Source organism: Nuphar pumila, chromosome 5 (assembly GCF_984573655.1).
Source record: "Nuphar pumila chromosome 5, dmNupPumi1.hap1.1, whole genome shotgun sequence".
NCBI classification, from domain to species: Eukaryota; Viridiplantae; Streptophyta; class Magnoliopsida; order Nymphaeales; family Nymphaeaceae; genus Nuphar; species Nuphar pumila.
Genome location: NC_143253.1, coordinates 74,563,978 through 74,636,066, shown reverse-complemented (window position 1 = coordinate 74,636,066; position 72,089 = coordinate 74,563,978).

The following is a 72,089-nucleotide window of genomic DNA, read 5'->3' as shown; positions in this document are numbered from 1 at the left end:
CTTTTAGATAAAACCCAACATGTGGTTGTTTGTTGTTTGTTTTGTTTAGTGTGTGTGTTGTGTGCTTTGTTGTTTCCAAGCATTAGTGTAGCTGTTTTGTGCATAAACCAGCACGTAGAGGTCGTTTAGGTATGTTTTGTGTCTCCTTTGAATTAATCGTGATTTAAGTTTCAGTTTTGTTTTGAGTTCATCCGTGAGATTATTTTCTGTTGTCTGCATTTTTCCAATATTTCTTCAGCCATAGTTAGGTCTGGGTGTGTTCTTGCCAGCAATAGATTACTTAGATATTTTAATAGTTGATTTCGTTTTTAGTTTCTTGGTGGTATGATTGATCCTTGTGAATAGTTCTTCTACATGTTTGTCAAATGCTAGTCAGTTGTATCACGTTATGTTAGAATATTCGTTTAGGTATATTAGTAGTTTAAATTAGTGATTGTTGTACAAACTAAATAGTTTTAATATTGCCTCAGAATTAGTTGATTAATGATTTCTGTTTCGGTTTTAGATTAGCCGATTGTAGAAGATTTCTGTTTTAGCATTTTCTATTTTATTTGTTTCATTTACAGCATAGTGTTGAGAATAGTGTTTGAGTTTTCATAGTCTAAAATTCCAGTTTTCTTCGTGTATTAGTGTAGTTTAGATTAAATTCCTGAGTGGCGTATTTGTGTTAGTTAAAATTTAGTTAAATTGATTTTTGTTTTATAAATTAATGTAGTAGTCTTGTTTAATCTTTGGTCTGGCTCAAATTCGGTATATAATAGCATGATAGATTAGTGTTTGATGTGTTTGATATTAGCTTTAGTCATAGCTTAATTAAAGTATTTACATTCCTTGATTTCCGTTTTAGTTAATTTAGCATTAACTTAGTATGTCAGTTTTTGGTGTAGTATTTAAATTAATAGATCTTTCCAATTCGTGTTTACTGTTCATGTCCTTTGAGTTATATGTGCATAGTTTAATTTAGTTAGGTTAATATTCGTTTAAAGTAAGTAATTATTTAGATTTGCATGTTAGACAAAGGGTATTTGGATAATTCTAGTTGAAAGACGTTTTTGGTATAATGGAAACACCAAATTCGTGGAATGCATTTAAGGAAGGTTTTGGCTTTGGGTAATTCAGCAAAATAGAAGACTCTTTCCCTTTTACACGTTTGGAAACAACTTGGAGTTTCAAATCTATTTATAAAATCATGTTTTGGGAAAGAATTTCAAAAAGGATTTAGTGTTTTTAATGTGAAACCTCAAAACCGTGTGGGTCCCAAGCTGGACGGATTTTGTAATTAAACCTTTCCAATTGGATAAGTAAGGCAAGATAGATGGAAGATCATTTATTTCAAAATTCGTGTTTGAGAATTTATAGCCCTTGTGCTAACCTCCTATATTGACATAGCATAGATAGGATGTTATTAATTTAGTAGTTATGAACTTAGATTAGAATTACAAAAATCGTGTAGCCTAACTTAGTAAGTGTGTTATATTTATATTAATATTTATTTGCATTTCATTTAGGAGTTTTAATTAGATAACTTAGTTGTTATTTGAATTCCTTTCATTCTTAGTTTAATAAGTATTATTTATTTCTTAGTTAGTTTAATTAGTCTTTCTAGGGTGGCATGGAACCAAGTCAAAGCCCTATCCTAAACCGCCACCCTAGGTAACCTAGCTAATCCTAAGTAGTTAACCGCACCCTAGCTAACCTTAGCTAACCCTAGTTAACCCTAGTTAGTTACTAAGCCTAGTTGAATTAACCTTAGGTTGTTGTTTGTGTTTTAAGTAGGTTTTAGACTTAATCATTGATTAGTGAGTTAATTAGTTAGTTATATTAGATAGAATACATTAGGATTAAGTAGTTTCATTCATATAGATATTTTAATTAGAATCACAACTTAGTTTAGGATTGATTAGTCTTAGTGATTTGTTTAGACTGGACTTAGTATTAGTTTGTATAATGCATTTACAAGTTTTTATAACTAGTTTAATTGCTATCCTTTGTTGTAGTTTAACAGTAGCTTAGAGTAGTTTAGGACTGTTTTTGCATGTGAATTAATGCTATAGTGCTATTAGTGGATTTGCATAAATGAATAATGCACTGAGTGAAGAAACTGATTTTTACCCTATCTTGCACTCGTCATTTTATGTGAATATTTTTAGAGTTTTCTAGAAATTTTTGTTTTGTTCTCTACATCCATCTGTTCACTGTCTGCAGACCAAAAATCAGCTCATTTCGAGTTGATTTGGTCTTACTTTTAAGCATTTTCCAAAAACAGTTTTTTCGGGTTTTTCAATTTCGGGTCCTGCGATTTCCAGATTTATCCTGAATTTAAAACGCTTTTATCTAGAGTTCCAGAATGACTTTTTCAAATTCGTAAAAACTGTCAGATTCTTGGATCTGTCATGAACAAAACAAAAGAAATTTCATGGAATTTGGAATTTGTTGGCTTTTTAAATCCTCTGTTTGCAAAAAGCTATCAGAATCCACTTTTACACTGTTTAGGGATAAACCAGTCATTTAGTTAATCATTTGATTTAACGTAGTTTTTAGTATTTCCTAGCATATAGTTAGTGAATTAACTGTAGTTAGAATAATTAGGATTGATTTGTTTAGTTAGTTTAGTTAGAATGTGTAATTTTAGTTTTCTATAGTTATTTAATTGTAGTTTAATCTATTTATTAGTGTAGAAATAATTCGATTGTAATTTAGATTTAATTATGCATTGTTACTAACTTCTTCTTTTCATTGTTGTAGGTTGATAAGTTAGAAACGGATTTACAGGTGTATTTCCAATGTGAAGTGCAGAAACATATGTAGTGAAAAGACAGATTTACCTTTGGCGATCTAAAGAAGACTTAGATACCTGTTTTAGTTCATTTTCATGTTTTTAGAGTGTTATTTAATTAGAATTGTAATATTAACATAGTTGTAAAACTCTGTGATATTAATAAATTGATATTTTAGATTTAATTCAGAATGTATCCCGTTCCCTGTGGATTCGACCCGTACTCGCCACTTCTGTGGAAAGTCCGTTTTTATTATCTTTGGTTGACGATTTTCCAAATGCTTTTATTGAAAATATCTTTTAAAAAAATACCGCACCAAAAGTCAAACCAAATTTTGGCGCTGTTGCCGAGGAATGACGATTATATTTTGATTATTTCTGAGATGTCAGTTTATTAATATGTGTTTTAGTTAGTTGTTTTATTTGTTTTAGTTATTAGGATTTAACATAGTTAGAAAATATAGGATTCACATGCTGTTTTTCCTAGGATTCACTGATTTTCATGATTTAATGAGCAATTAGACATGTGAGTCTTAGAGAACTTAGTGGTGATTTCCTGTATTTACTGATTTTGTATTTTAGAGCAGAATTATCTTTTATTTCATAGATTAATTAGATTGTTTTGACATAGAGTAAGATAGAGTATTTGCTAAACTTGTTGATTTAGATGTAGATTGATTTTCATAGAATAAGTCTGACGTAGTTTAGCTGTTTAATGTGTTAGAGTTTATTTTGTTCATTATTTTTCTCTGTGTATCATATGTATACTAGAAATAAATTAGTTAGTTGTTTATGTGTTCTGTTCTGAATTTTGTTTTGATTTCATTTTGGATTTCATTGTTGACATGCTTGAATATCATTCCATTTGATACCTCAATGCATGAGTACAAGTACCAGACACCAAATAAGCCTTCAGGAGTAGACCATTGACCAGATCAACAGAGAACTATGCATTCGCACATGCATTATGGTGGTGCGAAGTCTAGTCAATCGCCAACTTCAGAGGCTCGAGCATAACAGATTGTATCTATCCTTTCTCCTGTATTTATTTTATTGTTCTTTAGTGTGCATCTGCATTGTATGATTGCATATTTTGTATGCCACTAGGGACAATGTCATTCAAGCATGGGGGGATGGTTTAGATGCACACTACAAATTTTTTTTATGTCAGGTAGCTCAAAACTCATAAAAGTAGGTCTTTAGGAACGAGTTTGTAGCATATATGATTGTTTTTCTGCATAATCTAACAATTTAGAAATTTTTAAGCCCCATGTAAAAAAAAAATTCTCTGATCTGATCTAAATAGAGTAGTGTTTATGAGAAAATTCAAAAGAAAAGATAGTATTTGAATGTTAGAAAATTTTGAATCGCTTTAGTATAAGTATGCACAGTATGTTTTGTGGAAAACTAAGCAATTGAAAGATGTTTAGAAAGATGAGCTTAATAGAAATAGAGCTTCGTTCAGTTGTTGATGTCTTCGCGATTCTTAGTAGTGGAACTCAGACACAAGTTGAAGTATTTGAGTCTCTTGACGAAAAGGATAACGAAGGAGATCATCTTCTTGTCTAGTCGATATCTGTGGCCTTTGTGGTTTGAGTAAGTAGAGTCTGAAGGGTGTTTTACACCTGGTGCCTTAAAACCATCTGGTTTGGGAGCCACCGATTCGAAAGCTTGTTACATGAACTGCATAGAAAGCCTAAGAGATAGAGACATTTCACATGATGAGAAGAAGACTATACGTAACTCATTCAAATAGACGGTCTAGTGACTCGAGCAATTAAGTCCGAGGGATACTCTGTATCTGGTGCCCTAAGGTCGTCTGGTCTGGGAGTCACTGACCCAAAGCTCGTTACACAGGTCACGAAACAGGATATTTGAAACAGTGCTCAGGAGAGAAGAATGATCAAGTGAGAAATTTAAAAAGGGTGAAAAATTGAAAATCAAAAGAAAAAGAATGAGCTTAATGAGAAAAAAAATTCATTGCTTAGGAATAATTGTGAATGTTGTGCAGAAAATATACAAGTAAGGATAAATGAATAATAACATGATAATACTTGACTTTCTGAGAAAAATCATACATAATTACAGTTTTAGAAAAGTGAAAGAAAAAGGTTTTTACTGTGGTGGCATAAAAATTCTAAACCTGTTATGAGAATGTAGATTACATGAAATATTTGTTTACAATGAGTTCTTAATTGCCAAGTATTTTTGAAAAAATCATTCATGCATGACATTGATGTTTGTGGGTAGCATCTCTGCAAACCCTCACGAGACCTTACTCGTCCACTGGGGTAACCCAAGGGTTTAAAGGGCTTGTTGCATGTGCTAAATGCAACCGTGATTCCTACGAAAGTGAGTTAGTTATTTAATAAGAGTTTACATGTTAATTGGGTAGTCCATATCTTCATTGCGAGGGTAAAGTATATTGCTAGGGACTAACAATTATTCTAGCATGGGGGTATTTGATAATGCAATAAATACACATATTCTTAATATATTTTTACTGCATAAATGCATCATCTATAGGTTTAGAACTCACACTTTGGTACAAAATGATGTTATGGAGCTACGATTCAAATTTCGTCCAAATCGGACTTAAAACGAAGTTATTGCATTTACAGTGTAACGAGTCAAACCTGGGAGTAGAATCGGATATTTTGCAATCCAAACGGCCATCAGGGCCTTGGATCTGGGCCAAAAAGCATAATGATCCACTCCATCCCAAACCATTCACATTTTATAAAATGTTTTCTAAAAACCCCCTCACTAAAGAGGCGCCTAGAGAAAAGTTTCTTTTTAATCCCTTTTCTGGAAAATCCAAAAAATAACCCCTATCGTTTAAATAGAAGATGACGCCCCTTGTTGGTCTGTCTTTGCCTAGGTTTTCGTGCCCTAGGGGCATGAATCTTGCTCCACCACTTTCTTCCCAAGCCGCCCATGCATCCACCTTCTCTTCCTCATCCATGGAGACCAAGAAAGATCGCAACCACCATTAGAGAAGCTGCCCCTTGTCTTCCATTTCTTCCTTTCATATCTTGTCTTTCTTCTCACCCTGCTGAAACTAATCATTAAGGTTGCCTTTTTGCAGGTTGCAGCTGCAAGTGGAGTGAACCAGCCGTGGTAGGGGTGTCGTCTGCCCCTCCATATCAAGCATTCTCTGTCTCCCGTCGGCTCTCTTCCCTATTAAAGCCTGCCATCTTCGGGGTACATTCATCTAGTCGTTTCCTAGCAAATGGCTGCAAAGTGATGTTAGACAGCATCAACGAGGTCCTTCGTGGCATGAAACCATGGCAAAGTCCGCTCTTTCCACCCCTCCACTCGTCGGATCGCCCTTGCGGTACGATCTTCTCATCTCTTTCTTCTAGATAAAACCCAACATGTGGTTGTTTGTTGTTTGTTTTGTTTAGTGTGTGTGTGTTGTGTGTTTTGTTGTTTCCAAGCCTTAGTGTAGCTGTTTTGTGCATAAACCAGCACGTAGAGGTCGTTTAGGTGTGTTTTGTGTCTTCTTTGAATTAATCGTGATTTAAGTTTCAGTTTTGTTTTGAGTTCATGCGTGAGATTATTTTCTGTTGTCTGCATTTTTTCAATATTTCTTCAGCCATAGTTAGGTCTGGGTGTGTTTATGCCAGCAATAGATTACTTAGATGTTTTAATAGTTGATTTTGTTTTTAGTTTCTTGGTGGTATGATTGATCCTTGTGAATCGTGCTTCTACATGTTTGTCTAATGCTAGTCGGCTGTATCACGTTATGTTAGAATATTCGTTTAGGTATATTAGTAGTTTAAATTAGTGATTGCTGTACAAACTAAATAGTTTTAATATTGCCTCAGATTTAGTTGATTAATGATTTCTGTTTTGGTTTTAGATTAGCCGATTGTAATAGATTTCTATTTTAGCGTTTTCTATTTTATTTGTTTCATTTACAACATAGTGTTGAGAATAGTGTTTGAGTTTTCATAGTTTAAAATTCCAGTTTTATTCTTGTATTAGTGTAGTTTAGATTAAATTCCTGAGTGGCGTATTTGTGTTAGTTAAAATTTAGTTAAATTGATTTTTGTTTTATAAATTAATGTAGTAGTCTTGTTTAATCTTTTGTCTTGCTCAAATTCTGTATATAATAGCATGATAGATTAATGTTTGATGTGTTTGATATTAGCTTTAGTCATAGCTTAATTAAAGTATTTACATTCCTTGATTTCCGTTTTAGTTAATTTAGCATTAACTTAGTATGTCAGTTTTTGGTGTAGTATTTAAATTAATAGATCTTTCCAATTTGTGTTTACTGTTCATGTCCTTTGAGTTATATGTGCATAGTTTAATTTAGTTAGGTTAATATTCGTTTAGAGTAAGTCATTATTTAGTTTTGCATGTTAGACAAAGGGTATTTGGATAATTCTAGTTGAAAGATGTTTTTGGTATAATGGAAACACCTCCAAATTCATGGAATGCATTTAAGGAAGGTTTTGGCTTTGGGTAATCCAGCAAAATAGAAGACTCTTTCCCTTTTACACGTTTGGAAACAACTGGGAGTTTCAAATCTATTCATAAAATCATGTTTTGGGAAAGAATTTCAAAAAGGATTTAGTGTTTTCAATGTGAAACCTCAAAACCGTGTGGGTCCCAAGCTGGACGGATTTTGTAATTAAACCTTTCCAATTGGATGAGTTAGGCAAGATAGATGGAGGATCATTTCTTTCCAAATTCGTGTTTGAGCATTTATAGCCCTTGTGCTAAACTCCTATATTGACATAGCATAGATAGGATGTTATTAATTTAGTAGTTATTAATTTAGATTAGAATTACAAAAATCGTGTAGCCTAACTTAGTAAGTGTGTTATATTTGTATTAATATTGATTTGCATTTCATTTAGGAGTTTTAATTAGATAACTTAGTTGTTATTTGAATTCCTTTCATTCTTGGTTTAATAAGTATTATTTATTTCTTAGTTAGTTTAATTAGTCTTTCTAGGGTGGCGTGGAACCAAGTCAAAGCCCTATCCTAAGCCGCCACCCTAGCTAACCTAGCTAATCATAAGTAGTTAACCGCAACCTAGCTAACCCTAGTTAACCCTAGTTAGTTACTAACCCTAGTTGAATTAACCTTAGGTTGTTGTTTGTGTTTTAAGTAGGTTTTAGACTTAATCATTGATTAGTGATTTAATTAGTTAGTTATATTAGATGGAATACATTAGGATTAAGTAGTTTCCTTCATATAGATATTTTAATTAGAATCACAACTTTGTTTAGGATAGATTAGTCTTAGTGATTTGTTTAGACTAGACTTAGTATTAGTTTGTGTAATGCATTTACAAGTTTTTATAATTAGTTTAATTGTTGTCCTTTGATGTAGTTTAACAGTAGCTTAGAGTAGTTTAGGACTGTTTTTGCATGTGAATTAATGCTATAGTGTTATTAGTGGATTTGAATAAATGAATAGTGCATTGAGTGAAGAAACCGATTTTTACCCTATCTTGCACTCGTCATTTTATGTGAATGTTTTTGAAGTTTTCTAGAAATTTTCGTTCTATTCTCTACAACCATGTGTTCACTGTCTGCAGACCAAAAATCATCTCATTTTGAGTTGATTTGGTCTGACTTTTAAGCATTTTCCAAAAACAGCTTTTTCGGGTTTTTCGATTTCGGGTCCTGCGATTTCCAGATTTATCCTGAATTTGAAACACTTATATCTGGAATTCCAGAATGAATTTTTCAAATCCGTAAAAACTGTCAGATTCTTGGATTTGTCATGAACAGAATAGAAGAAATTTCGTGGAATTTAGAATTAGTTGGCCCTTTAAATCATTTGTTTGCGAAAATCTGTCAGAATCCACTTTTACACTGTTTAGGGATAAACCAGTCATTTAGTTAATCATTTGATTTAACATAGTTTTTAGTATTTCTTAGTATATAGTTAGTGAATTTGTCTGTAGTTAGAATAATTAGGATTGATTTGTTCAGTTAGTTTAGTTAGAAAGTTTAATTTTAGTTTTCTATAGTTATTTAATTGTAGTTTAATCTATTTATTAGTGTAGAAATAATTCGATTGTAATTTTGATTTAATTATGCATTGTTACTAACTTCTTCTTTTCATTGTTGTAGGTTGATAAGTTAGAAACGGATTTACAGGTGTATTTCCAATGCGAAGTGCAGATGCATATGTAGTGAAAAGACAGATTTACCTATGGCGATCTAAAGAAGACTTAGATACCTATTTTAGTTCATTTTCATGTTTTTAGAGTGTTATTTAATTAGAATTGTAATATTAACATAGTTGTAAAACTCTGTGATATTAATAAATTGATATTTTAGATTTAATTCAGAATGTATCCCGTTCCCTGTGGATTCGACCCGTACTTGCCACTTCTGTGGAAAGTCCATTTTTATTATCTTTGGTTGACGTTTTTGCAAATGCTTTTATTGAAAATATCTTTTAAAAAAATACCACACCAAAAGTCAAACCAAATTTTGGCGCCGTTGCCTGGGAACGGCGATTATATTTTGATTATTTCTTAGATGTCAGTTTATTAATATGTGTTTTAGTTAGTTGTTTTATTTGTTTTAGTTATTAGGATTTAACATAGTTAGAAAATATAGGATTCACATGTTGTTTTTCCTAGGATTCACTGAATTTCATGATTTAAAGAGCAATTAGACAGGTGAGTCTTAGAGAACTTAGTGGTGATTTCCTGTATTTTACTAATTTTGTATTTTAGAGCAGAATTGTCTTTTATTTCATAGATTAATTAGATTGTTTTGACATAGAGTAAGATAGAGTATTTGCTAAACTTGCTGATTTAGATATAGATTGATTTTCATAGAATAAGTCTGACGTAGTTTAGCTGTTTAATGTGTTAGAGTTTATTTTGTTCATTGTTTTTCTCTGTGTATCATATGTATACTAGAAATAAATTAGTTAGTTGTTTATGTGTTCTGTTCTGAATTTTGTTTTGATTTCATTTTTTATTTCATTGTTGACATACATGAATATCATTCCATCTGATGCCTCAATGCATGAGTACAAGTACCTGACACCAAATAAGCCTCCAGGAGTAGACCATTGACCAGATCAGCAGAAAACTATGCATTCGCACATGCATTGTGGTGGGGCGAAGTCTAGTCAATCGCCAGCTTCAGAGGCTCGAGCATAACAGGTTGTATCTATCCTTTCTCCTATATTTATTTTATTGTTCTTTAGTGTGCATCTGTATTGTATGATTGCATATTTTGTATGCCACTAGGGACAGTGTCATTCAGGCATGGGGGGATGGTTTAGATGCACACTACATTTTTTTTTTATGTCAGGTAGCTCAAAACTCATAAAAGTAGGTCTTTAGGAACGAGTTTGTAGCATATATGATTGTTTTTCTGCATAATCTAACAATTTAGAAATTTTTAAGCCCCATGTAAAAGAAAAATTCTCTGATCTGATCTAAATAGAGTAGTGTTTATGAGAAAATTCAAAAGAAAAGATAGAATTTGAATGTTAGAAAATTTTGAATCACTTTAGTATAAGTATGCACAGTATGTTTTGTGGAAAACTAAGCAACTGAAAGATGTTTAGAAAGATGAGCTTAATAGAAATAGAGCTACGTTTAGTTGTTGATGTCTTAGCGATTCTTAGTAGTGGAACTTAGACACAAGTTGAAGTATTTGAGTCTCTTGACGAAAAGGATAACGAAGGAGATCATCTTCTTGTCTAGTCGATATATGTGGCCTTTGTGGTTTGAGTAAGTAGAGTCTGAAGGGTGTTTTACACCTGGTGCCCTAAAGCCATCTGGTTTGGGAGCCACCGATTCGAAAGCTTGTTACATGAACTGCATAGAAAGCCTAAGAGATAGAGACATTTCACATGATGAGAAGAAGACTATACGTAACTCATTCAAATAGAAGGTCTAGTGACTCGAGCAATTAAGTTCGAGGGGTACTCTGTATCTGGTGCCCTAAGGTCGTCTGACCTGGGAGTCACTAAACTGGATATTTGAAATAGTGCTCAAGAGAGAAGAATGATCAAGTGAGAAAAATTTAAAAAGGGTGAAAATTGAAAATCAAAAGAAAAAGAATGAGCTTAATGAGAAAAAAAATTCATTGCTTAGGAATAATTGTGAATGCTGTGCAGAAAATATACAAGTGAGGATAAATGAATAATAACATGATAATACCTGACTTTCTGAGAAAAATCATACATAATTACAGTTTTAGAAAAGTGAAAGAAAAATGTTTTTACTGTGGTGGCATAAAAATTCTAAATCTGTTATGAGAATGTAGATTACATGAAATATTTGTTTACAATGAGTTCTTAATTGCCTAGTATTTCTGAAAAAATCATTCATGCATGACATTGATGTTTGTGGGTAACATCTCTGCAAACCCTCACGAGACCTTACTCGTCCACTGGGGTAACCAAAGGGTTTAAAGGGCTTGTTGCATGTGCTAAATGCAACCGTGATTGCTACGAAAGTGAGTTAGTTATTTAATAAGAGCTTACATGTTAATTGGGTAGTCCATATCTTCATTGCGTGGGTAAAGTATATTGCTAGGGACTAGCAATTATTCTAGCATGGGGGTATTTGATGATGCATTAAATACACATATTCTTAATATATTTTTACTGCATAAATGCATCATCTATAGGTTTAGAACCCACACTTAGGTACAAATTGATGTTATGGAGCTACGATTCAAATTTTGTCCAAATCGGAGTTAAAACGAAGAAGTTAGTGCATTTACAGTGTAACGGGTCAAACCTCGAAGTAGAATAGGATATTTTGCAATCCAAACGGCCATCTGGGCCTTGGATCTGGGCCAAAAAGCATAATGATCCACTCCAGCCCAACCCATTCACATTTTATAAAATGTTTTCTAAAAACCCCCTCTCTAAAGAGGCGCCTAGAGAAAAGTTTGTTTTTAATCCCTTTTTTGGAAAATCCAGAAAATAACCCCTATCGTTTAAATAGAAGATGACGCCCCTTGTCGGGCTGTCTTTGCCTAGGTTTTCGTGCCCTAGGGGCACGAATCTTGCTCCACCACTTTCTTTCCCAGCCTCCCATGCATCCACCTTCTCTTCCTCATCCATGGAGACCAAGAGAGATTGCAGCCACCATTGGAGAAGCTGCCCCTTGTCTTCCATTTCTTCCTTTCATATCTCGTCTTTCTTCTCACTCTACTGAAGCTAATCATCAAGGTTGCCTTTTTGCAGGTTGAAGCTGCAGGTGGAGTGAACCACCCGTGGTAGGGGTGCCGTCTGCCGCTCCATAGCAAGTCGTCCGTGTCTCCCGTCAGCTCTCTTCTCCATTAAAGCACGCCATCTTCGGGGCACATTCATCCAGTCGTTTCCCAGCAAATGGCAGCAAAGCGATGTTAGACAGCATCAGCGAAGTCCTTTGTGGCACGAAACCATGGCAAAGTCCGCTCTTTCTACCCCTTCACTCATCGGATCACCCTTGAGGTACGATCTTCTCATCTCTTTCTTCTAGATAAAACCCAACGTGTGGCTGTTTGTTGTTTGTTTTGTTTAGTGTGTGTGTTGTGTGCTTTGTTGTTTCCAAGCGTTAGTGTAGCTGTTTTGTGCATAAACCAGCATGTAGAGGTCGTTTAGGTGTGTTTTGTGTCTCCTTTGAATTAATCGTGATTTAAGTTTTAGTTTTGTTTTGAGTTCATGCGTGAGATTATTTTCTGTTGTCTGCATTTTTCCAATATTTCTTCTGCCATAGTTAGGTCTGGGTGTGTTCTTGCCAGCAATAGATTACTTAGATGTTTTAATAGTTGATTTCGTTTTTAGTTTCTTGGCTTCTACATGTTTGTCTAATGCTAGTCGGTTGTATCACGTTATGTGAGAATATTCGTTTGGGTATATTAGTAGTTTAAATTAGTGATTGTTGTACAAACTAAATAGTTTTAATATTGCCTCAGATTTAGTTGATTAATGATTTCTGTTTTGGTTTTAGATTAGCCGATTGTAGTAGATTTCTGTTTTAGCGTTTTCTGTTTTATTTGTTTCATTTACAGCATAGTGTTGAGAATAGTGTTTGAGTTTTCATAGTCTAAAATTCCAGTTTTATTCTTGTGTTAGTGTAGTTTAGATTAAATTCCTGAGTAGCGTATTTGTGTTAGTTAAAATTTAGTTAAATTTCTTTTTGTTTTATAAATTAATTGAAAGTGCATTAGGATCGAGGCAACGAGCACTAGATGGGGGGTGAATAGTGCTTTTAAAAATTGTCTACGGAATTTTGACGGATTGTGCAATTCACAAAACAAACACACAAAGAACACAATAATTTATCCTAGTTCAGTCTTTCCCGACCTACATCCAGTCCCCAAGCAAAACCTACTTGGGATTTCCACCATCAACCTTATGTAACTACAAGATCATACAGACCAAATCCGGTCCCACTTTTAGTAACACACCTACTGAAAGCAAACAACTCCTTTAAGCCAAGGAGTCCTTCCTTTTACAGAAAATTGAAACAAGTAACAACTTACAATACAACCTATGATCCCTTCTTTTGAATGCAAATAAGATGCAATTGGATTTTGAGGTTGTTGAAATACTCTACTCACGAATTCACTATCTCTCAAAGGAATTTGAGTGAAGAAATGAAGTGAAAATATCTAGTGAGTGAGAAAATGAATGAGTGAAAAGCAAAGATTAATTGATTCAAATTGATTGAATTACAGTGCTTTTGAGTGTAAAATGCACTCATATTTATAGTTAAAAGTTTCTATACGTTGAGGGTATGAAAGAGTGTCAAAACAATCCATTTTGAACGATCAAAACATTTGAAAAATGAAAAGATACACCTTTTCAAAGTTTTAGGAAAAAATGGCAAAATTTGTCGACTAAAATAATAGTTATTCGACTAATAATTAGGTATTAGTAGACTGACAGTTATCGTCAGTTGACTGATCTGTTAATCGAGCCATTTGAAAAACTGAAGTTTTGAAACTTAGTCGACTAGAGAAAAGTTAGTCGATTGATAATATCATCAGTAGACTAAAAAACCTTTCAGTCAACTGTTGCTAAAATTTTCTAAAAAAAACCCACAAGTTTTGTCCAGTCGACTGATAAAAGCATTAGTCGATTGCTGCTAAATTTTCAGAAAACAGACATTATGTTCGGTCAACTAATAAAACCTTTGGTCGACCAATTTGATAAAAATGACATTTTGCTTAGAAAATTTGGCGCGAAAGGATTAGTCGACTAGTGAGTCTATTGGTCGACTAATAAATACTAATAAAGAGTTTTATAAAAAGATTTTCATGAAGGGTTCTTTTAGAAAAGTTTTTCTAAAGACTTTTTAGCTGAAATGCAACCGAAATATGCACTCTAAGTAAGGCTCTTATAAGAATCTAAGACTTTTAATGAATTTAACATTTGCACACTAGTCTTCAAAGATTCTTCATCGAATTCTTCAATTCTTGTCATCTTTGTTTATTGCCTTAGCTGAAATGCAGTTGATTTACTTGTTCATCATCAAAACCTTGTACTTGAAGTATCATGTACGGCTTCATTGTCGTAACAATCTCCCCCTTTTTGATGATGACAAACTTAATCAAAGATGAAGCATTTAGATGCATAGATAGAGATTTTACTCCCCCTATCAATATGTTGCACAACATTAAAAGTTAGTACAAATCAAAGCACATATATCACATATTGATTGGTTTGCATTTCCATCATTACTTCATGCATTTTTATAACTTTTATCTTTTTCAAAAATGCAATTTTCAATGCTGCTTTCTCATGATGTAATTTCCATGTTATAATGCAATATTCAATTTCTATCTTTTTCTCTTAATTTCTCATGCAAGGTCTATTTTTTCTCCTGCAATTTTCATGCATGTGTCTACCCAATTCTATCTTTTTCTCCCCCTTTGTCATAATAAAAAAGAGTAAGGGCAGAAATAGCATAAGCAAAATGTAAATTCAAGTTCAAAATATTACAACCCATAAAGTATCAAAGTTTAGTAAAGACAGAAAACAAAGATCAGAAAAGTGAGTTGAGCAAGTCCTTGATTGCAGTAATATCTTTCTGAATCGAAGAAAGTTGTTGAGTCACATCTTCACGAAAAGTGTGTTGATGCAGCTCTAAAGCTTCCAGTCGCTGCAAAACTTCATCATTGTCTTGACTAGTAGAACATTTCTTTCATTTTGCTTGAGATGAAGGTGTCACAAAAGATGGTGAGGGTTCAAAAATTGATGGTTCAGTAGGATCAGATGGTTCAGTTTGATCAAAGTTTAAAGGAGGCAGATATTTGATTTTCATTCATTTAAAAATAGTTTGATCAAAGAACTCATTTTGCTTAATATATTTTTCATTGGTTAAGGGTACTTTGAAATGTCTGAAAATACGAGTAAGAAGACATCCATAAGGAAGAAATGGTTTTTGTTTCCACAAATTAGTAAAATACACGTTGGCCCAATTTATAAAAATATTTCCAAATAAGACATAAAGAGCCGTAGAAAGATCTGTGGAATAATAATCAAAAGAACTAGTTTTAGGTAGAACATTATAGGCAAGGATTTGTCCAGCAATGCGTGCACGAGTTTGAAGATTGGTATTTTTGAAAGGTGGATAATGAGGTGCACCGGGAAGAAGAATTTGTCCAAAAATTCTTTCATCATTAAGTTCAATAGTATTGAAAAGAGTGTCTGAAGGTGGAATTTCTAGGATTTATCCAAGTAGTTTAGAATCAAACTCAATTTCAACATCACGAACAAGAGAGAAAAGAACTCCAGTTTCATGATCAATTTGTAAATTTATATAAAATAAGTGAATCAGAAAAGGATAATGAAGGGTGTCTGCACAGGCATCAAAAAGATGTGAAATACCTGGAAATAATTCTCTGATTTTGTAACGAGAAAACATGTGAAAGAGGACATTTCGGTCTGGTAAAATAGGAAGTGCAGAAACTGATCCAAAAGTATCATACAAAAGAGGATTTCAGAGTAATCTGAGAGAAAATCCATATTTTGCTAGAGGTGTAGGAGGAGAACCTTTTGCGGATGCAGTCTTCTGACGAGGCATGGTTGAAACAGATTCACCAAAGAAAAATTCCAGTTGCAGAGAATGATTGATCAACACAGTTGTTGAGAGGAACAGTTGAAGATGGTGTTGATGTCGGCTTCCAAATGACGTCCGGCAGGAGGAAGATATCTGTCGTTGTGCAACAGAAACACTTTATGCAAAGTGAACGATGTGCCTTCAAATTCGTTGGTAGTGGCCAAAATAATCAACAGTAGCAACCCACTGAAAAAGGATGTCGATTCTCCACAGATTTTATGCAAGAGGGAAGAGACGAGGAGGAGTCCGCGGTGGATGACGACAGGTGAGAGGAGGCTGCCACAAGGATTCCGGCGAGGACTGAAGATGCACCGGTCACGGCAAGAGGATTTCGGTGACTCCCTGTCACGGCGAGAAGATTCCGGCGAGGAGAGGTTCAAACAGCACTCCGAGGGTTTTTCGGAAGAGAGAGAGGAGAGAGTGAGAGGGTTTCGTTTTTCAAAGGGTTTCGTTTAAGAAAAATGAAAAGGTGCGTAAAAAAAAATGAAATGGTGCCCTTTAAAAAAAATCGGGTGTAAAAAAAAATCCAAGGGGTATCGGGTCCCTTCAGTTGAAATTTAAAAAACATTTTAGTCGACTAAAATTTTATCGGTCGACTAATAAGGTGCGACTCATTTCAAAAAAAAAAATTAAAGCATCAGTCGACTAAAAATTTATCGGTTGACTAATATGGTGCGATTTTGAGATTTTGTTCAAAAAATCAGCATTTTATAAATCCAAAAATGAGAAAATGCCTAGTTCTCTCCTAATTCTCATAAAATCTTTATTTTTAAGTGGTTTAGTGAAGATATTGGCATGTTGTTCATTAGTGGAAATAAAATTTAACGAAATGTCTCATTATAACACATGATCTCTTAAGAAATGATGTCTAACTTCAATATGCTTAGTTTTTTAGTGTTGAATAGGATTTTTTGAAAGATTTATAGCACTAGTGTTATCACAATAAATAGTTGTTGTGGAGTAATTCAAACCAAAATCTTTTAAGGTCTGTTTCATCCATAGTACTTGTGAACATGCTAAACTAGCCGCTATATATTCTGCTTCAGTTGTTGAGAGTGACACTGAATTTTGCTTTTTACTAAACCAAGAGACTATAGAATTTCCTAAGAAATGACAAGTTTCGCTAGTACTCTTGCGATCAGATTTACTTCCTGCAAAATCTGCATCACTATATGAAACTAAATCAAAGGAAGATGATTTTGGGTAAAACAAACCAAAATCTGAAGTATCTTTCAAGTAACGAAGATTTTGTTTTACTGCAGTTAAATGAGATTCCTTTGGATTAGCTTGAAATCTTGCACACATACAAACACTAAACATAATATCAGGTCGACTAGCAGTTAAGTATAATAGAGATCCAATCATACCTTTGTAAAGCTTAGTATCTACATTTTTACCATTTTCATCTTTATCAAGAGAAGTAGTTGTACTCATAGGATTTCTTCTTGATTTCGATGAGTCCATCCCAAACCTCTTGAGAAGTTCTTTTGTATACTTAGCCTGATTGATGAAGATTTCTTCTTCAGTTTGCTTTATTTGAAGTCCAAGGAAGTAGTTTAATTCGCCCATCACGCTCATTTCAAACTCTTCCTGCATAGTCTTAGCAAACTCTTTACAAAGAGAATCATTAGTAGAACCAAATATTATGTCATCAACATAAATTTGCACAATAAGAATATCTGAATTAAGATTTTTAATAAATAAATTGGAGTCTACCCGACCAATGGAAAAACCAGATTGTTCTAGAAAATTTCGTAGTCTTTTATACCACGCTCTTGGTGCTTGTTTAAGTCCGTACAAAGCTTTTTTTAATTTGTAGACTTTTTCTGGATATTTCTCATTTTCAAAGCATGGAGGTTGCTCTACATAAACTTCTTCATTGATGTGTCCATTTAAGAATGCACTCTTAACATCAATTTGATATAACTTAAAGTTCATGTAACTAGCAAAAGCAAGCATCATTCGAATTGACTTCAATCGAACCACCGGTGCATAGGTTTCATCAAAATCTATGCCTTCTTTTTTATTATAGCCTTGTGCTACTAGCCTTGCTTTGTTTCGAATGACTTTGCCATTTTCGTCTAGCTTATTTCGGAAGACCCATCTTGTTCAAATTACTGGATGATCCTTTGGTCTATCAACTAGATCCCATACATCATTCCTAGTAAATTGCTTAAGTTCTTCAGACATGGCCAAAAGCCAAAATTCATCATCGCATGCCTCATTGATATTCTTTGGTTCTATTTTAGATATGAAAGCAATATATTGCAATTGCCTTCTAGTTTGGACACCACTCTTTATATCTCCAATAACTTGTTCATGTGGATGATTGGGAACTTCTTTTCAAACCGGTTGAAGAGGAACATTATCTTGAGAAGCACTCTCTATCAAAGGTTCTTCGTGAAGTATTACTTATTCTTCTTCGCTTAGAGGTATAACGTGCTCACAATTCTCATTAAATGCAATATGTAAAGATTCTTCAATGCAAGATGTTCTTTTATTAAAAACACGATATGCTTTACTTCAAGAAGAATATCCAAGAAATATTGATTCATCTGATTTTGAATCAAACTTATCAAGATTATCTTTGGTATTTAACAAGAAGCATTTACTACCAAAAATTTTGAAATATGAGATCTTTGGTATATGATTATAATACAATTCAAAACATGTTTTATGTAAAATTGGTCGAATAAGAACACGGTTTAAAACATAACATGTTGTATTTATTGCTTCAGCCCAAAAGTATTTTGGTAAATTTTTATCTTGAAGCATGGTTCTAGCACATTCTTGCAAAGTTCTATTCTTTCTTTCAACAACTCCATTTTGTTGAACCGCTCTAGAAAAAGCAAAGTTGTGAGATATACCATGTAAATCACAATACTTTAGAAAAGATTCATTTTCAAATTCACCACCATGATCACTACAAATTTTAATAATAGATGTAGATTTTTCATTTGTAATTATTCTACAAAGTTTGGAAAATTCAGAAAAAGCATCATTTTTGCTTTTTAGAAAAATCACTCACGTAAATCGAGAATAATCATCTACTATAATAAAAGCATACTTGCTATCATTCAAACTTTGAATTCTAGATGGTCCAAATAGATCTAAATGTAAAAGTTCAAGAGGACGTTTTGTTGAAACTATATCTTTTGCTTTAAAAGAACTCTTGATTTGTTTACCCCTTTGGCAAGAATCACATAAGTGATCTTTCTTATATGGTATTCTAGGTAGGCCTCTTACAAGATCATTCTTGGATAACTTGGAAATAATTTTAAAGTTAACATGTCCAAGTCTCTTGTGCCATAACCATTGAATTTCATTTGAAACAATAAGATATTTTTCATTAAAAGTAGGTAACTCATCTAGATAAAGTTCATACACATTGTTTCTTCTTTTACCTTTAAAAATGATCTTTTTAGATTAAAAATCAGAAATTAAGCATAATTCATATTCAAAAGAAACATAAAAACCTTTATCACATAATTGACTAATGGATAATAAATTATGCATTAAACCATCTACTAAAAAAACATTTTCTATCAAAGAAAATTTTGGATTACCAATATTATCAATACCTATTACTTTTCCCTTGTTATTGTCACCAAAGATGACGGTTCCTCCATCCTTATTTTGGAGGGTGGAAAATAACTCTGGCCTTCCAGTCATATGTTTGGAACAACCGCTGTCCAATACCTATTTGCTCCTTATTTTGTGTACCTACAACAAAATTAGAAGACAAAGCATTTGACCCCTTTTTATTTTTTGGTTCATGAGAGTTAGTCTTAGGAACCCATATCCATTTGGATTTTGGTTTCCTTTGATAATAAATATTCTTTCTATAAAAAGATTTAGCATTTCTAGAGTAATCATATGTAGGCTTATAAGCATTATAAGTTTCATGATTAGATGCATTTCTATTAGAACTAAAAAATTTAGTTCTATGAACAAATGGTTGAGAATATTGTCTTTGATTCTTCACCACATAGTTTGGTCTATTTTGAGTATCAAAGAAGCTATATCCCAATCCAGTTTTATTAACCGAGCATCTTTGAGAACCAAGAAGACTTTCTAGATTCTCTTGACCATTTGTGAATTTGGTCACTATAGAAAGAAGATCATTTGATTTTTCTTCTAGACTAGTTATTTCTTTTTGTAAGAGATTGGTTCTAATTCCAATTTCTTTTATCTCAAATGCTTGACAAGAGTTTTCCTTCTTGAGATCTTCTATCTCTTGAAGTAACACTTTATTTTGAGAGTCAAGAGTTGAATTCTCAGTTTTTAAGTATTTGTTTTTAGAACTTAGACTCTTAAATTTAGCATATAAATCATTGAATGCTTCTAATAAATCATCATAGTCAAATTGACTTACCAAATCTTCTTGTGCTACAAAGCACATGTTGGCGACTTCTTCATTTGATTCTTCATCGGAAGAGAAGTCACTATCAAGGAGGCAAAAGGTGATGCCAGAATGTGTCAAGATGGGCATTGAGCTCTTCACTTCATGTCAAGATAGTAAGAAAATATTGCCAAAATGTTAAAAATTGTTTGTTGATTCAAAATACTAAACAATGATGTATATCGGTACAAAAATATTTTCTCTTTTCTACCCAAAGTATTACCTTTAATTGGGCTAACTCCGTAGAATCAAGATTCAAATTCAAATTGCTTACAATTGGCTTTCTTTCAAGGAAGCTATCAATTTCCTTGATAGGGACGGAAAAGAAAGTATTTTTGATATTGCGAGAGCTATTGGTGAAAGAATATTGATAAAAGAATTTCACAAAATTAAAGAAGATTCTTGATAGATTCGACAGTCTGATATCCTGGGATTCTTTTCTCATGATGATCTTTCTACACTCTCTTTTTGACAAAATTGGAGCTTTCTTGGGCATTCGGGGATTACATCATCCTTTATTCTGGAGATGTCCTGACTTTTCTCTCTTTCTCTTTTTTTTTTGGAAGGGTACGCCACAAACTTCTTCATCTCAGATATGTTCCGATCCTTCTTTTCTCTCAGGGATTATATTGACGATTATTGGCTCTTTGGTTGGAAATCTCTTGATGATAGCAGAAATTAAATATCTTTTAGGGTTTGTCGGAAGGCTCATCGCATCTGCCTTCATCTCGACAGTGCTTTGGACTTTCCCTAGAAGGATCTGTCACAAACTTCGTCATCTTGGAGATGATTCAAATCTTCTTTGGCCTCGAGGGTCTAACTCGCATAATTCGTCTTCATCTTGACGACAATTGAGAGATCCCTTTTGCAGATATTTAATTGCAGCTTAGGTGATTGAGGAGATATGGAGATTGAGTAGATTTTTCTGTATCACCCAGGATATTTTGACTGCTTTATTTTCCAAGAATGATCTTTAAAAGTGTGCCATTGACTGCGATCAATATCAATCACTTATGGCTTTGCAACAACATTGAATTTTCTTTGCTGACCATATCGCGGATTTATTCTTCATCCTTTTGGTTGGCCAATAGAAAGATTTTGAATTTTGAATCCTTCTTTGCAAAAGCTTTGTCCTTTTGGAAGTAATACTGAAGGTAATTTTGATATAATTCTTTTATGCAATAAAGGTTTTGAAATCAACAAATATTTAATGACAAATTGGCAAAATATTCTTGGAATTTTTGGTGAAAGAAATTGCTTGATAACCGAGTTGACACATCAGTGGGATTCTGGATGAAGGTCCAACACAAGCCTAAACTCTAAAGGTAAATCCAATACGAAATTGGAATTCTAAAAGTAAGTCTTAGCACAATGCTGGATTTTGAAGGTAAGTCCAACTCAGAAGTTGGTTTTGAAAGAACGACCGAGTCGAAACTCATATCCTGTAAGGAAAACTGGAAAGTTCGAGTCGTAACCCGAGTCTTCAAAGGAGAACTAGAAAGTTTGGTTTTGAAGGAAAGAAAATTTTGAGTCGAAACTGAAATCTTTGAAGGAAAAAACTAGATCCATTTGGATTTAAAGGAAAGAAAATTCGAGTTGGAACTCGAACCCTAAAGAAAAACTTTAACCAATTTGGATTTAAGAAAAAGAAATTCGAGTCGGAACCTGAATCCTAAAGAAAAAACTTAGAAAGTTCAGAAGGAAAGGAAATTCGAGTTGGAACTCGAACCCTAAAGGAAAAACTTAGACCAATTTGGTTTTAAGGAAAAGAAAATTCGAGTCGGAACTCGAATCCTAATAGAAAACTAGACCAATTTGGAAGGAAAAAAAATTTGAGTCGGAACTCGAATCCTGAAGGAAAACTAGATGAATCTGGAAGGAAAAGAAATTTGAGTCGGAACTCGAATTTTCTAGACCAATTTGCAGGATAGTTTGAGTAGAAGTTCAAACTTTTAAACTAGGTAAATTAGATTTGGAAGAAGATTCGAGTCAGAACTCGGATTTTCTAGACCAATTCTAGAATCTGGAGGAAAGAAAATTGGACGAATTGGATTTGGAAGAAAATTTGAGTCGGGACTCAGATTTTCTAGACCAATTCTGAATTGGATTTGGAAGAAGATTTGAATCGAAACTCGAATCTTTTAGACCAATTCAAAACATTTGAAGGAAAGAAAACTAGATGAATTGGATTTGAAAGAAAATTCGAGTCGGAACTCAGATTTTCTAGACCAATTCTGAATTGGATTTGGAAGAAGAATTGAATCGAAACTCGAATCTTCTAGACTGATTCAGAAAGGAAAGAAATTTGAGTTGGGACTCGAATCCAGGAGGAAAGAAAATTTGAGTCAGAACTCGAATCCCGCGAGAAGACTAGACCAGTATGGATTAGGTTTGAAAACATTAACCAGTAAAACCGGATTTAGAAAGTTTGACCAATAAAAATTGGATTTTTAAAGATGTACCAGTGTGAATACCGGATTTTGGAAAAGAACCAGTACAAGTACTGGATTTTGAAAATGGATCAGTACGAATACTGTTTTTGGAAGAATTACCAGCACTGGATTTTGAAGAATTACCAGCACAAACATTGGATTTCAAAATTTTACCAGCACGAACACTGATTTTTGAAAATTTACCAGCACGAACACTGGATTTTGAAAATCTTACCCAACTGATTCTGATGAGAGATTTTCAGTCTTCATTCTCACGATGACTTGGACAACTGTTGGGGTCTCAGGATTTATCCCTTATCCTGAATGGGTAGTTAGATTGATGTAAACTGAATGCAAATGAATGCAGATACATGCAAATGAATGCAAATGGATGCATATGCATGCAAAATGAGAGATTTGTTTGATCCTGTCTGCATACAGGATGTTTTAAAGACAAATTTCAAAGTAATGCCTCAGTGTAACAGGGGAAGCAAGTTTTGGATAGAAGAAAGATAATTGTCGTTCGAAGAACGCGCCCTGAAGGTAATAAAGCAATCGACTTTTGATCGATTCACGAGGGACTCTGAAAAGGGTCATTTCACATGAAAGAATATTTTATGAAGAAGGAGAACAAGAGATGGCATCAAGCTTATGAGGAAAATTGATAATTTTATTGATGTAGTGAAGGAAAAATGACAAATCAGGGAAAGGTAAATGGGATTTCATCATCCCCTCAAAGTAATGAAAGCAAAATGCAAAATGAGAAATGCTAGCATTGTTAGTTTCTTGAGTGATTGAGGAAAAAGCTTAATCAGGATGGTTGGTCCTTCTTTTCATCTTCAACAAGGAGATTCTTGTCAATGCAGTCTTGAACGATGTTCTTAAAGACGAAGCAATGGTCAGTATCATGCCCTACTGCCCGATGGAATTTGCAAAACTGGTCCATGAATCTTCCCATGATTGTGGGTGGATCTGTAGCTCTTGGAAGCTTTACCAATTCCTTGGTCAACATATATTCAAGGATTTCATCGAGAGGTTGCTTAAGAGGAGTAAACTGGCGATCGCTACCCCAACCATCTCGCTTTATCTTTTCTTTCTATTGATCCAACTTTTTATTTTGCCTTGAAGACTTTCCTTTTTGGCCTGTATGGTTGCTCTTGCTATTTTTGCAGTCACTGTGGCCGACGTTGGAAGCGAAGGTGAAATTGATTTTCTTTTTCGATTCTTGTTGATTGCTATTCTCGGTGAAGATGAAACCCTTGTAAGATCTATTTTTCATACTCAACTCGAGTCATTCAGCTCGTTCTGTCAATTCTATAAAGGTCTTGGATGGAGAGGTGGAAATCAATCCCCTTAGGGGTTGCGGGAAGTTACTCAAGATCAAAGATAGTGCATGTCTTTTTGATATTGGATCACACATCTTGTTACAAGCGGATCTCCACCTATGAATAAAATCCTTGGCTTTCTCGTTTTCCTTCTGCTTTAGACTGCAGAGATGACTGAGAGTCGGGAGGGCCTCAACATTTAATAAAAAGCGTTCAATAAACAAATTGACCACTTTGTCAAACTCTTTCAGCTCTATAGGATTAATATGCTTTGAATACCATTTTGTTGCAATACCCTCCAGACTGCGAGGGAAACAAAGAAATAAGGCTCGGTTATTCCTCCTAAACTTGGAACATTCTGCAAAGAAAAGGGCGAGGTGTGCCTTTGGGTCACTTGAACCATCGAATTTGATAAATTTCTTGGGGAGATTGTCAAGATCATCATCCCCATCCAGTCCGTCATAAAAATCTTCACTTGTGAATACCCTTTTGCCCTTGTCACGGGCCTGCAGATCCTTGACCATCTTCATCACATCTTGGAGTTGTGGCTGAGTAGGGTCATTGACAGACTGATTCTCAGATTTATAAGCTGACCCCTGCCTTTGAGTAGACTTTCTAACTGCTTGGTGAGTCTCATATTCCTCATTAGTATCTTATGTTGATTCTGCCTCATCAGATATTTCTTCGTGACGATTCTGCTTCCTAGTGATCTTCACATTCTTTTTCACTGTTCGGCCTTTGACCTTTTTCTTATTGTGGGCTCTTCCTGAGCTAGCTCCTGTTTCTTTAGTCATTAACTTACTCAGCATTCTTTGGAACAATGAATACATTTGTGGGTCGATGTCATCATTAGCTTGCTGCTTTCCATTTCCGGCAGATTGTGAAGAGGCCATTTCTTGTACTGAAACTGACGGAGAACTTGTAATCTGGACTGGCGCAGTTTTCTTTCTGGATCTCGTCTGAACCATGTAAGGATGCAAGTGCTCTCTGCAGGGCAAAACTGAGGATTAGCGACTGAAAATGGTTTTGAATAGGAAATATTTGCTAAATATCTGGTAGACAATTTAAAGGATATCCCATTAATAGGGACTAAGTCGTCGCTGGGGTCACGACAATTGCACTGCTATTCATTGCAAAATAAACAACTGAAAATGCGCCTTGTTACCTAGGCGAGGTCGTCAAACCAAGATAGGATAAAAATTAAGAGAATTTTATTGAAGGAAAAAGACATGATTTTATTAATAATACACTTGACAAAGGGGAGGGGGACAGACAATTTTCCACCATTCCTGATAATCAGAGGACACTCGAGGACCAGGAAAAATAGTAAGATTAACAAAAGAATCTGAGTCATGTCTGGCAGAATGGTATGATATGATGTGAGATTGAATTCTGGCAAGATCTCTGATAGTAGATGAATTTCTATGTGCCTCTGTCTCTGAGAGAACTGCCTGACACAGCGCTCTGGATGGTAGTATGCGCAAAAGAATGGGCCAAGTAGCCTGAATCGCTTGTCGTATGCATAAGTATATCTGGGAGGTGATTCCTGACGATCAAAGTAGTCCCATACGACTTCTTCCTCCTGAAGGTTATCGATCAAGAATCAGTATCGAGCAACTGGAAGAAGCTTTTCACCATTGTATCTGAATGAGCTGGCTCAGGCTGGCACATGCCGGAGGAACCAAGATTGCAATGCATAGGTGCATCCTTCGACTAGAATTGATTCTCCGAGTGTGAAACGGGTCAACCCTCGGTATAGAAAAGCGAGTGCGGCCATGGCTATGGAGAGGCGGCTGGTTTGTCGACTTCCCCACCTTCGCAGAAGTTGAACTATCCTGATATCCATGTAATTCCGTCCATCTGGAAAGAGAGCTAATCCCACAGTACATAAGACCATCGCATGCTGGATTCTCTCTCGAGTTGTTCGAGATAAGGAACTGACTTCCACAAATGCCCCATACTATCTGTAGATTTCGAGCAGGTCTACATATTCATTTCCATTCTCATCGATCAATGGCCAAGACTTGCGTCCTGTCATGCGAGCTAAAGCGTCCCGGGGATCCAGACCCTTGACATTGATCAAAAACTGTTTCTTCAATGGATCTCTAGGCTGACCAACTGGTTCAGGTAATTCCATAATCTCTAAGAATTCGTCCATCAATAAAGTCATTTCCCCCCATGGGAACCAGAAGGTACTAGTGCTTGGATTCCACCGCTCTGCCAGTGCGTGGATCAAATTGTCGTTAACTGTCTGCTTTCCCACTGCGGATGCCAGTTCCAATCCACAATCGTTCAAATGGTCTGAAAACATACGAGAAAAGTTCTTGAGCCATGAATAATACCACCGGGGAAGGAAGGATCCGGTGTTGAGGACTCGATGTTCTGGAAGACCTTGTCGCACCTCGTAGGAGATGTGACCCTCAGGAAAGACTGAATCAAGTTGACTGGATGCCATCAGAATAGACTGAAAAATATGGAAGATTTGGAATAAGACTTGGGAAAATACAAGAATTTTGAAAAAGATGCAGGCCGGATAAAAATGAAGCAGGAAATTCGAGATCTAGAAGAACGAAATGATGGAAAATCACTTGGAGTTTTGAAGAAAAATAAAGGAGGATTTGAAAAATCGTCCAGGGTTTGAATAAAACAAGAATTTTAGACAGTAGATGGAAACATATGAAAAATTTTTTGGGGATTTTTGAAAATCGTCCAGTATTTTAGAAAACTTGTGGTAAATGTGATAAAATAGAACAAAAGAAACTAACATTCAATTTCATCCTATACAAACAAGTATGCACATACAACATTCTCTAAAAGCTGAATCTAGATGAAAAAGTTTTGAAATAGCTGTAGGACCTTAATCCTAACTCTAAGGTTCAGATCAACTGTGTCCAATCATGCTATGCCGATATACTTAGGCCGAGGCCCGATGTACGTGGCATAAAATCAATTTCTCTGGTTCTAGGTTCAAGTTTTCCAATATCCTTGAGTGTCTGCCGATATACGTTGGACTATGGCCCTTGGTACGTGGCAGGGGGGTTTTCACCCAAATAGGTGGCCCAGTTGTGAGGCTTTGTCCCAAACTATGGTTCTGGAAGAAAGCCCAGCAACGTGAAGACCGAGTAAAGATAGGTGGGGTGGTTTTTGAAAACATGATCACATGCAAGCAAATCAGAAGGCTCTAAAACCTAAAGAGATAGAGATTTTAAAATTTTTGAAGAAGCAAACATTGTTTTAATACAAATCCTACATTGAGGAGTGTTGTATTAGACCTAAGTCTATGTGATCGTGAATAATTCTCCTCAATATGGTCCTACCAAACCATGTCTAGTCTACATGCAATCCATGTCAGCTAGGTTCAAGTCTAGGCTCCTAGGTTCACATGATATCATAAAAGCTGACATTCCATGGAACATGATTTTGACAATTTGAACTAAGTTAAGCACACAATTGATTAGGCGAAGACAGGTCCCATCACGGTCGCCAAACCTATTATCATCGCAAATTTTTTATTTTTGCAAATCCAACTGACCTTTAAAAAAAAAATTGAAAATAACTCGCCTCCGTTTTTAAAATGCAGGATAATTTTGAAGAATGGGACTTGCCTGTCGGTACGAGGTTCAACCGTTCCTGGCGCCTTTACCAGGGGTAATTGAACCAAGAATCACGAGTGTGCTTAGCTTTGCTCAACTTGTCTAAATCGTGTTCTATTTCCTAAATGCACAAAAAATCAGGCATGTGCTATGAATTTTCTTGAAAATGCAAATTTGAAAACATGATGTTTGCCTCAAGGATTGAAAATGATTGGAAATTCTTGGAAAAGATGTCACTTGGAAAATCATGAATCATGTTGAAAGAACACTTCTGAAGAAAGTGAAAATCGATTTCTGAGAAAACCCCAATAACTTTGAAAAATTTGATTTCTCTGAATTAGAACTTGAGAATTGAAAAAAGTAACTTAAAAATCTGGATTTTGAATTTGGGAAATGCTTGAAATATCATTGGAAAATCAATGTGTTGAGAAAATCAATTTCTGAATAATACTTAGAAATTTTGAGAAAATCGATTTCTTTGAATTGAAATTGGAATTTGTAAATGAATGAAATAAATGAATATGGATTTGAAAGACTTGGTTTTGAGGAATTGAGAAAACCCTTTTGTATTTTTGAGAAATGCAGTGCATTTTGAAGTTAGCCTAAGAGTGTAGGTTGAATGTGGCTAATACGAAGATTACAAATCTAGGTCTCATTCATATTCTGACTATAGCCATAAATACAAATTCCACCGAGTTTGTCAACTCCATAAGAGCTAGTGCACATGCCATTCGTGTAGACCATAGTGGATTTATAAAAAATGTGCATGAATTGGCATACATGGCAGTTATATATCAAAATTTAAAACTATATGCAATGCATCCTATTCTATGCAGGAATTGAAATTCTTATTCCAAAATTAATTACAATTTACATCACTAATTGAATTTAAATGACTGAAAATTAAAAGTAAAGTCTTCAATATCCCTGCAAAACTAGAAAACTTGTTAGTGAAGATATGTTGGCTTTTCTAGATTTATCCAGTAATATCTAGAAATTACTGGATTTTGCTAGATATAAGCCATTTTCCATATGATTCCCTTCTATAAACTTAATAAAATATGAAATAAGATGGAATAAATATGAAAATGGAATTTGAAATTTCGAAATTAGGGTCAAAATGACCAAAATACCCGTGATAGCAAGACTATGGCCTTGAAATCAGGGTTTTTAGAAGGATATTTTGTAAAATACAACTTTTGAAATACAAATAATGATAAATTAACTCAAATATGATATGACATGATTAAAAATATGAAAATTAGGGTTTAGAATTTCAAAATTGAGGTCAAATAACCAAATTACCCCTGATAGCAAGACTATGGCCTTGAAATCAGGGTTTTCTAAAATAGATTTTGGGTAAAAACTTGGGATTTATGATTGAAATAAATATAAAATAAAACATGAAACATCCTAACATGATTCTAAACATTAAAAAAACCTAAAATTATGAGCTTATACATGAAAATCAAGAAATATCACAAATATCACAATTTTGGCAGTGTTTCTGGATCTTTCAAGTACCCTGTTTTGCAATTTGATCTATTCAAGCATCAAATGAATTCCAAATTTGATAAAAATCGACACCTGCACTTATTATCACCTTAAAAACAGATTGGAATCATAAAAATATATTTTTGACATTATTGTAATTCAAAAATTGCATTAAAACCCTAAAATAATCTATTTTTACCCATGGTCACAGACCAGTTCCAATGTTAGACCCAAATCAAGAGTCAATTCACCATGAAAATTTCTAAAATTTTACATAAGTAAACTAAACATAAATACAGAAATTTTCCTTTTTACAGGTTGGAAAAATCATCTTCGGTTAGGGAGAAACCCTTCCGGCAATCTGAACAAAAATATAACGAATCTAAGATGGGTTAAAACAGATACTTTGGGTTTAAAATACAGAAATAAATAAAAAATGTAATAAAAAATTTCTTAAATTTCAGTAGTAAATAGTAGACAAAAAAATAATGAACCTCTGTTTTTACAGATTATGAATCAGATCTATGGTTTGAGATTTATGAGCAGTACAAGTCAGATTAGGGTTTTGGTAAACCCTAACGAGTTTTAAATTTTAAATCTGATTCTCTGGCAAAAGAAAAATACCAAACAAAGAAAAAAATTATCAAAATTTCACAGTAAATAGTTCACATCAACATGAAGCTACTGCACTTTATGGATCTAAAATCAGATATTGGATGAGAGAAATAACACATCTGCAAGTTAGGCTTGAAATTAAACAATGATTTTAATCACCAGAAATCCCGATTTGACTTTGTATTTTATTAACAGAGTTCCCGAATCTCAAAACATCTGAATTTTTTACAGTAGTTCACTGACATATCCGTGTATCACATATAAAAAAATAAGAAATTTACAGTGAGTACTTAAATACGAACTAACATGCTCTTTACTGATCTAAGCTTAAAACACATAGAAATTTAATAAAACCTAATAAAACATGCATTAATCAATGAAAACAATAAAGAAAATACTTAAACAGTAAAATAAAATTAATCTCTATGCTAGGAAACGTGTAATAAACATGAATAAGTAAAGAAATAAATAAAACACAGGGAATCCATGGCTGGAATTGCTTTTATCATTGAAACCATGGTTTTAATCCATTTAATCGGATAAATCTCATGTTTTCTTGGTTAAGAATATAAAAAATAATGCAATAATCAATTCTAATAGATTAGAATCATGGAAAACAGCATGGAAGAGGGTTAGATCATCTTCTTGAATTGAACTTGAGGTTCTTGAGGATGAATCCATAGTTAAATCCATGAAAGGGGAGTTTCCATGGTGAAATCTATTGAAAAATCATAAAAAACTAATAAAAAAATAAAAAAATAAAAAAATAATATTAAATAACTCACCTTGAGGCTGAAGCTGCAATGGAGGAATGTGGAGGTGCTGGAGAGGAGAGAGAAGCCACGAAAATTTGAGAGAGAAAAGAGCTCTCTTTGACCCCCTTTAGGTCCCCTTTTTATAGATTTTTTTTTTGGATTTGTTTATGGAGAGTTTTGATTTTTGGACTCTTTTTAATGGTTTTTGATAAACTAAATGGGGAGGACGATTTTTTTGGAGAATTCTAACCTAAATGAACTCAAATGAATCCCTAATTAACACCTAATTAAACACTAGAAAATTCAAATGTGGCACCACCTACTATGGACCCACATTTGGTTTTTAAAACCTGAATTTAAAACCTTTAAAAACCAATGGTTTAAAACTTAAATAAAATGGATTTTTAAATTTGCTTTTGACTCCTCTAAACCCCTAACCTAACTAGGACAATGACTAACCCTAGTCTAACCTTAACTTCTTCAAATGTGGGGCCACCCCGAGTGGGCCCCTCTTGAATTTTCAAAAACGAGTTTAAAACTTGAAAATGAGAGGGTTTTCAAAAGAGATTCAAAAGTAGACTTTGAGATTGAAATTTTTGAAATGGTATAGAGTCTTGACTGATTCAAAACTCCTCTGGATGTGGTGCCAACTGGGTGGGCCCCACATCGAAGTTTTGAAAATTTGAAATGAAGACTGAAAATGGTTTTAAAAAGGTGTTAAAATCAATAATTGAAATTCAAATTTTTTAAAAATAGAGTCTCAAGCGCACTGGAACCCCGGGTTAGAGTCCTGGATTTTTAGAACTCTGTGATTTTGGTTTTTTAAAAGCCAAATAAAGGAGTTTTTGAAAAGATTTCATCAAAAATGGTGAAACAAGTCAAAAAATACAGTCAGGGTTAGACTCCTAACTCAATCAGAACTCTGAAATAGAGTTCTGAATTAACTGGACTCTACAAAATGACCTAATTTTTGAAAAACAAATGAAAATAAATGAAAATAAATGAAAATAGAAGTAAAAACAGACTCTAGAATAGAATCCTGACTGGATTAGGACTCTGGGACAGAGTCCGGATCGGACTGAAACTCTAGATTTTTTTGGTATTTTCTGAAAAACAGTTGAAAGAACTTGTGAAAACAATGAAAACAATAACAAATATTGAAATAAAATAGAGTTTTGATTCAACTGAGACTCTCGGAACAGAGTCCTAATTGAACTAGGACTCTCAGATTTTTGGAATTTCTGAGGAAACAAATGAGAGAATTTTGAAAAATAGTTGAAAACAGGATGAAATTGAAGTTTTGGTTCAGAGTCCTGATCTCATTAGGACTCTAAGAAAGAGTCCTGATTCGATCAGAACTCTAAGAATTTTGGTTTTCTGATAAGCAAATGATGAAATTTGGGCAAAGCTTTTGAAAACCAGTGAAAATGAAGTATGAAAACCAATTTTAAATAGAGTCCTGATTCGATCAGGACTCTGGGGTAGAGTCCTAATTTGATCAGGACTCTGGGATTAAACCTCAGAATTTTGAAATTCTTTTATAAAAGTGTAACAATTTTGATAGATGAAAAGATTTTTGAAAGATTCTTACAAAATTGAAATCAGGATCAGAGTCCTGATCCAACTAGGACTCTCTGAACAGAGTCCTGTTTTGACTAAAACTCTGAGTTTTGACTCATTTTGAAAGATTTGGTTGAAAATAGATAAAATAGCTGTAAAAAATTAGAGTCCTAATCCGATTAAAACTCTGAAGAAGAGTCCTGATCCGACTGGACTCTTGAAGAAGAGTCCTGATCCAAATAAGACTCTGCAATTTTGGCCAAAACAGAAGATTTTAAAAGGTTTTCTCCGAAAACTGGTAAAAAGGTAGTGAAAAGTAGAGTTCTGATCCAACTAGACTCTGGAAAAGGAGTCCTGATCCAACTAGGACTCTGAATTTTTTGGAGATTTTTGACAAGTAAAGGAATCCAGAAGCGACACCACCTAAATGGGTCTCATCTGAGAATTGAAATCTGTTGAAAATTGAGTTTAAAACAAATCCAGATTGTTTTATGTGAAAACATTTCAAAATATAAGGTCCTGGGGGTTGGCAAATGACAGAATGCTGATTAAAAACCCAGGTTTTAAAAATTGATTTTGAAAGAAAAGTTTTAAAACCCGAATCTGGATTAAATATTTTGAAAACAGGAGTGCTGGATCTCGAAAATGAGATGTAATGACATGCAATGTCATGCAACGCAATGAAATGGTATGCTAAATGCATGCAATGATATGCAATGACACGTGAAATATATAAACACTGGATGAAGGTGAAAATTTGGGGTGTTTACACAGTTTTATTTAATTTAGCATTAACTCAGTATGTCAGTTTTTGGTGTAGTATTTAAATTAATAGATCTTTCCAATTCATGTTTACTATTCATGTCCTTTGAGTTATATGTGCATAGTTTAATTTATTTAGGTTAATATTCATTTAGAGTAAGTAATTATTTAGTTTTGCATGTTAGACAAAGGCCATTTGGATAATTCTAGTTGAAAGATGTTTTTGGTATAATGGAAACACCTTCAATATCGTGGAATGCATTTAAGGAAGGTTTTGGCTTTGGGTAATCCAGCAAAATAGAAGACTCTTTCCCTTTTAAATGTTTGGAAACAACTGAGAGTTTCAAATCTATTCATAAAATCGTGTTTGGGGAAATAATTTCAAAAAGGATTTAGTGTTTTTAATGAGAAACCTCAAAACCGTGTGGGACCCAAGCTGGACGAATTTTGTAATTAAACCTTTCCAATTGGATGAGTAAGGCAAGATAGATGGGGGATCATTTCTTTCCAAATTCATGTTTGAGCATTTATAGCCCTTGTGCTAACCTCCTATATTGACATAGCATAGATAGGACGTTATTAATTTAGTAGTTATTAACTTAGATTAGAATTACAAAAATCGTGTAGCCTAACTTAGTAAGTGTGTTATATTTGTATTAATATTAATTTGCATTTCATTTAGGAGTTTTAATTAGATAACTTAGTTGTTATTTGAATTCCTTTCATTCTTGGTTTAATAAGTATTATTTATTTCTTAGTTAGTTTAATTAGTCTTTCTAGGGTGGCGTGGAACCAAGTCAAAGCTCTATCCTAAACCGCCACCCTAGCTAACCTAGCTAATCCTAAGTAGTTAACCGCACCCTAGCTAACCCTAGTTAGTTACTAACCCCAGTTGAATTAACCTTAGGTTGTTGTTTGTGTTTTAAGTAGGTTTTAGACTTAATAATTGATTAGTGAGTTAATTAGTTAGTTATATTAGATAGAATACATTAGGATTAAGTAGTTTCATTCATATGGATATTTTAATTAAAATCACAACTTAGTTTAGGATAGATTAGTCTTAGTGATTTGTTTAGACTAGACTTAGTATTAGTTTGTGTAATGCATTTACAAGTTTTTATAATTAGTTTAATTGTTGTCCTTTGTTGTAGTTTAACAGTAGCTTAGAGTAGTTTAGGACTGTTTTTGCATGTGATTTAATGCTATAGTGTTATTAGTGGAGTTGCATAAATGAATAGTGCATTGAGTGAAGAAACCGATTTTTACCGTATCTTGCACTCGTCATTTTATGTGAATATTTTTAGAGTTTTCTAGAAATTTTTGTTCTGTTCTCTACATCCGTGTGTTCACTGTCTGCAGACCAAAAATCATCTCATTTCGAGTTGATTTGGTCTGACTTTTAAGCGTTTTCCAAAAATAGCTTTTTCGGGTTTTTCAATTTTGGGTCCTGCGATTTCCAGATTTATCCTGAATTTGAAACGCTTATATCTGGAATTCCAGAATGAATTTTTGAAATCCGTAAAAACTATCAGATTCTTGGATTTGTCATGAACAAAACAGAAGAAATTTTGTGGAATTTGGAATTCTTTGGCCTTTCAAATCATCTGTTTGCGAAAAGCTGTCAGAATCCACTTTTGCACTGTTTAGGGATAAAATAGTCATTTAGTTAATCGCTTGATTTAACGTAGTTTTTAGTATTACCTAGCATATAGTTAGTGAATTAACTGTAGTTAGAATAATTAGGATTGATTTGTTTAGTTAGTTTAGTTAGAATGTGTAATTTTAGTTTTCTATAGTTATTTAATTGTAGTTTAATCTATTTATTAGTGTAGAAATAATTAGATTGTAATTTAGATTTAATTATGCATTGTTACTAACTTCTTCTTTTCATTGTTGTAGGTTGATAAGTTAGAAACGGATTTACAGGTGTATTTCCAATGCAAAGTGCAAATGCATATGTAGTGAAAAGACAGATTTACCCCTGGCGATCTGAAGAAGACTTAGATACCTGTTTTAGTTCATTTTCATGATTTTAGATTGTTATTTAATTAGAATTGTAATATTAACATAGTTGTAAAACTCTGTGATATTAATAAATTGATATTTTAGATTTAATTCAGAATGTATCCCATTCCCTGTGGATTCGATCCGTACTCGCCACTTCTGTGGAAAGTCGGTTTTTATTATCTTTGGTTGACGATTTTCTAAATGCTTTTATTGAAAATATCTTTTAAAAAAATACCACTCCAAAAGTCAAACCAAAAGGAAAAACCTGAGTCGAAACCCGGATCTTAAAAATAAAGATGAAATGGAAAACCCAAGTTTGAAAAACTTGAATCTTCAAAGCAACGATTGGTTCCAACACGAGCATTGGATCCAAAAAGGAAGTTCGAGTCGAAACCCGTAACTCTGAAAATAGAATATAAAAATGAGATCTGAGTCGGAACCCAGATCTTAAAAGTAAAAGTAAAAATAAAAACGAAAAACAAAACTTGAGTCGGAACTCAGATGGGAAGGAAATAATTCCAACCCGGGAGTCAGATTCTGGAGGGATTGACAAAAGATATGAATGGATTCTGACGATCATGAAGAAGATGAGAGATTTATTCAAGATTCTTGAGCCAAGATGGCCTAAGATTTTGAATTCATTTATGATGGTTTCAGAATTATCCCTTATCCTAAAGAAGAATAGGATAAAAATTGACAAAATTTAATAAAATTGATAAAGAATTTAATAAAATTTCAATAGAATTAATAAAATTGACAATAAAAATTAGAAAAGATTGGTAAAAAATTGGTAGAAATTCAATGAAAAATTGATGATGGAAGACTTCATGACTATCCCTTATCCTGAAGGAAGAAGGACCTCACAGGATGAGGTTTATCCCTTAACCTGAAAGGGAAAAAGAATGAAGGAGTACCTCATTGAAAAGAGCCATCAGGTTTATCCCTTAATCTGAAAGGGTTACGAGAATAAAGATTGATAAAATTTAATAAAATTGATGAAAATTTGATAAAATTGAATAAAAAATGATAAAATAAAGATTGATCAAAGATTTAATGAAAATTTGATAAAATTGAAGCAAAGAGTTTGGCTGATTCTGCCTGCATGTATGATCAAGGGAAGACAAATGTATATAAAATAAAAATGCCCCAGTATTATGGAGAAGAATGTGAGAATTGATAGAAGATCATTGTTTTATTGAAAAGGTTGTTTAAATAGTACAAAAGGCTAGAATGAACATTTTAAGTATAAAATTTCTTCAAGTGCAGAGCATTGATTGGATCTGGCAGTTCCACCCCATCGGTGTTGATCAAACGATACAAATTGCGGGGCAATGCTTCTTTAACTACATAGGGGCCTTCCCAATTGGGTGACCACTTGCCCCGTGGCTGATGCTTGAGATGAGCTATCGATCTGAGCACCAGATCATTAACTCAAAATCTTCTCTCAACGACGGAATTGGCATAGTGTCGAGCTATCTTTTGATGATAAGCTTGAGCATGCTCTGTTGCCTTGAGTCTCTTCTCGTCTAGCAGATCTAGCTGTACCAACCTTTGTTGCTGATATTGATCAAGCGGGAGTTCTATGAGCGTTGCAAATTTAAACGCAGGCTTCTAAACGTGGAGAGGTAACACCACCTCGATCCCATAGACAAGCTCTGAAGGTGTAGCATTGGTTGGTGTCCGAATGGTGGTTTGGTACGCCCAAAGTGCATTGTGCATCTTCTCGTGCCAATCGCGACCCGTTTTCACCGTTCTTTCTAGAATGCGGATCAAAATCTTGTTGGTGGCATCTGCCTAGCCATTCCCTTGAGAATAATACTGAGCTGAGAAGTGATGATGAATCCTAAATTTTGAACAAAAGGTTTTTATCCGCTCATTCTTGAAGTGGTTGCCATTATCTGACACAATATCACGCGGCACGCTGAAACGACAAAGAAAGTTCTTATGAATGAAAGAAATCACATGTCGGCCTTCTACTGTTCGCAGAGTTACAACCTCCACCCATTTGGTGAAGTATTCTGTAGCTGCGAGGAAATATCTATGGCCATTAGAAGCCGAAGGAGTGATTGGACCCACCACGTCGAAGGCCCACATTGAAAATGGCCAAGGAGAAACCACAGACTGAAAGTATGTAGCTGGCGCATGAATAGAAGGTGCGTGCATTTGACATTTGACGCACTTCCTCACAAATCGATGGCAATCCTGCTGCATGGTTTTCCAGTAATATTCTGCTTGGATGATCTGCTTGACGAGTGTTTGATAGCCTACATGACCACAACAAATTCTCTTGTGTGCCTCTTGGACAACTTCCATTGCTTCATCTCTGTCTAAGCATCTAGCATACTCAGAACTGAATCCACGACAGTAGAAAGTATTGGCAAAGATGAAATAGCGGGCTGACATACGCTGGATCGCACATTGCTCCTTTCTTGACATCTCCGATGGAAATTCACCGGTTTTAATAAAGTCTTTGATGTCTTGGTACCAAGGCTTCTCTTTCTAAGTGACTTGGTTTACTTGTTCAGCTAAAATGAAGGCAGGTTGATCAAGTCTGCCAATCTCAAAAGAACGGCAGGATTCTCGGTATTTGAAAGACAAAATGAAACCCACACAGGCTAGGCCATCTCCTATATGGTTGTATTCCCTCTTGACATGATTGAGCTGAAATTCTTCGAAGTTGCCTATGAGAGCTAAGGCAATCTTCTGATAGGGGATCAATTTTGAATCCTTGACTTGCCATTCAACATTAACCTGGTTGACCACAAGCAATGAATCGCTGAAGTTATGTACTCTCTTGATGTTGAAGTCTTGTAAAATCTTGAGGCCTTGTATCAGAGCTTCATACTCGACCATATTATGAGTACACTGAAAGCTGAGCTTGAGGGAATAAGGGATCATCTCCTTTTCGGGAGTGATCAACAAGATCCCAATCCTTATACCAGACATATTCTGAGCTCCATCGAAGAATAGGCTCTAAACTGGGGATTCTTGAACGTTGCAGATGCGGTCGTCGGGAAAATCATCTTTCGCCTTGATCTCTTCTGTCAACGGAAAGTCTGCCAACTGATCTGCAATAGACTGGCCCTTGACCGACTTTTGAGACACATACTCTAAGTCGTACTGCATCAGGAGGACTTGCCATTTCGCACTCCGTCCAGTAAGAAAAGGCTGCTCAAGGATGTACTTGAGAGGATTGAGCCTCGACAAAATTTTGATTTCTTAGGCCAACATATAATGTCTCAGCTTCTGACACATCCATACTAGGGCTAGACATGTATTTTCCATCTAAGAATATTTCTTCTCATAGTTGATGAAGGTTTTGCTCACGTAGTAGATGACATGCTCTAGCCGGCTGCCATCCTCATACTGTGCAAGAAACCCGCCACAAGCATTTTGGTTGACGGAAATGTACAAGAGAAGTGGTTTTCTCAGTTCTGGTGGCTTTAGAACGGGTGGATTAAGGAGATACTGCTTGATGCGCTCGAACAAAAGCTAACATTCTGATCCCCATTCAAATTTCACTTCTTTTCTCAACAAGTGATTGAAATGCTCATATCTCATGGCCAAATTGGAGATGAAGCATCGAATTGACTGAATGTGCCCTTGAAGGCTTCTAAGCTCTCTAAGATTGGTTGAAGGCGACATATCAATGATTTCTTTTGCCTTAGCGGGATCTACTTCAATCCCTTTCTTGCTGATCATAAAGCCAAACAGTTTTCCTGACTCTACTCAGAATACACATTTCTGTGGGTTGAGACTCAACTTATACAAAATGAGTCTTTCAAAGACTTGGCTGAGAGCATCGAGATGATCCTCTCCCTTTTTGGACTTGACCAGGATGTCATCCACATAGGCATCCATGTTCTTGTGCATCTGGTCATGAAAAATAACTGCCATTGCTCTCTGATAGGTTGCCCCAGCATTCTTGAGCGTAAATGGCATGACTGTATCGCAAAAAGTACCCCAAGGCGTGGTAAAAGATGTTTTTGATTGGTCACGAGCGGCCAGTTTGATTTGGTTGTAGCCTGAGTATCCATCCATAAAGAAAAACATGGTGTGTTTTGTCGTGCTGTCGATCAAAAGATCGATATTGGGGAGTGGATAATCATCTTTTGGGGTAGCCTTGTTTAGATCCCCGAAATCAATACAAATTCGGACTTTGCCATTCTTTTTGGAAACTGCCACAATGTTCTTCAATCAGTCCGGGTAATCAATAGTATGGATGAATTTTGCCTTTAACAACTCCTCAAGTTCTTCTTTAACTTGTGGTGCTACTCGGGGATCCATTTTCCTCAACTTCTGCTTGATTGGCTTGAAATCTGGCTTCAGCACAAGATGATGCTCGACCAGTTTGAGATCTAAGCCTGGCATATCCTCATAAGTTCAAGCAAAGACTTCTTGATTTTGTTTGAGAAAATGGATGAGTCCTCCCTTCTCATCTGAACTAAAGCTGGAGCCAATTTTGAGGATCTTCGAATCATCTTATGAACCAATATTGACATCCTCTATCGGATCCTGCACCAAAGGTGATGGTTCATCCTGCTTCTAAATACTAGCAAATTTTGGCAACTCTTGAATCGCTGAGTCAAACTCTGCTAGCTCTTCAATCTGTTCTGTCATCTTGCTGACCCCTTCCACTACCTTTGCCTTGCAGATTCTGGCCGGTTTGGAATTATTTTGAGAAAAAATGGGATTGATGACGAGCCTTTTAAGAAATTTAGGAGCCATAATTTGGCAATCCTGAAAAACGCAAAGAAGGTTTTTGAGGAGAAGTAAGAAATTCAAAAATGGCCTTTTGTACAGAAACAAAGAATGATGACATAGACAAAAATATAAAGAGAGAACAATATATGCCAAGATGTGAAGAGAAGATCAAAATTTCATTGATTGAGCAACTTGATATTTACAGATGATTTAAAAGAAAGGAAAACTGGGACTGAATCGTCCCTATAAGATGACAGGAGAATAAAAAAAAGAAAACAAAAAACAAAGGCATTGTCTTCATTCTGCTCCTCTGATGAAAGTAGTTCCTCTGCCTGATGACTGACCTGTGAAACCCAAACCTGCATCGGTAATATGTTGGACGGGCACGATCGGCTCCAAGATGCCATCCTCATTCTTACCAAGGCCCCTGAAGGGTTGGTAGACATGCTTTATCAGAAGATCAAATCCTCTCTTTGCTTTCGAGAACTGAGGGAATAGAGGATGATCTTTGAGAGGAACACAATTGAGGCGTTCTTCGATCTTGTAAAAATAAGGTCCCTGCCACTGAACCACCACTGTGATATTCTCCAACGGCTGGACTTGTTTCAGCTTCAGTATGTCTAGACTTTCACTAAGATTCATTTGGTCAACCTCCCAAATGCTTGGGATGTCGGTAGTGAAAGTAGGATGGGGAATCATCGGTTGCAGGAGTCTCTTTTCCGGATCTTCCCCCAAGACTGTGGTAATCATGCCCCCTTTCGACCACTTGATGCACTGGTGAAGGGTAGAAGGAACAACATTGGCATTATGAATCCAAGTGCGCCCTAGCAGAAGGTTATACGTGGGTGGCACATTCACCACATGGAACAACATGGTATGCACTGAGTAGTTGATGAAGATTTCAAGGAAGACCTTCCCTTTGATAGTCTGCCCATGGTTGTCGAAGCCATAGATCGTTATGGGATCTGGGACATACTCTTCTTCTTTAAGGCCCAAGGCATTGGCTGTCATGTCTGGGCAGATATTAAGGTTGTTGCCTCCGTCTATTAGCACATGTGGGACCGTCATGCCCCTGGTTAACACCACTATATAAAGAGCATTATTGTGAAAAGTATGAGGCTTTGGCAAATCCTCATCTGAGAAAGTTATTGGTGCGTTCGTCATGGCTTGGTTGACGATTTGCGCCATGTTCTGTGGGGTTGTGCTGGGTTTGACTTTGATCTTTCTTAGCAGGTCATCCAGAACCTGCTGATGCTCGGGAGAAGCATGGGTCAAATCCAGGATGGAGATGTTTGATTCCATAGGAATTTAACCTAAGGACCATAGTTTAAGAATGAAGGATTCAACTTATGAGCTTTGAATGGACCAGTTGATAAACTGGGTTTTGAAGAAAGATTCAAATCAGAATTCAAATCTTTCAAGGAAAAACTAAATGAATTGGGTTTTGAAAGAAAATTTGATTCGGAACTTTGATCTTCTAGACCAATTACTAAATTGCAGAAAAGTTTGAGTAGGAGTTCAAACCTTTAAAGAAAAGCTAAGCAAATCGAATTTGAGAGAAAATTCAAGTTGAAACTCTAATTTTCTAGACTGATTCTAGCCATTTGAATTGGATTTGGAAGAAAATTCGAGTCGGAACTCTAATTTTTTAGACCAATTCAGAAGGAAAAGAAAACTCGGTTCGAAACTCAAATCTTCGAAGAAAAACTAGATCCATTGTGGAAGGAAAAGAAATTCGAGTCGGAACTCGAATCCTGAAGGAAAAATAGATCAATTTGGAAGGAAAAGAAATTTGAGTCGAAACTCGAATCCTGAAGGAAAAATAGACCAATGTGGACACTGAATTTTAAAGTGTAACAGTATGATCACCGGATTTTGAAAATGAACCAGTACAAGCATTATGTTTTGAAAAATTACCAGTATGAATACTGAGTTTTTAAAAAATTACCAGCACGAACACTGGATTTTTAAAAAATTACCAGCACGAACACTGGGTTTTTGAAAAATTACTAGCACGAACACTGGATTTTTGAAAAATTATCAGCACGAACACTAGATTTTTGAAAAATTATCAGCACGAACACTGGGTTTTGGAAATTTACCAGCATGAACACTGAGTTTTTGAAATTTTACCAGCACGAACACTGGGTTTTTGAAAAATTACCAGCATGAACACTGGATTTTTAAAAAACTTACCAGCACGAACATTGAATTTTTGAAAAATTACCAATTGATTTTGATAGAAGATTTTCAGTCTTCACCCTCACAATGACTTGGATAACTGTCGGGGTCTCAGAATTTATCCCTTATCTTGAATGGGTAGTTCAGGTTTATCCCTTAACCTGATGGAGAAATGAATTTGATGCAAGTGAATGTAAATGAATGTGAATGAATGCATGCAAATGAAAATAAATGCAGATGTATGCAAATGAATGCAAAATAATGTAAATGAATGTACATGCATGCAAAATGAGACATTTGTTTGATCCTGTCTGCATACAGAATGTTTTGAAAACAATTTTCAAAATAATGCCCCAGTATAATAGGGGAAGAAGAATTTGACCATTATTGAAGAAAATATATTGAGGAATTACAAAGGATGGAATAAAGGATTTAAGTATATAATTTTTTCAAATGTTGAGCATCGATAGGGTTTGATAATTCCACACCATCGACATTGATGAGAAGATATGAATTGCAGGGTAATGCTTCCTCGACAACATAGGGCCCCTCCCAATTCGGTGACCATTTGCCACCTGAGCGGTGCTTGAGATAAGCCATGGATCTTAGCACTAGATCATTGACTCGGAATTTCCTTTCAATGACAAATTTTGCATATTGTCTGGCTACCCTCTGCTGATATGATTGAGCATGCTCTGCTGCTCTGAGCCTCCTTTCATCGAGCAAATCAAGCTATATTAGCCGTTGTTGTTGATACTAATCAAGAGGTAATTCTAGAAGTGATGCAAATTTCAGGGCAGGTTTCTAAATATGTAGAGGCAGTACTACTTCAGTTCCGTAGACAAGTTCTGACGGAGTAGCATTAGTTGGAGTCCGAGTGGTGGTTTTGTATGCTCACAATGCATCATGGATCTTCTCATGCCAGTCACGACCTGTTTTCAAAGTTTGCTCCAGGATTCGAATCAGAATCTTATTGGTGGCCTCTGCCTGACCATTCCCTTGAGGATAATAAAGAGCGGAGAAATGATGATGGATTCTGAACTTTGAGCAAAATGTCTTCATTCTCTCATTCTTGAAATGACTGTCATTGTCTGACACAATATCATGTCGTATACCAAAGCGGCACAAAATATTCTTATGGATGAATGAGACTATGTGTCGACTTTCTACTGTACGCAAAGTGATAGCTTTGACGCATTTAGTGAAATATTCTGTTGCGGCAAGAAAATATTTGTAGCCGTTTGAAGCAAAAAGAGTGATGGGGCCCACAACATCAAAGGCCCACATAAAAAATAGCCATGGAGAGATGACAGTTTGCAAATATGTTGCTGGCAAATGAATAGAAGGTGCATGTATCTGGCATAAAGCACACTTCTTCACAAAATGGTAGCAATCTTGCTGCATAGTCTTCCGATAATATCTTGCCCGGATGATTTGATTGATAAGAGTTTGGTAGCCGACGTGATCACCGCAAATGCCTTCGTGTACCTCCCGTATGACTTCTTTGGCTTCATTTTCATCTAGGCATCTGGCATATTCAGAATTGAATCCACGATGATAGAGGACATCGGCGAGAATGAAATATCGGGCAGACACGCGCCAAATCGCTCGTTACACTTGCTAGTGATATTATGAGAGAAAGAGACAAATGTCTTCTCCTTGATGGGAGCCTTTCTGAGACTGTCTTCAGCTTTCTCAAACATCATCCTAATCATCATTTTCTTGAACATCTGATATGCATCAGGATCAATGTCATCCCTATCATTCAGAATCTATCTTCTGGCAGATCTTGGAGAATCCATTTCTTCTTGCCTGCTTCTAAAATCACTGATGCACTGACATAGTGGTGTCTTCTTGCTTGATCTGATCTGAACCACTTGGAAATATTGATGCTCTCTACAGAATGAGATGGATGATTAAATTTTGATGATGAGGATTTATGATAGAAATGAATATAGGAAAAATATTTGATGAAAATTTGGTAGATAATTGAAAGAATATCCCATTACTAGGGATTGAGTCATCGTTGGGATTACGACAATTGTATTGCCATTCTTTGCGAGAAGAATAAACAACTGCAAATATGCCTTGTCACCTAGGTGAGGTCGTCAAACTGTGATAGAATGAAAATTGAAGGATTTTTTTTTATTAAAAGAAAAATATGATTGCATCAATAGTGGACTTGAGAAAGAGGGAGCATATAGACAGTCTGCCACCACTCTCAATGATCAATAGAGACATGAGGACTAGGGAAAAGAGTGAGAATGATGAAAGAATCTCAGTCATATCTGCAGAATGGTATGTTCCGGACCACTGCGCTGATGCAAGGTTGAACTCTGGCATAACCCCTGATAGTAGTCGAGCTTCTATGCGCTTCTGTCTCTGAGAAAATTGCCTGACGCATCACTCTGGATAGTAGTAGGTACAGGAAAATGGACCAAGTAGCTTGAACTGCTTGCCATACACATATGTATATCTGGGAAGAAGGCGAGTCCTTCAGTGCATACGACCATCGCATACTGAATTCTTTCTCGAGCTGTTCTGGATGATGAGTTAACTTCTGCGAATGCCCCATACTGTCAGTAGATCTCGATCAGGTTCACATATTCATTTCTATTTTCCTCAATCAGCGGCCAGGACTTACGCCCTGTCATGCGAGCTAAAGCATCTCGGGGGTCCAAACCCTTGATATTGATAAAAAATTGTTGCTCAAGTGGATCTCCAGGCTGACCGGCTGGCTCGAGCAATCCCATGATCTCTGAAAATTCATCCATCAGAAGGGTCATCTCGCCCCACGGGAACCAGAACATGCAAGTGCACATATTCCACCGCTCTGCCAGTGCATGGATCAGATTGCCGTTGACTATCAACTTTCCTACTGCGGATGTCAGTTCCAACCCACAGTCGCTCAAGTGGTCCAGAAACATACGAGAAAAGTTTTTGAACCAAGTATAGTACCACCGGGGAAAGAAGGGTCTGGTGCTGAGAGCTCGATGCTCGGGAAGACTTTGTCGCACCTCGTAGGAGATGTGACCCTCAGGAAAGACAAAGTCAAACTGACTAGATGCCATTAGACTGAAAGACATGAAGACTGAAATTAGACTTGGGAAAAGTACAAGAATTTTGAAAATTGCAGGCAGGATGGAAAGCTGGAAATTCGAAGTCTAGAAGAACGGAAGAATGGAAAATCACTTGGAGTTTTGAAGAAAAAGTGGATAATTTGGAAAAATCATCCATTTTTTTTGAGAAAATTGAGATATTCCATAAAAGATGGAAAATGAGGTATTTTAGAAAATTGTCCAGTATTTTTGGAAAATTGGGAAAAATATGGAAAAATAAGATGAAAATGAATATCATACATTCAATCACAAACAATTATGCATGTAACGCCCCAAATTTTAGCTTTAAAATTTTAGAATAATTTTTTTTTTCTAAACAACAGCGAAAAAGCTTTATTAAATCCTTAGTCAAATTATTTGGGCGGGTTACAAGTAATAGCACAAACTCAAGGCATTTAAGTAAAATAAATTCTTGCATTGAAATACTACAAGTTATCATTTACAACTTGAAGATTTATTACAAGTGAGAAATTCTCAGGACAATCGAAGAAGCTATGGTCACATGGCTCTGTCCGCAGCGACAACCGCAATTGCTCGCCATTCAGTTTCCTAAAAAATATTAATTCAGAAGGGGTCAGACTACCCCGTCTGAGTAAGAAGCATAATATCCATATGAATGTGTATTGTATCGTGTGTACAAGTATATGTGCAACAGGTTTAAAAAGAACTAATAACCATTTAACAATTGATAAATGTAGAGGTCACTAAATTCAAGTATTTCATGATATATTCCATCAACATCAAAGCACGATCCATAAACCATATTTATATAAGTAATGACAACTCTAGACTTATGCGGATGTACACCTGACTTAAGTAAAGCATTCCCTGTAAAATTTGCATAAAGCACAAACCAATGTTCAACACATCATTTATAAGTTATCACATATTTCTTGAAAAGGGAAAACCGATCTGAGGTATGCAACATAGGGTTCACAACTTACTCAATAATTGCAACATCAAGCTGTATGCAACTACTTGAATATTTTTCTTAATTCACTAACTTTATATTTCATCTTGTTAATTACCCTGTGGGTATGCACAGGCATTTGATATCGTAGCGGACCGAGACCACACGGGGGTTTATTATTTTATAACCCGTATGACTAGCCGTACAAATATCCATAGAGGATGGTTCACGACCAAGAGAGTACTCTCCAATGGCTAGAACTAGAATTAGGATGCACCCTGTACTTCTGCAGAAGACTTGGATCTACCACCTAGGACGAATTGGTAGTCCTGGCCCCCTAACTCCGAGGACTGGGGACCTGGTGGGACGCCTCGCTCTCACAAAACAATAATTGTCCCACGGAGCTTGTACCATCTACCCTCTCCAAAGTAGACCATGGCTCCGATAACATACACCGTCTTTCAGGTGTACCCAGAGCCCTATGAAACCAATAGCATATACCGTTGTCAGGTATACCAGTATCCCGGGAAACCAGTAACATATATTGTCTTATTTAATTCAGTTACACACCCTGAACAATAGTATATGCATTTCCTTTACGCCGCCGTTGTATAAAGCACAAGCTTCTGCTTATACTACATATATGGTGCGTAAATGATCGTTCAAATGGAGATCAAACTCCAAATCGCCAATATAATTCCCTTACCGCTCCTCGTTCAAGATTCTGCTTGACGAATGAAGCACCTATTGGAAAGGCTTCAGTTTTTGGCAAAATGCTCTTTACGTAAAAACTAAATCAATTACGTATGGCCTGACTATGGCCCAGGGTTCCTGCAACCTTGATGGATGCAAAGTACGCACAACGGTGCGCATCCATTTTCCGAGTTAAGTGTAGCGATTTCCCACCAAAGAGGGGAGATGCCGCTGAATTGGATAAAAAGAAAATGCACGCTTTCTCCGTTAAAGAGAGGAAGTGCTGCTGAAATTCCTGAAGGAGCTAAGAATAGCTCAGAAAGAACGTAGCAGGAGTGCTACCCAGTTCATGGAACGCCTTCTACGATGTAGAAAGGTTCGTCACGCCACTGCCGATAGAGCAGAGAAGGTGCTGACGGAATGGTTCGCAAAAGAGCGGCCAGAACCAGTTAAGTGGCACAATGATGCCCTTTGTTGGAACGATGTTAGAATGACTCGTCTCCCTGACACCTGCAAGGGCACCATACTTGTAAGAGCCGTTGCGCCTTGACGAGGTCCTGAGCTCGTTGCGTAAAAATACGCCGAGTAGTTGATCCGTAGAGATCGAGTCATGTGCATGCTCATTGAGAATTATCAGACAACCAGACTCGTAAGGGCCGCTAAGCCGGAGTGTGTTGTTTCCACCGAAAGATGTGAAGTGCTTGTCAAGGCCGAAGTGCCGAGAGCAGAGTTAAGCATGCATATGAATAAAACCTTTGTTCCACGGTGAAAACTGTGTGGTTGATTGGGGTCGGGTACATACTTCTCAAAGGCTGCCCTATAGGCATGCAATGTTCGTCAAGTAATTGTAAGACCGGCAGCCCCCTTTCAGAATTTCTCACCGAGAAAGACGGTGATGACGCAGCCTTGAGTGACATATATTTCACCTAAACCTGATAGAGTTCATTGATGGCCTCCGTCACTCAGAGGTATAGAGGTCGTGGTTATCCTTAAATATCTAAGGATTGAACCCAACTACTGCAGTAGCAGAATGCATTCGGATACCTAGTAAGGATCTCTTCTGGTATGTTGTACCGTCCTACTAGGGGGATGGGGTCAATAGGCCTTTGGGGTATCTAAAATACATAGAATAATCAACCCCCAGATCGTCGCATTGTCGCCCAGATATGAGTCCCCTAAGCCCAGGGGGAGGTGCAATTATCGAAACAAAGCATTAGCTTAGGTACAACGATACTTTGAATGTATGCGTGTATGTACGTTGTTGAGTCAGTCCTGCATAACCTTTGTGAAGGTGTCATGTTCGGTATACTATTGGACCGACTAGGCAAAGAGCCGTGTTGTATCCGCACGACTAAGCAAAGCTCAAGGAGTTGTCCTTAGATGTGTGGGATACAGATATGCCAAGTATAAAGACTTGAGCTAGACATCACTTGGAGACCCGAAAGAGGTCAAGGCTAAGTCGTGAAGACTTGAGTGAATGTTCAACTCATAGCCCTGAGGAGGCTCTTGCGATATACCCTAAGTCTTGGAGGCTTGAGCGTCGCTATTACGAACTGCAACCCTGAGTGGTCATTATTTGTACTTGAGTTGAATGGATGTATGACTGCATGCTTACCAGACCATCAGTGGTTCTGACCTCGTTTAATGGGGATTTCAGGTGTTGTACCTGCGTGGTGATATGCAGAGTAAGGCGGCATCGAGTTTCAAGGTTTCTCTAGACAGAGTTGTACTGCTTCCTTTTATTGAACCTACACTGCTTTTCTAAGCAGTAGTGTTGTAATAAACATGTGGTTTTCGATAAAATGGAACACTTTGGTGGTCAATGAGTTGCTTGGCCACATACCTGCAACGTGCTCGGAGTTTTCTAAAACCGACGACTCATTATCATCTTATTCCACTGCTAAAAGCTTTTGTAAGTTCCGCTGCAAAGAAAAAAAAAAAGAAATTCATGAAAAATTTAACTTAGCTTTGTTTTGGAAATCCGGGGCGTTACACTTTTAGAGAAAAGGATAATCTTTCAACAACGCGAAAGACGATAAAGGTTACTCTCTCAAGGCGGTAAGAAAATATTGCCAAAATGTTAAAAATTGTTTGTTGATTCAAAATACTTGAAACTGATGTATATTGGTATGAAAATCTTTCCTCTTTTCTACCCAAAGTATTACCTCCAATTGGGCTAACTCTGTAGAATCAAGATTCAAATTCAAATTGCTTGCGATTGGCTTTCTTTCAAGGAAGTTATCAATTTTCTTGATATGAGCATAAAAGAGAGTATTCTTGATATTGTGAAAGCAATTGGTGAAAGAATATTGATAATTTAACTTTGAGATTTCAAAATACATTTTATATTCAAATTTGAATCAGATTTCAAAGTTCAAACTGACTTTGAAATTCCAAAATTCATCTTGTATTAAAAACTCCAACTCGAAGTTCAATCTAACTTTGAGATTCCGGATTCATTTTCTAAAAATTCAAGCCCCAAATTCAAAGTCCAATTTGACTTTGAAATTCATTTATATATTCAAAATTCTAAATTTCATTTTCCAAGTTCAATCTAAAACTTAGAAGTTCTTAATTCATCTTCTGAATTTAACAACTCCAATTCTCCTTTAGGATCGAAGATTCAACATTCACATTGGATCTCAGACTTCAGATCCACAATCCACTTAGGATCCAGAACCCAATTCTACTTTGGATCTCAGACTTCAGATCCAATTCCACTTTTGGATCTCAGACTTCAGATCCAAATCCATCTTAGAATCCAGAACCCAAATTTACATCGGATCTCAGACTTCAGATCCAATTCCACTTTTGGATCTCAGACTTCAAATCCAAATTCATCTTAGAATCCAGAACCCAAATTTACATCGGATCTTAGACTTCAGATCCAATTCCACTTTTGGATCTCAGACTTCAGATCCAAATCCATCTTAGAATCCAGAACCCAATTTTACATCGGATCTCAGACCCCAGATCTTAAATCCATTTTAAGATCCAATTGCATTTCAAAAACTAGATTTCAAATCCAAGTCCATTTCCAGATCTCATTTGAACTCTCTAAATCCATTTCTATTTTTAAATACATTTTCTCATATCCATTTTAAGATTCAAATTCAATATCACTTTAAAATTTCATCTTCTTCTCCTGAATCCGTGATTAAATTCAAAGTCCATTTCTGACTTTGAAACTTCATTTCTTTTCATTTCAAAGCTTTAAATCATTCTTTCTCGAAGTCAAGATTTATTCTTTCAACTTTGATTTACTTCAAAGACTTAGAACTTCTCTGATCTATCTCAAGTTCTAAGTTAGATTCAATCATTTCTTCACTCCCTTACCAAATTCATCTCAGAATACTTGGAAATTTTCAAAATATCTTTCAAAAGAGCATACATCCTTGCATTGCACAAGCATGACTCTTTGTGCATTTAGATCTTTAGGATAAATTCTTAGATAATATTTAGGTAAAGCAAAAGGCATAGATTCGATCCTTGGTTCGATTACCCCTGGTAAAGGCGCCAGGAACGGTTGAACCTCGTACCAACGAGCGAATCCCGTCTCCCCATTTTTCCCGCAATATTTTCAAAATGGAGGCGAGTTAAACTTCTAAATATTTTTCAAATCAAGGTCAAGTGAGACCGCGCAAAAGAGTTCCTCTTCTCTCTTTCTTTCTTTTCTCTTCTCTCTTTCTTTTCTGTCTTTTACTTTTCTTCCCTTCAAAAAGGAGGAAAATAGAGGTTAGAAAAGGAAAGAGAAGGAAGAGAGAGAAACCATAAAGAGAGGAAAAATTTTGCGATGATCACAGTTTTGGCGACCGTGATGGCACCCGTCTTCGTCCGGTTGTATCTATGCCTTTGCTTTGCTTTTATATAATCTAAGTCTTTATTCTAACATATGTCAGCTTCATTTTTTCATGCAAACCTTAGGAGCCTAGACTCTGTCCTAAGCTGACATTATTTGCATATAGGATCTAAGTATGGTTTGGTAGGACTATATTGAGGAGATTATTCCATGATCACATTAGACTTAGGCTTTTAATACAACCCTCCTCAATTCTAGGGATTGAATGCAAACAATGTATGCAAGTGTATGCCTATCTTCATTTAAATTCTATCTCTTTTAGGACTTGCATTAGAGCTTTCTGATTTTATTGCATGTTGATCATATTTTGAAAACATCTCTACCTATATTGTCCTGGTCTTCACGTTGTTGGGCTGTCTCACTGAACCATAGTTTGGGAGAGAGCCTCACAACTGGACCACTTATTTGGGTTCGCGCCCCCCTACCACGTACTTAAGGGCCATAGTCCGAGGTATATCGGTAGGTGCTCAAGGATGTTGGGAAGCCTTTACCGTAGAACCGAAGAGATATCTTTTATGCCACGTACTTCGAGCTTCGGCTTGAGTATATCGGCGTACCTTGATTGAAATCAGATGATCTAAAATCTTAGAGTTAGGATTAAGGTCCTATCAGCCATTTCAAGTATTGCACATAGAGTCAGCTTTAGGGAGTGCTAGTTGTGTATCTTTTGCTTGTATATCTGTGATTGTATGATATTTTATTTTATATATATGTCTACCTTATATTTTCCAAAACCCTGGGTATATATTTCAAAATTTTCCCTTTTGTTTTAAAACCCAGGTGTATTTTTCTTTCTCTTCTTCTTCTAAAAAAAATTCTTCAAAATTCTTCTGATCCTGCCTGCAAGTTCTTCAAAATTTTAAATCTTTACCATTTATTCTCAAATTTCATTTTTTCTCTTATTTTCTTCTGATTTTATATTCATGTTTATATTTTCAAAAAAATCTCTTTCCGTCAAGAGATATCCTTTTCAAAATGGTATTTTCTTTCATATTTTAGTTGGTTACTCTCCCTCGTAAAGTAAACAACGCAATTGTCACAAATTTTGTGGTGACTCGATCCCTAGTAATGGGATACAATTTTTTGATTTCAACCTAAATCCTTCCTCTTATCAAAACTTCTCCGAAAAGTTTCTTTGGTCTAAAAACCTCCACTTTCCTCTACAGAGAGCGTTGATATTCCAAAATGGTTCAGACAAGAGCGAGAAAAGAAAGAGTTCCTTAACACAGCGACAGTGAAGCGGAAGGGATGAGCTCTCCTAAATCAGTCAGGGGACAGAGTCAAAACAGGAAAGATGACATCGACCCCGCTATGTATGATATGTTCCAAAAGATGATGGCGAGGATGATGTCGGAGCAAGCCGAGGCCGAGCTAAAAGAGGCAGTTCCTAAAAGCAAGTTGAGGAAGAAGCCTGTAAAGAAGCAAGTCAGAATCATCAGAAAGAAGGTACAGCCAGACACTACTTCTGAGGAATCAGAGTCAGTCGAGGAAGAATCAGAAGAGGAAGAGCAGATCGTCTATAAATAGAATCCTCCGAAACAATCCATAAAGCTAGCTGCAAGTGAGCCTGAATCCGTCAACAAGCCCAAGTCTAGGACCCCAGTCGAGGACCTGATGAGCAAGCAGATGAAGGAAATGAGTCGCGTAATCAAGGACATTCAAGCCAAGGGTAAGGGCAAGCAGACTTACACTGACAAAGTTTTTTATGATGGTCTAGATGAGGACGATAACCTGGAGAATCTTCCCCGCAAGTTTCTCAAATTTGACGGGACTGGCAACCCTAAAGCCCATTTGGCCACATTTTATGCAGAGTGAAGCCGTTTCATGAAAGATAACAGGGCTCTGTTCATCTATTTTCCCCGCAGTCTGGAAGGTGTAGCAGCCAGATGGTATGTCGATCACATCAATCCTATCGAACTACGAGAGTTCGATAAGGTAGTAAATCTGTTCATCGAGCGCTTCTTATTCAACACTGAAGCCTCACCTACATTAAATCATCTTTACAACCTGAAGCAAGGAGAGACTGAAAGAGCAGGTGATTTCATTCACAGATGGAGAAGCACCTGTAATAAGATGAAGGTGCCCATTCCAGAGGAGCACGCATTGCAGGTAATCCTCAACAATTTCTCTCAGCCCATAAGAAGCCTCATCGCCACTTCCCCGGCGAAATCCTTCATCAAATTGATTGAGCGAGCCGAATGGCTCGAAGCAGGAATAGAAAGAGGACTTTACGAGGGCACGCCTCTGGTCAAAAATGTCCAAGACCAGAAGAAAAAGGCGCAATTCGCTCATTCAGTTGATGCCTCCTGCAATAATCTTGGCAGCAGCAGCAAAGGAAACAAGAACAACAGTGGCAGTGGTCCGAGAGTAGATCAGAACAAGGGGCAGAAGGAGGGATCCTTTAAAAACAATAATAAACCGCTTTCAATCGGCCTTCAGCAAAAGGGTGATCTTCAAGAGAAGCCCAAGTACATCAAGTGGGGGAAAGATCGAGTCTTCACTCCGTTATCTAAGAGTCTAGAAGTGATTATGAATTACCTTTTGAAGCACGGGATGATCAAACTCCCTAAGATCGCAGATCCTCCCGTAATGTTGGGAAAATTCAAGGACCAATTTTGCAAATACCATAGGGCAACGGGGCACGACACAGAGCACTGTTTCGTCCTCAAGCACATGATACAAGACTGCATCGACAGAAGTGAGCTGATAGAGGACGAGGAAGAAAAGCAGCTAGCAGTCCTGACAGAACCATTCCCGGACCACTCGAAGAATTAATAAAGCCAAAGTTTTTTGTTTGCTTTCGTCTCTTTTTGTGAGTCGTCTTGTAGGGGCTAGTCAGCCCAGTCTTCTATGAGTCTTTTCCTTTTTTAAGTTCTTGTAAATATTCAGTTGTTATCAAACCTTTGCTTATCAAATGAAATGTCAATTTCCTTTATATCTTTTATATCCAATGCTTCTTTTCCCTTTGCCATATTGGGACATTTTAATTCCTGTTCTTTTCAGAATACGGGACAATCCTGACATCATTCATGAGAGAAATGATATTACCTATGAGGGCTTTTCAAAAATCATGAAATTTTGAAAATCTTCGTTATGACCAAAGAGTTCAAATATTCTTTGGTCCAACCTTTGTCAAAAAAATCAACCCTCGTGTTGAATATATTTTCAAAAGTAAGTGTTCAAATCATTGCATTAAAATTCCAAAACTCATGTTGATCCTATCTTCCAAAAGATTGGTTTCAAAACATTATATTCAAAGATCAACCCCTGTGTTGGTCTTATCTTCCAAAATGAATTTCAAATCTTTATATTCAGAGATCAACCCTTGTGTTGGTCTTATCTTCCAAATAGGTTTTGAATCATTCAAAGATCGACCCCTCTGTTGGTCTTATCTTCCAAAATGAATTTCAAATCTTTAAAGATCAACCCTTGTGTTGGTCTTATCTTCCAAAATGGATTTCAAATCTTTATATTCAAAAGATCAACCCTTGTGTTGGTCTAATCTTTCAAAATGGGTTTCGAATCATTCAAAAATCAATCCTTGTATTGATTTTAAATCATTATATTCAAAGATCAACCCTTGTGTTGGTCTTATCTTCCAAGATTGGTTTTAAAACATTATCTTCGAAGATCAACCCTTGTATTGATCTTATTATCAATTTCGAGCTATTATTTTTTTAGAAATCGGATCTATTGCTGATCTTCTTCTTCACCAAATAGGTTTTCAAAAATTAACCCTCATGATGATCTCTCATGTTTGATTTAAAAAGATCAGATCTCGCGTTGATCATTCTTCTCGTGGTGGATTTTCTTCCCCCAAAATGATTTCTCATTTTCTTTTAAATAAACATTTTTTCTTTCAAGATCCCATATGCAGGCAGGATCAGAAAAACTCCTTTTTCTCTTAAATCTTATAAATTTACAGTTAATTTGGATATCTTTATCAAATTTATTCATTTTGTTCATATTTTCATCAAGTTTACATCAATTTTATCAAGTTTTATCGAGTTTTATCAAATTTTCCTCAATTCTATTAAATTTTATCAATTATTTTCCCTTTCAGGTTAAGGGATAAACCTGATGCCTCTTTCCCATGAGGTATTTTCTAAATCTTGTTTCCCCCTTTCAGGTTAAGGGATAAACCTGACCCTCATTGTCCGAGGTGTTCCCATTCAGGATAAGGGATAATCCTGAGACCCCTCGTAGGAGCAATAACGCTACCTATGAGGACTCTGTTGTAAATACAAGTTTTGTCAACCTTTATTGATTTTCTAAATTTATATCAATTTCTCTTCACCTTCTTAAATTCTATTCTTTTTCCCATTCAGGATAAAGGATAATCCTGAGATCACTCATAGGGGCAACCATGATACCTGTGAGAATTCTTTTTACAAAATAAATCAATTTCCTTAAATTCTCTCCATTTTTTTCATCAAAATTCTATATCCTTCTCTCTTCTCAAAATTCTATTTCTTCTATTTTCCCCGTTCAGAATAAAGGGTTTAAATCCTGAAAATTGGACCACATACCTGGTCTTTCTAAAAATCATAGATCATAAATTCTAAATCTTGTCATATCCCTTCTAAATTCAAGTTTCAAGTTATCTCGTCACAAAATCTTCCATTTCCCCTTCAGGTTAAGGGATAAACCTGAATCATTCTTTTCCTAAATTCTCATCAAATGTCTATTCTATTTACCCTTCCGGATAAGGGATAATCCTGAAACACCGGCCATTCCTCTTGCTTTGATCCCTAAATATCTTAAATAGGACGATCTCCTTCCCGACTCTCAGTTGGAAAACCTAGTGTTCGCATTGGTTATTTTGCTAAGTTTTCAAATCTAAAGATCAAGTTCATCAGTCCTCGTGTTGTTTGTCTCTCAGAAAGTCTCAATCTTAAATCAAGTCATTAAATGAAATGTCCCAGCTACTTCGTTGGTCGTTAAATGATTAAATAAAATGTCCCAGCTACTTCGTTGGTCGTTAAATGATTAAATGAAATGTCCTAGCTACTTCGCTGGTCGTTAAATGATTAAATGAAATGTCCCAGCTACTTCGCTGGTCATTAAATGATTAAATGAAATGTCCCAGCTACTTCGCTGGTCGTTAAATGAAATGTCCCAGCTACTTCGCTGGTCGTTAAATGATTAAATGAAATGTCCCAGTGTAAACACCCCACATTTTTACTCACCTCCCCGACAGTTCCACCAAGCATCATCATCCAGCCTCTGAAATCGCTGGAGGGCAAAATGGTCATTTTCTGAGCCGGACCTTGCAAAAGTCCAAATTTCATCTGCAACTCTCAAAATTTCTCTAATTTTAACTCAGATGTTCAAAATTTTATTCCTGACAGGAGACAGACATCTCCAAGTCTTGATTCAAGATTGCATTTCATAAGACATGACATTGCATATCATTGCATGAGCATTTCAAATCACAGCACTGCACAGCATGTCATTTCGAGGTCCAGAACTCTTGATTTCAAAATTTTCAATCCAGATTCGAATTTTAACTCTTTTCAAAATTGATTTCAAAACCCTGGGTCTTCAAAATTATCAATTTTTCCCATTTTACCCCCAGGACTCTGAATTTCAAAATATTTCCTCAGGAAAACCATCTGGATAGTTTTCAATATGGATTTGAGTCACTTCACCTCAGATTTTGCCCTTTTTGACAATTTCAAATATCTTTCTTTTACAAAATCGCCCTACAAGGGCCAACTCTTTCCAAAATTCCTGTTTTGCCCGTTAGTCCAGATTTTATGAAAATTCCAAAAAGAAGTTGTTGTTTTATCCTTATTTCAATAAAGAAGCAATATGGGACCCACACTGAGGTGGTGTCACACAAGCTCCCCTTTTGAAGATTTGAATTTTGAAAAAAAACCAAAAATATAGGAGCCTTGTCCCCTGGATTGGCGCCACTTGTCTTTTCTCTCTCCTCCCATTTCCATGCCAAGTGTCAGTGTGGGGCTACCTTCAGAAGCCGCCACATGTCATCCCAATTGTCTGCCATGTGTCACCCTATCCATCCTGCGCCATGTGTCATTTCAAAGACTACCAGGAGATGCCAAGTGTCATAGGTTGTCCTGTCTAGAAAAAGTGGAGTTTGTCTCCTCTGAGGTGGCGCCATCTAGAGTGTCTCCTGCAGGGGACACGTGTCAACCCCTCCTTCCTTCTAGAAAAGTAGCCTGACACATGTCTCTTCCTACTTTTCTCAGAAAAGTAGGAGACATGTGTCACTTCTGAATTTCTACAAAAAAGGTAGGCTTGTCTCCTCTGAGGTGGCGCCATCTGGAATGTCTCCTGCAGAGGACATGTGGCAAGCTCTCATTTCCTCAGAAAAAGCAAGTGCCATGTGTCATTTCCTGCTTTCTTCAGAAAAACTAGAATTCAAAAGTTCAAATCTCCTCATAGGTGGCGCAGATCCTGAACTTCTACCTTTTCCATGTTGTCTGAGATGGCGCCACATGGCTTGGCCCTCCTTTTCTCCCCTTTGCCACGTGTCATTCTCTGCTTCTTTCAGAAAAAGCAGGTGACACATGTCCCCTTCTACCTCCTTCAGAAAAAGTAGAGGACACATGTCTTCTCCCTACTTCTTTCAGAAAAGTAGATGACACCTGTCATCTCCAGATTCCTTTAGAAAAAGTAGAAGACACATGTCACTCCCTGCTTTTCTCAGAAAAAGCAAGTGACACATGTCACCCTTTGCTCTTCTCAGAAAAAGCAAGGGACACGTGTCATTCTCTGCTTTCTTCAGAAAAAGCAAGTGACACATGTCACTTTCTGCCTCCTTTAGAGAAAGCTAGAATTCAAATATTCAAACTCCAGACTGAGGTGGCGCAAATCTTGAACTTCACCTTTTCAATTTTGTCTGAGATGGTGCCACGTGTCCCTTTCCCTCCTATTCCTCCCTCTTGCCACATGGCATCGTAGGAGCCACTCTGAGGAAATGCCACATGTCAGCCTCTCCTGCAGAAAAGTAGAATTTGAATTCTTCTGAGGTGGCACAATCTGCTTCCTCCACTCCTATCCCTCTGACACATGTCAAGCACCTCCAGAGATGGCGCCACATGGCATGCTCCTACTGCTTTCAACTTTACACCTCAGAACACCTTTTGAGGTGGCACCAATCCAGAGTCCCACTTGGCTTCAAAATTTTATTTTTATTTTATTTTTAATAAAAGTAGCCACATGAGGTGGCGCCACCTGAGGGCTCCCTGCAGAAGACAAATTCGAATTTCAAACCCCTCAGATGACACCCCCTGAGATGGCGCCACATGGAGGGCTCAGATCCAGCCTGTTTGAATTTCAAAAATTTTCAGAAAAATTATAAAAACAAGGGTTCACGCCCAGCCTAAAGGGGGATCATTTTTTAGCTCTGATGAACTTGGAAAATCCGACCTAGCCTTCCTAAAATCCGATTTTGAACTTTGGAAATCGTGCCCCCTTTGGCTCATTGAAGAAAGGTGGAGTAGAGCTCGTGCTGTGGCGAATTCGATTCCAACAGAGCTCGATTTTGGTGGACCATCCGAAGCTCGGAGCGAAGGAAGAAGGAAGCTCGTGATAGCTACCCATTTCAAGAGCTCCTACGCTGCGTAACGAAGCAAGGTGCACTTCTTTTCCCCTTGATGTGATTCTATAATTCGAATCGGGAGTCGTTTGAAGAAAGAGCTCATCCGAGGGATGGATTGAGCTATTCTCATAAAATGACATATATAAAAATGTTTTGTTATGCTTCCTTGATGATTTTTAACATTCATATAGTTAGCTAGGTTTAATTTGCATTTTATTTTATTCATTTAGTACATTTCATGAGTTAATTAGGATTAATTTAGCCATTATTTCAATTCTGCTTATTTTCAGTAGGTCTCTGTTTTTGTCAGTCAGTCCACACGTCATTTTATGCATTTTTTTTTTATTAAAAATCCCAAAAAAATCACGGAATGCGCCCTTAGGTGTCTCTGAAATTTTTCCAAAAATTCGGAGGTATTTGAATTTGTTTACTGCGGTAAACATTCAAAATGGAAAGTCGGGTTTTGTTACCCGGGATACGTTTTGAAAATCATTTTCCGACTTGTAAAATCTAGATATCCCTCATGGGAGATCCTATTTTCAATAAGAAAGCTGTTCTGAACTCGGGAGCATGTCTAGTTTTTAATATGATTTTTTTAGATTTTTCTGATTTTTTTTAATGTCTGACAAAAATCCGAGATGTCAGTACACGTGTCAGAGCCTAATTTGGGCCTCTGAGATCTTGGATCGACTTAGGGCTATGGTTTCTCTTTGTGTGTTGCTCCAAATCCGAAACTGTAAAAAGTGAAAGTTATGTCCGTGGTGTCCTCTGTTTGAATCTGAAATCCTGTAATTTTTAGAACAGTGTTGACCCCTGCTTCGGATTTTTCTTGTCAGCCTTCTGTTTTGCTACATTTGTCTGTTCTGTTAGTTTAGGCAGGAATAGTTATATTGTTATCGGTGTTTATGTTGATCAAATGCCGAAGTCATAAACATGAAAGTTGTTCATGTAGGTGTCTTGCATAGCGCTGATTAATTTCATAAATTTCCATGGCTGTTTGATATTTTGTTAGCGTTTTACATCAGATTAGTGTGATTTTTACCTCTGTCAGAACTAAATCCCTGTTATTGAACTCACCATGGCTCAAATCCCAAGGCTGTAAAAACCAAAAATGTTCCATTTCGGGTCTTTTAGCAGTCTGCAAAATATCAGAAGTTTCCATGGTGTAAATCTTGCATTATCATATTAGGAATTGCATTTGGTTCGGATCCATAGGCAAAATCCACCATTTTAGGACTTTCTTTGAATTTTGGCATTTAAATCATATCATTTCATGATTTTTAGCATTCTAGGCTGTTTATCAGAGTAAGTAGATGCTTCATACCGAATTTGGTGCAATTTGGAATCCATTTGAGGTTCGGATCATCCATAATACCCAAAACAGGGCCCCGCAAGACCCGGATCCAAGTGAAAAACAAGCGAAATTCGTTATTTTGGCTAAATTTCAAAATGTCAAATTCTGATTTTACAGTCCTAATGTGTTTAGAAGCATGTCATATTGCATTTCATCATCATTGAATTCAATTTGAATTTCGAAATCCCAATTTTACTAAGTTTTCCTTCAAAAAACCCTGATTTTAAAGGTGTAACTTTAATTTTAGGGGTATTTTGGTCATTTTGACCCCAATTCCGAATTTCAAACTATTTTCTACTGAATTTCCTGCATTTACATCATTTCAAATATCAAGGAAGCACGAGAATATGGTTTATATCCAATTAAATCCAATAATTTCATAATATTATTGGAAAATCTTGGAAAAACCCACATATTTGAGCTAACCCAATTTCAAGTTTGGCAGGAACAATCAAAAGAAGGAGCTGAAGTCTGCAAATTTCTTTTATTTCTTTTATTTAGTGATGTAATAATTTTGGAATAAGAGAGTTAATTTCCTGCTTAGACTAGGATGCATGTCATATAGTTTGAATTTATGCAATATCCTGTTTCTATGATTCATGCATTTTATTTCAAAAGCACTATGGATGTTCATGAATGGCACGTGCACCAACTCTTAGGGAGTTGATGGACTCGGTGGGATCCATATTTACGGCCCTAGTCGGAATATGAACGAGACCCAGATCCATCATCTTTCTACTAGTTACATTGAGCCTACACTCTTAGGCTATCTTAAAATGCACATCATATTTCCAAAGTTTTCAAAATCATGTGCATCAAATCAACTAAATTCTGAACATATTCATGGCCACAGTCAGGATATGTGAAGGATTTATCTTAACTTAATGCATATTTTTCCAACAAATCTCTTAGAAAATCTTTTCAAAGTGCATTCATTCACTTATGTCATTTGCATCATAAAATCATTGATTTTCTCAAGATTTTCTCAAGAAAACTTCATTCTCAAGAAAACTTCATTCTCAAGAAATCGATTTCTCAAGAAATTCTAAGGATTTTTCAAAATCGGTTTTCCAAAGACAAGTTTTTCCACAGTTTTCCCAGGAAAATGATATTTTCTTAAGAGATTCAAAAGAGTTTTCCAATCTTTCTCCAAGATCCAAAATCGATTTCCAAGTATTTCAAAAGGTAAAATTCCCAGGATTTCGATTCCCCAAGTTTTGAATTTCCTTCTCCAATGAGCTTTCCTATAAATCTTCCATCATTTTCCTAAGAAAACTCTCAAAGTCCAAGTTTTCCTAAGAAGTGTTTCCCTTTTCAAAAGGTTCATCTTTTCTCAAGAATCACTTCCATTTTCCCAGGATTTTCAACCATTCATAATTTTCCCAAGTCTTTATGAACTTTCCTGAGATTTCAAATCTTTTTCATCTGAGTTTCCTGAGAAATTGACTTTCAGCTTTTTCCTGAGAGAATCTTTTCAACTCCAAATATTTTCTAAGCATACATCATGTTTTCCAACTGGCATTTTCCAAAATCTCATAGCACATGCCTGAATTCTCTATGCATTTAGGATAGAACATAACTTTGATAATTTCGCTAAGTCAAGCATAGTTTTGGTCCTTGGTTCGATTACCCCTGTTAAAGGCGGCAGGAATGGTCGAACCTCGTACCGACAGGTCGAGCCCCATCCCATGGATTTTCCCGCAATTTTCAAAAACGGAGGCGAGTATTTCAAAACAATTTCCAAAATCCGGTCAAGTTTGAAGCGCGAAAGCGTTTTCCCTCTTTCTCTTCCGCAAGGAAGGGGAAGACGGGAGAAAATTTTCGCGATGATAACACCCAGCTACTTCGTTGGTCGTTAAATGATTAAATGAAATGTCCAGCTACTTCGCTGGTCGTTAAATGATTAAATGAAATGTCCCAGCTACTTCGCTGGTTGTTAAATGAAAGGTTCCAGCTACTTCGCTGGTCATTAAATAAAAGGTCCCAGTTTTCACTGGTCATTAAATGAAATGTCCCAGCTACTTCGTTGGTCGCTAAATGAAATGTCCCAGCTACTTCGCTGGTCGTTAAATGAAAAGTTCTAGCTACTTCGTTGGTCGTTAAGTGAAAGGTCCTAGTTTTCACTGGTCATTAAATGAAATGTCTCAGCTACTTCGTTGGTCGTTAAATGAAATGTTCCAGCTACTTCGCTGGTTGCTAAATGAAATGTTCCAACTACTTCGTTGGTCGTTAAATGAAATGTTCCAACTCTTTCGTTGGTCGTTAAATGAAATGTCCCAGCTCCTTTGCTGGTCATTAAATGAAAGGTCCCAGTTTTTACTGGTCATTAAATAAAAGGTTCCAGCTCCTTCGCTGGTTGTTAAATGAAAGATTCCAGTTTTACTGGTCAGAATGTCCAAAATCATAAATTGCAACTAAAGGTCGTATCAAAATCTATATTGAGTAAATATTTCACATAGGAGTCATGAAAAATTTGCCAATTTGCTAAAAGTATTTGTTGATTCCAAATAAATCTTACTGCATAAAAGAATTTCCTCAGATTACCTCCAGTATTCTTTTCAAAAGGGTGAAACTTTTTGAGAAAAAGAGGTAAAATTCAAATCTTTTTCCTGTTGATCAACCAAAAGGATAAAAGAAATATCCTCGGTATGATTAGTGAAATAAATATTCGATGAACATTGAAAAGCCGGAAGCGAATTGATATTGATCATAGTTATGACGCATGTTTTAAAATGACTTTCTGGTAATTAGGCAGTGGAAATATCCTGAGCGATAAAAGAATCCACTCAATCTATATCTCCTTATCCATTCTAAAGTTGCAATCAAATATCTGCAAAAGGGATCTCTCAATTGTCGTCAAGATGAAGGCGAATAGGCGAGCAGACCCCCGGGGCCAAAGAAGATTTGGATCATCTACCGAGATGAAGGAGTTTGTGAAAGATCCTTCCAAGGAAAGTTCAGATCACTGTCGAGATGAAGGCGAGTGTGATGAACCTACCGACAAACCCTAAAAGATATTTGATTTCCGCTACCATCAATAGACCTTTTGAGCCAATATCATATATAATCCTTGAGAAAAGTAAGGATCTGAGCATCTCCAAGATGAAGGAGTTTGTGACGTACCCTTCCCTGAAAAAGAGAGAAAAGTCAGGAACATCCAAAAAGAAGGATGATGTAAAAACCCGAAAAAGCTTAATGACTCAAAAAGAGTGCAAAAAGATCATCATGGGAAAAATACCCAGATATCAAACTGCCTAAATTGCCAGAAGTCATCTTATCTTATGCGAGATTCTTTTATCAATATCTTTTCACTACTTGTTTTTATGAAATTAAGAATATTTATTCTCTTCTCATATCAGGGAAATGGATCACTTCCTAGAAGAAAATCATCAGCGCTAAAATTTTGAATTTGACTCTTAAAACCGAGAAGTTAACCTCATTGGAGGAAATACTCTAGGTAAAAGAGGGAATGTCTTTTGCACACACGTACACATTTTCAAGCGTTGAAGTCAACTATAAATTTATCTTATTGGCAAAATTTTCTAGATATTCCAAGAATGAAATAAATATTCAATATTCATTTTGATGCAACCTACCGTTGTTTATATCTTCCAGAAGAGTTACCCCATTCAGTTGAAGTATCTCTCCTGTCCCATCACGGTTTTGAGAAATCCGTATAGTTGTTCCCACTCATGTTAAGGGTCAAAACATGTACTTCCTGCGAGAGGTCATTAAATTCAAAAGCTGGTTTCAGTCTCAGCAATGAGACACCCAAGTTCATCCCTTTTTCAAGCTTTAGGGAACCCCATTTCCTTCCTCCTTTCGCAAACCCCTTTCGGAATTGTTCGTCCAAACTCCAAAGGTCCCATCATGGTCTCTTCACTCAAGGATTCCATATGGTCGTCCCCTTCAGGTTAAGGGTTAAGCCTGAACCTTGCCCCTCGAGGTATTTTCCTTTTTCAGGTTTGGTTTAAACCTGAGTCTCGTTTCGACGAGGTGTTTCCTTCCAAGTCCCATCATGGTTCTTCCCATCGAGGAATCCATGCTTTGATCCTACTCGAGCTTCATCTCATGAGACATTTGCCAAAAATGTCCCATCAAGGTCATCATATATTCCTTTCCTCATTCAATTCATCCTGATATATCTTTGTCCCATCCAGGTTAAGGGCTAAACTTGAGTCATTCAAAAAGCTGATCTTGTCTCACCCATAAGACTTGATCAAAATTCTTATCTTTCATCATTTCGGGATCTTCACCCAAAGTCCCATCATGATTTCCTCATTTCTGTTATGTAGTCATATCATTTTCGAGGATTTCGTCTCCCCCAAGCCATTCAAGGATAAAGTTTTAAGCCTGAAACCATGTCTTTCAAATAAATTCTTCCACACCCAGTTCAGATCTGCGGACTAGGGCATTTTCAAAATTTGGAGTGTTATCTTTGCCACTAAGCTCGGCTTTCGACCGACTTAGTAGCAAAGAGGAGCATCTGTGAACACCCCAAATTTTTCAAAATCTTTTAAATATTCCCTTTTTGCCCCTGATATCATTTTCTGAGCAATTAAGCCACTTTTAAATCTAAATTCCAGTTCATTTCTCAAGTTTTACTGAAATTAAATTCATTTTATATGTTTAAATTGATTTTGGATCCAGATTCATTGTCCAGATCCAAAATTGAGTCTCGTTGTCCAAATTCTAAATCAAAATTACAGAAAATACCAAAAATAGTTTTTAAATAGCTCAAACAGTCCCTTCGACATCTGTTTGGATCCATCACGTTGTATTTCTTGATCCGAGTGTCAAAACCCGAACATTTTCTCAAAACTTGGGTCAAAACCCATTCTTCTGAAGAAATTTCCCCGAAATGGTCTGAAATTCTCAGAAAAATACTTTTATAAATTTTTTTTTTAGAAAAATACAAAAAAATTAGTGTTTAATCTTTGTTTTTGTATAAAAACTTAGAGTTTTGTTTCAAAAATACAAAAAAATGGAAAAAATCTGCAAAAAACCAAAAAAATCGGAAAACTACAAGAAAACTAAGTGGTTTTTGAAGATTTTTTGCCAAAAACCTCATTTTGAGCCATTTTTACAAAAAACTTCAAAAAAAGGAACCCTCCTTTTGGAAAAGAGGGAAAAAGCGAACGGCCATCTCCCGCGCACCTTTCCCCCTCTATTTCCACCTCCGATCTTCAACAAACCCATGGATTTTCCTCCCTCCATCTTCAACCACCTCCCTCTCTCGATCTCCCTTTTCACTCTTTAAAAGAGGAGCACGCAGAGGGGAGAGGGATCCGTCTCCTACCTCTCCACCTGCAGATCCATTTTTTTTAATATCATCCACCATTCGATCCTTCTTCTCCAGCATCCATTTTTCCATCCATTGAATTTCATTAACATCGGCCTTCATCCCTCCATCGCCCTTTCTTTCTTTCTCATATAGTTTCCCCTCTTCCCTTGCATTTGATATCTTGAAGGAAAACCCACAAGAAAGCATCATTCTTCTCCTCCCTTCTTCAGAATCACAACACAACCAAGGATTTCCAAGCAAATCCAATCGGTCAAACATCAGTGGAATTACAGGTAAGTAAATATCTCTCCTTCCTTTCTATTTTCTATAAAATCCTGCTTCTATCTATTGTATTTTCTCTTTGTTGTTCGGATGTTCTCTTTTGATCAATTCCCCTTTCCCTTTCCCTTTCCATTGTTCTTTTGATTTTCTTATTTTTTTTTTCATTGATGCACTCTCTGTAATCTCGACTGGCATATAGTAAATCGAGATTACAAACAAGCAATATCGAAAGGAACAAAGGTGTTTCAACAATTTTTTCTTTTTTTCTTTTTGTTTGTAATTTATTTACTTTCGTTCTGTTTATGCCATCAGATTCAATGATTTTATGTAGCTCATTTGAGTATCAATCCGATTTTCTTGTTGATTCACTGTTTTATGCCTATATTTTGATTTCCTTTTCTTTAAAGTTTAGATTTCCCATTCGGGAGGTGTTCTCCTCTTTTAATGTCAGGTTTCTTATTTTCATTTTGTTTTGATTATTTCTTTATGACCGGATTTTCAATTTACGCCATCATTTCTACTTTTATAACATCTGCCACATTCATGAGCTATGAGGCCCCATCTCTTCATCAATATACCCATGCCCATCTGGCGAGTTCTCTAGCATACAGTTTTGGAATAATGCTTGAGTAGCTCACTCTGCATTTGCATCAAAGTCGACCCCCTTTTTGCTGAATAAGAAGAACTATGTATGTGAAAAGCTCTATTTCATGAAAGTGCTCCAGGAGGTGCAGCCATCGTATGGTGTTGCCTCCCATATCTGAAGGTGTTGCAGAGAAAGAATCACAACACGCCATGTTAGCTTTTACTGCATTTTGTTCCTGTTCATTTCATGATATCATCTGCTTTTGATCAGTAGCATATGCCATGTCATTCTATTGTTTACAAATATGCATCTGTGCTATTTGATATATTTTTTTTGTGGGTTTTTACATCTTCTGCAAATACATCTCTTATTTAACATTATCTTCATCTATTTATATCCCTGCTGCTAGAGGTTTTTAAGGGCTTAGATTTGAAATAACGGGGGTTTTCTTAGGAATTTTGGTGACAAATTAAGAAGATGGTGTGTTTGGGTTTAATTTGGGTAACCTTTAGCTTTGAGAATTTTAGTTTCTTCTTCAGTCTATCATGGTTCACTTGCACAACATGCTGTACACTCGATGGGCACATTCATTTTTACCCTGTTCATCTCACCTATATCCTGTTACTCACATTGTAAATAGCATAAGCAACATCTGTATGGTGTTTTAGTTCATCGTCTTGTTGCACTTATATCATAACAGCATGTTCTGCTTTCATATTCGTTCATTTCCCTGCTGTAATTCCATCCTGTTAGTTTGCGATTCCTTATCATCGTTAATAGCAATTTCTGACTTTCTAGCCTTGGCTGTTAATGGTGATTAATCGCGAGCAGGTTAACTTAGTCGGTTTAAAATAGTTAGCATATTTTACCTAGGTGATTAGTATCGTTTTTTTTTTATCCTTTATACCAGTTTTAACATTGGGCGCCATAGCATCCAGGTATGATTAGTCAATAGCTGTGTATTCAATAGTGACCATGTGGTTATTAGTGGAGTTAGTCTGGGAGATTAGTATAGGCCGTGTTAGCATGTTGACGGTTAGTGTAGGCGTTAGTAGCTAGGATACGTTGGTGCCTAAGCAGTAAAGGGACCTGTGTTAGTGATAGGGTAACAAGTGTTAGCAGCCTGGGTTAGCATAGTATGAATTAGCAGATCGTAATGACTTCTGTTAGCATCCTTTGTAGTATACATCGTTAGTGTTGTGCATGTGTCAGTCTTGGTTAGTGTGACTGTGTCAGTAACCGTGTTAGCAGTATTGGCATTTGGGGAATTGGCATCGGTGTGTGAGTTGATATACACTTGGCTTACTTGGATCAGAGTGTTATTTAGCCTGTGCAATAAGTTAGTGAGCCTATACAGACTGTGTTGATATGATGGCATAGGGTATGTTAACATCTTAGCAGTAAGAGCGTGTTATTAGATCTGGGCTGACAGTGCATGAGTTAACATTATATGAGTAATGTAGTGTGTTGAAACAGTAAAATAGTGTTGGTCTGTGTTATTGCTTTCAATATTTCAACATTCACCACCATGCTACCTACAATATTATTCTTCTCGAGCATAAACTTTGCAACGGAGGTGCTAGGTTCCATGAACTTGAGATATAATATTATCGCAGTGATCAAGCTGCATCTACAACAGCAGATGAGCAAAAGCCAGAGTACCATATAGGAAAACACCTCTCACTATATGTTCGCAAATCTCCTTTTTCTTTTCTGATAAGCTAAATCAGGTGGTTGGAGTTGATCACCTCGTAGTCCGTCGCTGCCATCTAAATTTCATACCTGTCAGCACCCCCAGCTGCACCCTTGCAGCATCACCATCCCCTTACACTTTACTGTTTGATTTCTTTGTACTTATGCTTAGCCGAACATTGCCGCCGCCACATCCCACCACCTGTTGTAGGTGCCTCAAACAACACATTGTTGTTGCCAGCAAGCAACCCCCATGTCATTCATCAACAATATCTCTTGTATATTGCCTTTGTGTCTCCACTTATGTGTGGCTCATTGCTAGCACTACTGCACCTACACAGTCCCTTCACATTCAGTATCTCTATTCTCATAGCAAATGCCATTCATTTATGTCACACATACTGAATGTGAGCATATATATATATATATATATATAAATATCATGCTTGGATATGTATATATATATGTATATCTCTCTCTCTATATATATATATATATGTATAAATATATATGTGTAAATATATATATATATATATATATATGAATATACCTATACGTATGTATATATACATATATATGTATTTTTCATACATGTACATGGCCTACATAAACGTATATCAGTTCTTAATATAACATCCGTCTATCATATGTCCTGTGCTAACTCGGTCTTGCAGGAAGATGTAAGAAGCTTGAATTTCTCTTTTGGATTAGAAATTTTTTATATTTGCAATTTAGAGTTGTAATAAATTAGGTATAAATGAGAAATTTTACATTTCCATCTCTAGATAGAATGAATGAGCATTGTAAATATCATGAATTGCTTGTTTTCATGCATCTTTGTCCTTATTTCTCAAATTCTCACAAATGGCAACACGAATGGCGTGTGCACCATTTCGTAAGAGGTAAATTAATCCTAAGTTGATGATTTACATCAACGGCCATAGTCGGGATGTAAACAAGACTTAGGATTTTTATCTTTTACGAAATAACACTGGATCCACACTGGATCCGTTTTTAAAATTCATCATATTTTCCTTAAATATTTTCTCCTTTTATCAGAATTTAACTTAAAATTGATTCAAAATATATACCAATGGCCATAGTCAGGGTATATTGAGAGTTAATTTCATTTTAAATTCTATAAAAGCACCAAATGTATTTCATTCTTCACCTGAATTTAAATATAGATTATTATATAATACATTCAATGACCATAGTCAAGGATGTATTATATCTTCAATCTTATCTTAATTCCTATAAAGAATGGAATAGCTTTTCAAAATCCAATTTCAAAATTCTTTAAATTCATTCATCATTTAGGATAGAACTGCATCATATTTTTCAAAATTCCTTTTTCAAAAGCTCCAAGTGATGTAAATATCTCCCTCAATCTATCTTCAATTCTTATAAAATCCAATTCATCCTTCATTTTCAAAATTCAATTTCATTTTCAATCTCAAAGTTCAATTTAACTTTGAGATTTCAAAATACATTTTATATTCAAATTCGAATCAGATTTCAAAGTTCAAACTGACTTTGAAATTCCAAAATTCATCTTATATTAAAAACTTCAACTCGAAGTTCAATCTAACTTTGAGATTCCGGATTCATTTTCTAAAAATTCAAGCCCCAAATTCAAAGTCCAATTTGACTTTGAAATTCATTTATATATTCAAAATTCTAAATTTCATTTTCCAAGTTCAATCTAAAACTTAGAAGTTCTTAATTCATCTTCTGAATTTAACAACTCCAATTCTCCTTTAGGATCCAGGATTCAACATTCACATTGGATCTCAGACTTCATATCCACAATCCACTTAGGATCCAGAACCCAATTCTACTTTGGATCTCAGACTTCAGATCCAATTCCACTTTTGGATCTTAGACTTCAGATCCAAATCCATCTTAGAATCCAGAACCCAAATTTACATCGGATCTCAGACTTCAGATCCAATTCCACTTTTGGATCTCAGACTTTAGATCCAAATCCATCTTAGAATCCAGAACCCAATTTTACATCGGATCTCAGACCCCAGATCTTAAATCCATTTTAAGATCCAATTCCATTTCAAAATCTAGATTTCAAATCCAAGTCCATTTCCAGATCTCATTTGAACTCCCTAAATCCATTTCTATTTTTAAATACATTTTCTCATATCCATTTTAAGATTCAAATTCAATATCACTTTAAAATTTCATCTTCTTCTTCTGAATCCGTGATTAAATTCAAAGTCCATTTCTGACTTTGAAACTTCATTTATTTTCATTTCAAAGCTTTAAATCATTCTTTCTCGAAGTCAAGATTTATTCTTCCAACTTTGATTTACTTCAAAGACTTAGAACTTCTCTGATCTATCTCAAGTTCTAAGTTAGATTCAATCATTTCTTCACTCCCTTACCAAATTCATCTTAGAATACTTGGAAATTTTCAAAACATCTTTCAAAAGAGCATACATCCTTGCATTTCACAAGCATGACTCTTTGTGCATTTAGATCTTTAGGATAAATTCTTAGATAATATTTAGGCAAAGCAAAAGGCATAGATTCGATCTTTGGTTCGATTACCTCTGGTAAAGGCGCCAGGAACGGTCGAACCTCATACCGACGAGCGAATCCCGTCTCCCCATTTTTCCCGCAATATTTTCAAAACGGAGGCGAGTTAAACTTCTAAATATTTTTCAAATCAAGGTCAAGTGAGACCGCGCAAAAGAGTTCCTCTTCTCTCTTTCTTTCTTTAATCTTCTCTCTTTCTTTTCTGTCTTTTACTTTTCTTCCCTTCAAAAAGGAGGAAAATAGAGGTTAGAAAAGGAAAGAAAAGGAAGAGAGAGAAACCATAAAGAGAGGAAAAATTTTGCGATGATCACAACACCCAAACGAATTTGGACAAAAATATTAATCTACCTAATCCTAAAAAAAAATAAAAAATAAAACTAAGCTTCAGTTGGACCTCTAATGGCAGACGTCCAGCTTGGGGAAGAAGACCTTCTAACTACAAAACTCGATTCTACTTAAATTAAGAAAAACGACCCTAAAGAATATTTTTTTTCTTTTTCTTTTGAACAACTCAAACAAAATAAAAAGGTAACTTAATCATTAACTAAATCAAATGGAAAAATGCTGAAACACGACATATTGAATCTGCAACAAAAAGAAAACTAGTGCTAAACTGAAACGAAGAAATAACACATCTAACCGATCAATCTAACTTGACAACCCTAAGTTATGACCAACAGTTCAACAAGAAATAACACCAATTGAAAATGAAAATTAATTGCAACAATCTAATTTTGACACACAATACTGCTAAAAGAATTTCGAAAATCAGAAAATAAAGAAACAATACAATCGACTAGACTAGATCTAGCCGATTGAGTTTTCACCCAACGATTTTGCAAAATCAGACTGCATGACACAATTGGAACTAAACCAACTTGAAATTTAAGATAAATCACACTAGACACGACTTGAACGAGATCTGATTGACACGTTCTCACTGCAGAAAAAATTCAGAACACACACAATAAAACGCCAAGATCAGCTGGATTAGATCTAGCCGATTGTCACTATTTGGCTAAATCGAGGGGTGATTCACGGAATACACCTAACCTAGACCCAAAAACAGAATTCAAAATCAGAAAATAACAGAGACATGACAGTGGTTTGCTGTCAAATAACGAGAAAATACAGAATTTGGGCTGAGATAGAGGATCGACTATAGGTAGACACAATTCTATCTAGAAGAACGAGGAAAAGAGTAAGACCAACCTCCAGGGTGATCCGACGATTGTGGGGATGGAAAGAGCGGATTCAACCATTGGAAACATGCCTCATCATCTTCGTTGATGCTGGAATATCACTACGAAGCTATCCTTTGCAGTTGCACCACGTTTGAAGTCCATCGAGGATGGAAAATGAGCCGATTCTCGATCGGGTGGCGTAGAAGATCGGATGGAGGTAGAGCCGATCCTTCTTGTTGGAGTGTCTCGCACTTTCACGCAAGAAAAAGTGTCTTCAACCTTTGTTGCACTTGCAAAACACAGCAAACAAAGTGAATATCCAACAAGGATGAGAAGAAATGAAAGGTATGTAAGAACAAGATATGAAGAAATGCTTGAATCTCAAGCAAAATCACAATCTTCAATGGATATGGCGTGGAATGAGAGATGAGAAGGGGGCTGGAGCAAGATTCAGTTGAGGGGGCTTGAAATCCAAGGCAAACACGTCTAGGGCTTGCTGAAAAATTGACTTTATAATTTGGGCACTTTTCAGAAAGAGGTTTATAAAATATTTTATTGCTCTGCGCCACTTTTAGAGGGGGTTTTCTGAAAACCTTTACTAAATGGATATGGGTTCATGTGGGTTAGATTTAGGCTTTTCAAACATTAATCCAAGGTCCAAAACAGCCTATTTGGGTCGGATATGGATCCAATCCACCTTGAAATCCGTGCCCAAACACTAAAATAGCCATAACTCTCTCAATTTAACTCTGATTTTTCTAAAATTCGAATCACAACCCCTTGATATCAAATTACATCCAATCATGGGTTCTAAACCTTAAAATCACCACAAAATGCATGAATAAATAATTAAAATGATGTGCATTTCATGCATCATCAACTATGATCAATGTAAACTGTTGGGTACCGATCATTATAGAGAGATTCACATGGTTGAACCACATTCAATCTGACTTGCTCAGCCTTAATCGACTTTACCCTACAGAAAATCCAAATGATGAAATCCTGCTCAATATAGTTTATTAAGTATTTGGTTCCCTTGTTGCCTGTGTTCTACACTCCTGCATTCCTTATGACACGATATCCATCTTGATGGTGCTGGTTCTCATTGGCCTAAAATCTACATCAATATGCACCCAAGTCTATATGTTGCAACCACTAAGATGGCGTACCGGTGAGAGGACTTTCTGTTTTGTCAGTAGTGACCATTTTATAAGAACCAGCATACTAAAATCAAGTTGTTATCAATTTGCCATGCCCCACATCTGCAAAATAGTTATCAGAATATGGAGATGGTTCAGGCAGACACTAGCTGCAGCAAAAGTTTTGTAGAGCA